This window comes from Bufo bufo, chromosome 4, assembly GCF_905171765.1.
Source record: "Bufo bufo chromosome 4, aBufBuf1.1, whole genome shotgun sequence".
NCBI lineage: Eukaryota > Metazoa > Chordata > Amphibia > Anura > Bufonidae > Bufo > Bufo bufo.
The window spans coordinates 163208533-163280621 of record NC_053392.1 but is presented as its reverse complement, the minus strand read 5'-3'; the positions used below and the strand labels follow the sequence as shown (position 1 = coordinate 163280621).

At 40.2% G+C, this 72089-nt stretch overlaps 1 protein-coding gene across 1 annotated transcript; it reads right to left on the bottom strand.

Annotated features, from left to right (window-relative positions):
• Window positions 1–13766: 13766 nt before the first annotated feature.
• Window positions 13767–68962, bottom strand: LOC120999071 (guanylate cyclase soluble subunit beta-2-like). The gene is made up of 16 exons (XM_040429948.1): window positions 68885–68962; window positions 67418–67491; window positions 60970–61064; window positions 55165–55325; window positions 49699–49798; window positions 48113–48294; window positions 46267–46393; window positions 45007–45110; window positions 38124–38340; window positions 35922–36242; window positions 35423–35571; window positions 28327–28473; window positions 27030–27184; window positions 16482–16699; window positions 16300–16401; window positions 13767–13903 (listed from the first exon to the last, which is right to left on the bottom strand). Exons 1-16 carry the CDS (start codon window positions 68960–68962, stop codon window positions 13767–13769), a joined length of 2367 nt encoding a protein of 788 aa, XP_040285882.1.
• Window positions 68963–72089: the final 3127 nt, after the last annotated feature.

Here is a 72089-nt window from a genome sequence, read left to right as displayed (position 1 = left end):
TCTGCATTGCCCTGTCCCTGCAGAGTAACCTCTGCATTGCCCTGTCCCTGCAGAGTCCTGACCATTAACCTCTTCAATGCCTGATCCCTGCTACCACTGTCCTGATAACTCATAACCCTGTGTCCCTTGGCCTGCAGGTATTAACCCCTGCAGAGCCACCATTGTGTTTAACTCCTTGTACCCCATAGGGACAGTGATTAGTCAGGTGGGTGTGTTACTGATATTTGTGTGTATACGATTGTATTATATAGATAGTGTGTGGGGTGGAATTTGGGATTGTGCTGTGTAGAGTAGTTAGGCTTGTATTGTGTTTATTGTAGTACCATTTCTATACTGCGGTGTGTACTTCTGTATGTATATATATTCATATCCATTGATCTATGAATATATATAGATATAGCATATTGTTAGACTTGTATAATTGTATTGTGTAATAAATATTCCTTATTGTTCATAATACGGTGTATGGTGTTTTTACTAGTCGCCGCCGTAGTATAGTGATAGTAAGTCACACGTAGTGTAGTTCAGTGTAGTGTATAGGCAATCAGAGGTAATCAGAAGTGTTTTATGTTTATTTAGGTATAAATGGGCGGGGTCATCAATAGACGGCTCCTTCCATTTATGAATATTAATTATCGATATTTGCATAAATATTGGTGATTAATATTCCCCCTTAACAATTTTTTTCCATTTTTTAATCCGTAACATGTCTATCGATCCTGTGATTTCCATAACTCCATGATCTTTCCTTTTTGCTGTTGCAGTTTCAATGTTGAGGAGTATATATGTGATAGTGGAGACACTGTTTAAGAAGTTGGCAATGGAACACATGTATTTTACAGTTTTTTTTATGCTACCACTGCACTTAGTCCTCATTTTTATATTTCTTCTATGTCTTCTTAGGGGCAGAGTAAAGGCTGTCACTTTTATGCTACCGATGGATATGAGAGATTATGGTGAAAATCAAAAGACTTTCCAGGCTCCTCCAAATCAAAGCGCAAATCACTTGAGTACTATAATTGAAAAGGATCCATGACCTGGTGAATTTTTCAAGACCACCTGACACATACTGATGAGCAGGCATTATAATGATAGCTGGATCTAGGGTTACATTTTGTGAACAGTCCTCTGGCAGTCTGCCTTCTCATATGGACAAAACGATTACTTTGGGTCACTGGTCCTTTGTCATTTGAAACCTGTGTCAGTTCAAAAACGTATTATGTTCTGATCTTACAGATAACTTTTCACTAATCCAAATTTTCTTCAGTTTCAAGGCTAGTTAATTAAATAAGACAATAATTCTGCCGCGTACTTTTACTGTATAGAAATGTAAATTCTGAAAAGCCACAGTGTTTTCTAGTTACTATTCCTCCTATAGATCACACACATTCTCCTAATGTAGCCAAGGACTGACAGCTATCTTCAATAACTTATCTAAGGTTTCACACATAAGGGGAGATTTATCAAACTGGTGTAAAGTAGAACTGGCTTAGTTGCCCTTAGAAACCAATCAGATGCCACCTTTCATTTTTCACAGCTCCTTTGGAAAATGAAAGGTGGAATCTGATTGGTTGCTATGGGCAACTAAGCCAGTTCTACTTTACACCTGTTTGATAAATCTCCCCCATAGTTTTTTGGCATTTTTGACGAGTTCTGTAGCTTTTGGTGCGCTTTTGGCAGCAACTTTTTACAGCATTATTAGTCAAAAAATGTCAGCTCCAAATGTTGCATGGAAGTCTAGGGGGAAAACGTGAACGAAAGTGAGGAAAATGTGCAAAAAAGAAACCACCCTAAGAGGACAATACACAATAAAATAACGTTTTCTCACAGAACTTAACAACTTAGCAATTATAAGGCCTCTTTCAGACAAGCGAGTCCAGTGTGGAAAACACGCTCCCTGACGCTGGATGACATGGATGACGTCCATGTGCATTACATATTTTGCGGAACGGAAGAGCTGGTCCTATCCATGTCCGTAATGCAGACAATAATAGGACATGTTTTATTTTTTTGCAGAACAGACATACGGACATACGGAAATGGAATGCACATGGAGTAACTTCCGTTTTTTTTTTGTGGACCCATTGAAATGAATGGTTCTGCATACAGTCCACAAAAAAAAACTGAATGGAAAATGGAAGAAAATACGTTCGTGTGCGTGATTGATAACATGATTGATAATTCTTCCGTGCCTCTCTGTGATCTTTTTACTACAAAATCACGGTGACAACGTTATCTCACTGATTTTGTAGTAAAAAGATCACGGAGAGGTACGGAGCATTATCAATCATGTTAATGCTCCGCGTCTCTGCTGTCCAGAGCGCGGCTTGGCACGCTTTCACGCAGCGGATTACCCGCACAGCATCCGCTCGTGTGAAAGAGCCCAAATACTTATCATGTTTTAATACTCCTTGGGGAGCGAAAATCTGATATAAAGGGTTGTCTAAGTTAAGGTGGATTTAGACGAGCCGACTGAGCGTCTAATTATTGGGAAGGAAGCGTTACTTCCCAACAGTCGGCTGCTCGTTTAGCAAAGGAAACCACGCTATTGTAATCCCGTGTCCCCATACAGAATCATGTCTTCTGAGCAGCAGATTGCTGTTTAGACAGCACGATCTGCTGCTACGAAGCCATGATCGGTTGTGCCTGCACGAGCATCAGGATCGGGTGATCGGTGGCACATTTAGACGGCCAGATGATCGGGAAAGACCGCTCCCAGGAAAGATCGTTCCTTATAATTTGGATGATTATTGGTTCATCTAAATGGACCTTTATAATAAACATTCTCAAATTTTCTACTAGAACATTCAGCAGAACTGATAACAGTTGCAGAGAACATTACAATCTCTGGAGGACCCTGCATGTCCATGCATTACAAGAACCTCCCATTGATTTCAGTAGGCACTATGTAACATTTAATTACCCCTGTGGTGGCACTGTAGTTGAACTGAACACTTTCTGCAAGATTCCTTACTGCTAAGCACTTGGTCTCCGTCCTACTAAATGAGATTATAAAAAGCAGAAAACCCCATTAGAGAGAAACCATGTAAATAAAATGAATTGGGCAAATGTATAAATTTTATTGATGGTGTAAACTTTATCATTATCATTACTTTATTATTATTATTATTATTTATCACAGGGGCTCAGGCTGGATGATAAATCTGGTGCAAGGATAGACACTTTTGTCGAATTTTATAACCAAGATGCACCAAATTGTGCCACGTTTTACTGCAATGTACACCAGGACCTAGGTGCACTCACATTAGAAAATGTGGGCCATGTGCTAATTTATTTATCACATAAAATAAATTGGGATCCGATAGTTAAAAACTATGAAACAGTAGTGTGCAATAAATTAAAATAATAGATAACAATTAATTAAAGAGTCCCTGCTCAAATGGTATAGCAGATACAGTAGATGACCAGAAAAATAATCTGTGCTCATGAGGTCTACAAAGTTGTAAGGCCTCTTTCACACGGGTGTCATGTTTTTGGGCCGGATAGGATGCGGGTGCGTCGCGGAAAAATGCGTGATTTTTCTGCGCAAGTGCAAAACATTTTAATGCGTTTTGCACGCGCGTGAGAAAAATGGGCATGTTTGGTACCCAAACCCGAACTTCTTCACAGAAGTTCGGGTTTGGGTTAGGTGTTGTGTACATGCTATTATTTTCCCTTATAACCATGTTATAAGGGAAAATAATAATGATCGGGTCCCCATCCCGATCGTCTCGCAGCAACCGTGCATGAAAATCGCACCGCATCCGCACTTGCTTCTATGGGGCCAGCGTTGTGTGAAAAACGCACAAAATAGAGCATGCTGCGATTTTCACGCAACGCACAAGTGATGCGTGAAAATCACCGCTCATGTGCACAGCCCCATAGAAATGAATGGGTCCGGATTCAGTGCGGGTGCAATGCGTTCACCTCATGCATTGCACCCGCGCGGAAATCTCGCCCGTGTGAAAGGGGCCTAACAGGTCTTTACATAGACAGGCACTCTGGTTAGTTAATACTTGAGTCACATTATATATAAAAAAAACTGCCTTGAAATTGTGGGCTATTTGCATAGATTCCTACCGAAATGTAAGTGATGATGTAGCATGATGATAATGTCAACTACATGTCTGGATGAAGGGACACTACTAGAATATTGCGTCTCTTCTACTGTACATCTCTGCAATGTTGAAACCTAAAGGCAATGGACAAAAGATTCTGCTGTATCCAAGCCCTTTCCTTCAAAAGCATTGAGTTCTGCCAGCTGGTTAATATATTGTTCCTGCAGGTGCAAGGAACCATCCCTGCTGTTTTTCAGAAGCTAATATTTTAATCTCATTCCCACAATCTCTATGATGTATTATAGCACTACTTGACCCACTTTACTTCTTATCATAATGTTTTAATGCTTTAATCTACGGTACATGTATATGGAAATATTCTAACTTTATGTAAATGATCTAATTGCCTAATTATCTGCATACAAAATACATTTTATATTAATTGAACTGTGGATCTCTTTGTCTACTTTCATAAGGAATTAAATAATATGCAAATTACGCATTCCACCCCCATATAAATAACACATACATAACCTATAATGCAAAAAAGAGTATTTTATTAAAAGGATGAAATCGTATACATCAACACCCAAATTACTCAAAATGCACACAAATCATCTCAGCTAAAAATGTTCCATACAAAAGTATATTTACATCTTGAAATGTTCATATGTAATAGTACAGCACAGAACGTAATGGAAAATGAATGAACCATCGCTGCACATTGGAACCAAAGTTACAGGGAATGCTTTATGGTTTTAATTACACTGAAATTAAACAGATCAATTCTCAGCAGGAAAGTTACACTGGATCTCAGGAAATTTAGATTTTCTTCAGAAAAAGTTGCTCTTCTAATAAGTGGCCAGATGGAAATGCAAACTCATGCTCATTTAAGTCTGTGCACACATACACGATTGACTTAAAGTACAGACATGTTTTCGCAATTACAAAAATGTAATTTAACATAACCGGCCTTGTCATTCTTTCACTTGGTCCCCCAAATACATGTTTACAATATGATCTGTGTATGCTAGGACCTAACACTACCGGAAATAACAACTACTGCTGCATGTTACTGACTGTACAGCAGAGGTTGCTCCTTCTCTGACATCACCACTAATCGCTCTGGAACTTTTGGTTGAAGCTCCTGCATTCACTCTTCACTCTAGGGGAAAAATGTGCGTCTTATGGGGCGAATACTAATGAGCACTTCCATTATGGAAGCACTCATTAGTACAGAAGGAGGACTGGGACCCCGGCTCTATACTCACAGCTTCATGGTCCTTGGCCGCTCACTGTGCTGTGACTGCGCACAGCGTGAGGACATCGGCGCACTCTGTGACCTCACTCTTTGCGCTTCGGGTCACAACACAGCACGCGGCAGGAAGAAGTAGAGAGCTGGATCCTAAGAGCGGCGTCTGGAGCAGGAGAGGTAAGTTGATTTTTTTAATTTTGTTTGCTTTGAGCATGGGGTTCTGATGAGGTCTGGAGGTCATTCAAATTGGGGGTCTGATTTGGGGGCTGAATGGGCGGTCTTATTAATATTGTGGGTCTCATCTGAGGTCTGGGGGTCATTTTAAATTGGGAGTCTGATTTGAGGTTTGAATGAGGGGGGTCATTCATATTGGGGCTCTGATCTGGGGTCTGGGGGTCATTCACATTGGGGTCTAATCTGAGGTCTGAATGGGGGGTATTATTTACATTGGGGCTCTGATCTGAGGTCTGATTGGGGTTCATTCACATTGGGGTCTGAGCTGAGATCTGATTGGGGTCTGATCTTAGGTCTTATTGGGGTCTTATTAACATTGGCCGATGATCTTAAGTCTGATTGGAGGTCCTATTAACATTGGGGTATGATCTCAGGTCTGATTGAGGGTCTTATTTAAATTAAGGGCCTGACTGGCGCTCTGAGCTGAGGTCTGATTAACATTGGGGGTCAGATTGGTGGTCTGATCTGAGGTCTAATGAAAAATATTTTTTCTTATTCTCCTCCTCTAAAACCTAGGTGCATATTATGGGCAGGTGCATCTTACAGTGCGAAAAATATGATAATACTGTTAATACTAAGAGCTTTCTTCTTCATTTCAGGTATTTGCTTTCTGATCCAAATGCATGAGGAGAAGCTAAATGGAGCAGAGAGCTTTCAGTATAACCACTATTATGTGCAGAGTGAATGAGGAGGGGGGGGGGCAGTAGGAAGTCTGTGAGGTGATGCTTCAGCCAATAAGTGCAGAGAAGGAAGTGATGTCCGAAAAATGGAGCATCGTTTGGCAACTTCTCCTGTACAGTACAGCCCAGTATCATGCAGCTATTTTGTCACTTCCTGTGGTGTTGAGGACCTATACTGTACAAAGCATCTTGAAATTGTTTGCATTTGTTTGGTATGTTCAAAGATCCTAGCAGTTCCATTTTCATTAATCATAAAATTTGTCTTGAGTTTCATTTTAAAATAACCTTTGGACAGCTTCACTTCATGGGCAAGCAGTTTACTACTTAGAATTAATGGGATCACCTGGTATCTACTAAGACACGTCTGGCCAAAATGCACTTCAAATGATATATTGTAACCATAGCACTGCTCTGCAACAGCTCTGTTAGGGGTGCACTGACTGACTGATTCTTTAAAAGAATTTAAAGAATTAGAAGGTCTATTAAAGGGGTATTCCCTTCTCAGCATTTATGGTATATCAATAGGACATGCCATAAACAACTGATAGATGAGGGTCCCACCACTGGGACCTGCTTCTGTCTCAAGAATGGGGCCCAGAAGTGAATGAAGAGCACTCACAGCAGTGAATGGAGAGGACCCAGGAAAAGGCTATTTTGGAAGACACACAGCAGTGAATGGAGAAAGCCATGCCTGAGCGGGTTGCTCTTCATTCATGTTGGGGCCTGTTCTTAAGAGGAGTGGGTCCTATAAATATCCAGATAGGAACACCCTTTAGACCTCATACTATACAGTCTCATCTGCTGCCATGTTGGCAGGATAACACTTCTTGTAGACCAGACTGTGACTCTGAAACTACAACTCCTAGTATTAGCCCATACATTTTCTTTATGTGCCACCGATTTTATAGTTTTTTTTCCATGTGGGTCTGTGAGAACTAAAATGTGGCATGTGCCACTGCATGCAGCATTACAGAAGTGCAGAATGTATTGCAATAAGGAGTCACCAAGCAGCAGCATGCTGAGTGCCTATGGTTCTATAATATGGAGCCTAGAGCCCTCTATGTGCTCTGTATAGGGACTGTGTACATGAACCCTAAGGAGACTGAAACATATAAGGCTCAGTTCACATCACCGCTTAGCTTTCTGTTCTTCTGATCCGTCAGAAGAATAGAAAAAAAACAAAAAACGGATCCAGTATTTTGAGCATCAGTTTGTGTCACTTCCGTCAGAGATCAGTTATTTTTGACAGGAGAAAGTTCTGCATGCAGGACTTTTTCTCCCATCAAAAATAACTGATCTTTGACTAAAGTGATGCAAACTGATCATAACTGATGTTCAAAAAAAATGTATCAGTTATTTTTAGTGCAAACAGTTATGTTTTTATCTTTCTGTTCTTCTGACGGATCAGAAGAACGGAAAGCTATGGTGATGTGAACTCAGCCTCATCAGTGTATTCTATCAGAATGTGCACATTCTATAATCTCAGTTCAATCTGACACCAGGATATGCAGATTCTGTATAACTGGACCAGATCATACAGTTATTTATATACATATTGATGGAAAATTGTCAGAGAACGTTTGTACAAAAACTGAAGGTGAACCTTCATGTAATACTAACCACAGGTAGAAGAGTTTTTATAGGGATATTTACTGCATCTATGGTAACTAAGCCATCCTGTCTCACTGATGGAAATGTGCAACAGATGTCATATTTTTTTTAAAAATCTTTTCAATAAATATGTTTTATTGCTAAGGAGTAAAACATCTTTGAGTTTATGAAGTCTATAAGCAGAACTGTTAATACGATGACCCCATTAGAGGATAAATGGCTGTTACTGGACGAGCAATAACACAGATACAAAGACATGTACTGTACAATAGATCATATGACCATCCAAATATAGAAAGACAAACATCATACATAGAAAATCACTCATTATTACAAATAGATCAACTGTCTTCAATGAACATAGAAATAAATGATTATATTATATAGAACGTACAGTCAAAATAAAGTGCATGAAGAATATCTGCAGTATCTGAAGGTTTTCTAAACTTCAAATACAAAATGACCATGCATGAAAGCGATGAGATTATTCATTATACTGAACACTGGACACTGACATTTATTAACACTATCACCTACCATTTTCCTGGAATATCTTCAGTTATCTTCCTCTAACTTGTCATATTAATGGGAATCATTGGAAAATCCAAAGAGCATTATTTTGCCTATGTTAGGGGACAATCTTTTACCTCTCAAAACTTCAACAGGGGTCTTATACTGCCGAGATCTCTGGCCTCCTTTCTTACGGCACCTCAGGTATAGCACAGCGCCCCGTCAAATGTACAAAGACTTACTCCCTCTGCTGTTTGCAAAATTTTATAGGATCCAGAAACAGGAATATTCATTTCTACCACTTTCTCCAAACTATACTATGGGAAAACCCATAAAAAATGTTTCCATTCCCAGAGAATGCCTACCTACTCCTATTAGCTGTAATGTAATCGATTTTATAATTTTATATTCTGGCTCAAATTTATTGACCAATTTGCCTTCACCTTTGTTAAGTATCTACAGTGAATGTAACAGCTCTTTCTTCTATATGCCAGGAAACCCTAAGCTGGGCCCCAGTACACCCCTTGCTTTATATAGAGTAGGGTGCATCATGGCACAAGTACATGTAGGTGCTTAAAGGGGTTGTCCCACAAAAAATATTCTACATTTTTCAAACCAGCACCTGGATCTGAATACTTTCATAACTGCATGTAATTAAAAATGTATCACAGCTACTAAATTATTTAATAAAATGTATCTGTATACAGCTACCTGCTGTTTGTTCTTTTCATTGTTTCTCTGTCCACCTTGCAGAGGTGGTCACACATGCTCAGTTCCATCCTTCAACTGCTAACAGCCCTATCTTCTGTTAGAAGCTGTAACAGTTACCGGGAGAGCTTTAGCAGAAAGGACCCCCCCTGAGAAATACACATCCCCTGAGAAAAGACACATTCCTCAAGAAAGGACAACCCCCTGAGAAAGGACACATCTTCTGAGAAAGGACATACCCACCCACAGAGAAAGGACATGAGCTGCCAGTCTGAAATAAATCTAGCCAAGCAATTGAAGCAGTATATGGGAAGATCCATGTGAGGTACAGGGCTGGTTCCAGCTTTGTTAGAGATTATCATGATAACTCCTCTACGGTTTCCTTCTACATCCACAAGGAACCCCTAACTGCACTCTGGAACCCCTGCTTTTATGAGGTCTGAGATTTTTACTGTACACGTGGTATATCAGAAAAAAAAAGCTCCTAACACTAGTGGCATATGCAGTATACAATATTCTACTGTTCAGTTATATCTGTGGTTTTGCACCTCAATCAACTTTGACTGTATTTTACACCAGATCCTCAAATGTCACTCACATTTCTAGCCTAACATGGGAAGATCAGAATTATTTTCAGCTATTCATATTCCAGTGTTACATTCGTGACTGAAAACCATACGGTATGTTGGGTGAATCTTAAAATGATTATTCGCATATTTTGCTGTCAGCGAGGCCTCAACCTGCTGAGCAGATATTTGAAGGTTAAATCTCGAGGCATTCCATGTTTTATTCAATATGTCCACACACAATAAACACAGCAATAGTGAAAGGCCATTTTGGAGCTGTCATACTAGCAGAGCGAGGCTTAAGTGCCAAGGAGACCTGTAATTAGTAATCTCCTCCACCAGCTGTTATCTCACACTACGCCTAGCACACAGCGGACACATATAGGCGCTTCACCATCAATAAGGACATAGTATCGATCAATTTACATAAAAGACATCTTCACGATGTTCAGAATATTCATCATTGACATTAGCGGATGTGTCTCAACACAGGACCGTAAAGGAAATGGAACTAAATGCAAATTAGCAGCACAGAAGACTATTGACACATCAATTAATGGACATTATCCACGCTCTAGCTGTGTGACTCACTGATACCATTAATATGTTATCTGGTTGTCTCTCTGTAGATATATAAATCCCTAATTAAACTTTCAAACCATCCTAAATACAGTAGATGAATGTATCTGAACAGATGTGCATTGCTTAGCAGTCAGCAACCCTATGGAAAATAGAGACTGAATGGATTTTATTACAGAGTACCTACACTATCTTATTCAATTCTGCATTAATCCTTAGTACATGTGAACACAAGTACCATATTTTTTTCGCTCCATAAGAAGCACCTACAATTTAAAGGAGGAAAATAAAAAAATATATATTTTTAGACCTCAGATCAGATCTCCACTCTTCATCAGATCTCAGCTCAGACCCCCAAATCAGATCTCCAATCTTCAACAGACCTCAAATCAGACCCACAATCTTGAGCACAACCCCAATCTTCATCAGACCTCAGATCAGACCCTCAATCTTCATCAGACCCTCCAATGCTCATCAACCCTCAGATTAGACCCCCAAATTAGAACCCAAATCCTCATCAGACCTCAGATCAGACCCCCAAATCAGACTCCCATTCCTCATCAGACCTAAGATCACACATAAAATAAATAAAAGAACTTACTTCTCCTGCTCTGGACTGCACCACCACTCGCGAGATCCAACACGTTGCTCCTGCACTCACCACTCCCTGGTCTTCTGCCTGCACCGAGCTGCAATGTGACCTTAAGTTGCACAGGATCAGGTCATAGTGAGCACTATGTCCTAATGCTGTACGTAGTCAGGACACAGCACAGCGCATGCCCAGCAGAAGACCAGGAAGAGGTGAGTGCCAGCAAAAGGAGCGCTATATTCTCTGCCACCTGGTCCTACTGTGTACTATTGAACACCTCCATAATGGAAGCAATCATTAGTATTCACTTCATAAGATGCACTGCCATTGTTCCCCACTTTTGGGGGGAAAAAGAGCAACTTATGGAGTAAAAAATATGGTATATGTTTTGTCAAGGGAAAGTGCCATCTTCTTCACCTTTCAGCAGCCTGTGGTTCCCTTTTTGCTGCCTACAATTTCTTCAGTCTCATGCTCAAAAAGATGATCTACGGTAACTGGAAGATAGGGAACAATGGAGAGAGGGAGGTGCAGCTGCACATATGTGTCTGTGATACTGCATGCTATGAGAAGGGATAGAGGACAGAATTGGAAAGACATTTTATGAGCACAGAACATTATCACACCAAGAAGTGGTGATCCACTCCATGCCGAGGAATGGAATAACACAGAATAGACTCAGTTTCTGGACCCATTACATCTACTGTACATCACAGCTGTCTGGGGAGTGACTGTATCAATACATATATTTTCATTTTATTTCTGTAAGTAGACCATGAGATGCTTCCACTTGAAAATACTGGCTATTCCAGAGCTGAAGCTGGGCACATCTCATTTGTGTTCAGTTAGATACCTTCTATCTGTTCGACACACGAACCACATACTAGAACAATACTACTACAATATTTGAGTGACAATTTCCACTAGTCTGAATGAAACATTATACAATTAGGTGGAAGACAAAGTAGATAATTTGCTTAAGTTGTCTTGTTCTACAGATGGTACTGACAGATGAAACATCAATCAATGAGTTCCCAGATCTGCTTGAAAACCTAACATACTAACAAGACAAAGTTCCTCAAATCACTACCTATTCCACTTGCAAAAACACGGGTGAACAGCACTCCTTAGTAATAATGCTGCGGGTGCTCGTCTCCAAGGGAGGTGGTAACAAGCCCCCCAAAAATAACAACTCATAGATGTCCAAAAAATAAAAAAATGGAGACAGCACGTCCAAAAGGCGGAATTTTATTCCAGATGCAACGTTTCGGCTTAGTGATAGCCTTTGTCAAGCATTTTTATTTTTATTTTTTGGACATCTACCTATTCCACTTGTCAGCATGTAATACATAATGGCAAGGCAGGCTAATGTCCATGATAAAAAGGGGGTCATGCATCTATTGATGAATTAATTAAGGATTGATATGGAAGGCAGAAAGCTGGCATGCTACGGCCCTTATACACAGGCCGATGCATAAGGTTATGATCGAGGACAAACTGTTTGTTCTCAATCACAGCACGATTGTTGAGCTGAAGCTGCATTTACTGTACATGCTCTATTCCACCCCTCTCTATGGGGATAAATGATCGCTACTGCGATCATTCATCCCCATACAGATTTAGTGTTTGTGGGCAGAACATCCCTACCTGCAAAAGGTGAAGTGCTATCCATAAACAATGTTTTTAGACGTCCCATGAAAGATGTAATCACCCTACAAACAAGTGTTTGCACATTGATCATGGGCTGATACATGGGACAATTTTGGGCATGATACATGGGACAATTTTTGAGAATGAGCATTTGTATGAACAATTATTGTCCCGGTCTTTGGCCAATGTGAAAGGACCCTGCCTATAAAAAAAATTCCCAGTGCATAAAGATATTTGCCTATTTGCATATGGGAACTATTATGATATAGTATAGAACTCTGTTCAAATCTCTTTTCACATAGTTAAAGACGACCTGTCACTTCCTCCAGAAACACTGGCCACCATTACATGGCTGTACTCGCCACTTCATAGTCTGGCACTGAGCTTTTACATTTACTAGGCACATGCGAAGTCAAGGAACTATGGTCCTCAACTGCCTACCAATTGAGGATGACACCCCCTTAACAATGGACAGCCTGAATGGCATATGGGGAGTCGAAAACACTGTCAAAAACACTATTGCCTAGGAAAGGGTGGGCATAGCAAAAAACAAAACAAAACATAATGCCGAATATAAAGGATGTGTAAGCTTCGCTTTAAGTCCTGCACTACTAAAGCAAGGATTCTGTTACTTTTCAGTTCACAACGATAACATTTCCATATAGACCACCTCTAAAGCACACTTTTCTGTAAGGACAGGTTGTACATAGACTGTGTGAGCATACTTCAATAATAATGAAAACATATGAAAACAAATGATTCCTTTGGTCAGAATTAATGTAATGCAATATACGAGGAATATAAAATACATTCTTTGTGTGTTCTTATTACTTTATATTGGAGGTGCTCAACCAGTGGAGTGAGAGAAGTATTATTACCATTGCTCACTGACCCCATAAAAAGGAGTTTCCAATAAAATGTATTGCATATTTGACACTACAGTACAGAATGCCAAAAGAAGATTCTGGGGCTACAGCTGTGATCATAACCCTCGGGTTGTGCATCTCTGGTCTAAACGTCACTTTGATATTGATGGCTTATGATAGGCCATCAAAATCAGATCGGTGGGGACTCAACTTCCAGACCCCACTGATCAGTTAAATGAAGGGAGACGCGGTTCCATCCAACACCACACCCTCTTCAATGTTTGCCAGGCACAGCTCCATACATTGTGTAGTGGATGTGCCAGGTACTGCAGCTCAGTCCATTCACTTGAATGGGGCTGCTGTGCCGAAAGATGAACCCTTTAATTAAAGGTGCAGAACCCCCACAGATCTGACACTGATGACCTATCTTAAAGAAGTCCCATACAACCCCTTTAAGCAGGTATTAAATGAGAACACAGAAGTGTGATCTGACATGAGCGTTATCATGCTCTTCCTTTTCTCTTGATTTTTTCAGACAATCATCTTCAACGCGACGACCATTCTGGATATTTGCATAGCCCTTTGGAGCATACATTTTTCCTGGAAAACAATATACACAGTGCATTAGCATGAAATATCATTCTTTGTCGTCCTCCTGCGCCTCCATTATTTTAGATGTGTTATCAGAATTCTATCTTTTAATGAAAAAAGTGTGCTGGCACCAGAATAACCAGTTACAGTATAATTGATCTCGGTGTCTATCTAAAATGAATGGAGTTGTCTAATTTTATGTAAATAAAGTTTAACATTGCATAACGTTTTGCAACTTTTTAACAAATGCTAAATCATAAATCTGGTGCATCTATGGGCTGTCTAGTCTAAGTTTATTACTACTTATTAGTTAGCTTAACTTAAAATTTTGGCATAGTTTTGCAACTTAAGATTTCTGAGGGCCTCAGAAGAAGTGTTGTTGATGCTCATCAGGAAACACTTATAAAACTATCTGTAACCATCTGTAAAGAGTTTGGACTTCACAAATCCACAGTCAGATTGTGTACAAATGGAGGAAATGCAAGACCATTATTACCCTCCCCAGGAGTGGTTGACCAACAAACATTACGCCAAGAGCAAGACACATAATAGTCTGCAAGGTCACAAAGGAACCCAAGGTAACCACTAAGCAACTAATGGCCTTCTTCACTTTAGCTAATGTTAATGTTCATGAGCCCACCATTAGAAAGGACACTGAACAACAATGGTGTGCAACAATGGCATGTATGGCTGGATTGCAAGGAAACAGCCACTGCTCTCCAAAAAAAACATTTAAGTCCATCTGCAGTTTGCCAAAGAGGTCACTTGGACAAGTCAGAAGGCTAATTGAGCAACGTTTTGTGGACGGATGAGGCTACAAGTGGGCTACAAGTCCTCCAAGCCAATGTGCAGGACTAATCAACAACTACAGGAAACGTTTAAATGCAGTTATTGCCACACAGGGAAGTCACACCAGAAGGTGAAAGCAAAGGTTCACGCACTGTTGCTGCTCACAGAGACGTATGTGATAGTGGATAATTTTCCTCAATAAATAAATGACCAAGTCTAATATTTTTCACTCATTTATTTGATTTGGTCAGCTTGTCCATAAATGTATCACTGACAGCAATATGACTACCAAGGTTATTTTTTAGCACTGGCAATACAGAGAGCAAAACCAGTTTAACCTTAGGCTACCAGCGCCGTACATGTACGGCGCTGGTGCGATGTGTAAACATGATGCCCGCTTGCACGTGCAGTGGGCGTCATGGCTGGCAGATCTCTGCTGTTTCATACAGCAGAGACCTGCGGCTAATTACCATGAGAGGCAATAATGCTGATCGCGGTAATTAAATGCTTTAGATGCCGTGATCAAGTGAGATCACGCACCTAAATGCGCAAAAACCCGGAAGCTCGCCCTTCCAAGCTTCCTACCTATGCCCCGTGTGTCCAATCCGGGCATAGGTAGTTGCGCTGGATACTGTAAGCCTTACTGAGTAGGCTAACAGTATTCAAACTGCAATTCTTATTTTGGCCACCAGATGGCAGGCCAGGATACGAAATGAGCAAAAGTGAGCAAAATAAGCTAGTAAATTCCTGCTAAACCAATTTTTTTTTTAATAAGCTCATATATGAGGCACATAATTATCACAAAAAATAAAAAAAACATGTAAAAAAATATATAAAAAATAAAAAATATATAAAAGTTTAAATCACACCCCTTTCCGTATAATAAAAAGTTAAATACCTAAATAACAATAAATATAAAGATTATGGGTATCACCGCGACCAAAAATGCCCATACTATTAAAATAGAAAAAAATTCCAATACGGCGAATGGCATAACGGAAAAAAATGGCAAAATCGCCGATTTGCAATTTTTTCATTGCTTCTCTTACCCCCAAATTTTTTTATAAAATGTGATCAAAAAGTCACACATACTCCAAAATGGTATCAATTAAAAATACTGATTGTTCCACAAAAAATGACCCCTTACACAGCTCATTAGACATAAGTATAAAAAAGTTATGGGGGTCAGAATATGGTGATATAAAAAAAAAAAATCTCAAAGTTTACATTTATTTTGACACTATTTAGACATAAAGAACCTATACATATGGGGTATCGTTGTAATCGTACTGACACAGAGAATGAACTGCATGGGTCAGTTTTGCCGTAAACAAAACGCTGTGCGAACAAAACACATAAAACGGTGGAGGGATTGCATTTATTTTCCAATTCCATTTTTTTACCGCTTCCCACCACATTTTATGCCATAATTAATGGTGGCATTAGAAAGTACAACTTGTCCTGCAAAAAATAAGCCCTCATACAGCTATGTGACCAAAAAAATAAAAAAGTTATGGCTCACAGAAAATAGGGAAGAAAAATGAAAATGCAAAAACAAAAAACCTCCGGTAGCCAAAGGGTTAAGAATGTAGCTATAATGCTGAAATAATACGTACCTGTTAGATCATTGTGCTCCCCTTTGTCGCTGAAAAGCAGGCTATCGTCATAGTGCATTGGTATAGGGGGGCATGAATTCTGGATAAATTCTTCCTGTGTCGCTGTACAGAAGAAGAAAATATTTAACTTTATCTGTAAATTGAGGATTTGCACTATAAATGATCCTATGTAGTAATTCTACCTTGAGGACATGTCATTTGCAAGCTGCCCTTGCCAAGATCATCATGTAGAGTCTGGTAAGACGCCCTTCCTGAATCTGTGTCCTTTGCAGGCCTTCCTAAGATCTCATTTTCTTTCGCAGTTACATTTCTCACCAGGAAGTACGTGCACATTTTGCCTTTTCCTTTTATATCGATTTCTCCCCGTGCAGTTATTTCAAATTCTTTATCTTTAAGACATCTCAAGTAAGAGAGAGATAAAACAAGGGAATATTATTTATGAGCGTCTCGGGGCATAATTTCTCAGCAATAGAAAGAATAAACCTCGTGCAGGACCTTTTCTTTACGTAAAATTCTCTTCGGTTTTCATTTTACAACCATAAGACATAAATGGAGCTCGGTACGTGTAAACACATAAATATCCGCCGGTGTCATGGACTTTTATTATAGGTCAATAATGCCAATCCAAAACTCTTAGCCCCTTCCGGATTATCTCAACATCTGTCTGTCAGTAATTCCCTGTTCATCTATATTTAATGTGTACCTCCATTTTTGTAGGGACTGTCAAGGATTAGAAGAAAGGGTACTGTTTATTTCTTAGAACAACTCCACCCTGCCCATGGGTTGTGTGCGGTACAGCAGCCAACCATTATTCATTCGGAGATGAATGGGGATGAATTGCAATACCAGTAATAAAATACAAAAAACAAGGGGTTCAAATCATTGTAAAGTGCTGCAATGCTCTAAAAGAAGTAAGTGTTCATCTTTAAAAAAAATATATAATAATTACTAAAAAGATTCATATGGATTTTTTTATTAATTAGAACTGCAATAACACCGCTCAACAATGATTTTGATACTAAGAGAAAAACATGTGATTTATACTAAAATGAGCGCGCTGATTCCAAATATGAACTCGGAATTTGCCTGACACGTCTAGATTTTAAGTTATACATGCAAAGCCTATTCAGTTATAATATTAATGCATTATATTGGAGATATTCCAATGGGCGTGTCCGGACGCACTCAGGCTGATGTCAGCAGTAAGTATATAAGGCAAGCTGGACAGATTTTTATAAAGTGATCTGTTATAGTGCTATCAGTTTTGAAACTTAAGATGGATAAACGCAAATGTGTTAACGATCCAGACAATTTCTGCTACATATGTGGCAAATACACTTGATCAGCGCAAGAATCTGACAAAGCGAGTGCGTCTTGCAGCTTGGGATGCATTTGTGCTAGTAGTGCAGAACTTCCTTGGGAACAGAGGAGCTGCAAACTATGCTGAATTAGTAGACAACATGCTTACAGCATATGAATGTCATTGAAAGTGCATTTCTTACATTCCCATCCTTGACTTTTTCCCACTCAATTTGGGACATGTAAGTGACGAACATGGAGAGCGGTTCCATAAAGATATTTTTACAATGGAGAACAGGTATCAAGGACGCTGGAATCCCAACATGATAGGGGACTACTGCTGGTTTTTGCAACTGGAAAATATGACCGTTCACAAATGCAAAAGCAGATGCCTGAAGCACTTTTAACAGATCTGGGCCTTGCTCAAGTAAGACTTTTAAACTAAAAACTAGACTTTTTTCAAATTTTGTTATCCCATTACATATTCATACACAGTTTACTACGCAAACTTTGATGTAGATCAGGTAATTGTTGGAGTAAAACTCGTTCTGTTCAAAATTATTCAATGCTTTCCAAGTGCTTAATTCATTTAGGCATACTTATGCATAGCAAAATTTCATGACGCGTTACAACAATTCTGACTTAGGATTTGTAATCCGCACACTCGATTTAGTATGGGACAAATCGTTTTTGCCCAGTAGCAGACGAAAAGTTGTTTTTTGTTGCGTGGTGTAATGGACACAGCCCATGGACAATAGTGGCACTATTTCTAGGATAATAAAGCAAATCTCTTTTTCTACTCATTGAAAACCTCTTTCTGATAATAACAATGTATCAGGGAATTGGACTTAAAGGGATTGTCACATAAAATATTCTGTACTTGGGTTTGATTACTCTGTCAATTGCAGATGAGTTATTCAATAAAATGTGCCTGTATAGTGCCACCTGTTGTTTTTTTTTTTCTTATTTCTCTGCCTCCTCCCTGTGGTGGACGCACATGCTCAGCTCCACCAAGTGTATTGCAACAGAACCCCTGTTATTGCCTGGACCACAGACTGTAACCTTGTATAAACCCCCTGAATTCATTACTTTTATTTTGTTAATTGTGTCACAGACAATGCCTATTGTGATGTTGATTGTGTCACGGGCAATGCCATTGTGTTGTTGATTGTGTCACAGGCAATGCCTATTGTGTTATTGATTGTATCACAGGCAGAGGGGGGTTTTGTGTACATTTGTTGGGAATGTCTTCAGACTGTAAATGAACAATGTGATTGGTTATTATGTTTCTATACTGTAGGACTTGCAGGGGGACTTCCATAAAAGCCAGTGTGGCATCAGTGTGGTCTGCTACAACCTTCATCATGTTTCGGCTGGTGTTTGGGTAACTGATCGCTACTTGGGAGAATATCAGCTAAAGCATTTCACTTCTTTTGGATTAAACTGGCGAATGGAGAACCGAACGGTGATCTATAATCACTCTGGCTCTCAGCCGTTCGGTTCAAAACCGTCGAACCCCCTAGCTACCACTTCCGGGTTCGTTACATGTATATACAGTTAGATAGGTAAAAAATAGATTATACTTAACCCTTTATGGACCACCGCCATACATGTACAGCAGAAGCCGTTCTTTAAACATTGTCGTCCTCTAGCGAGCTTTCAAGCGCCAAGGGATGTTTTCTATTGCTGCAAGTGCCCAGGTCCCTCAGCATTACTTGTCAATACCTCCTCCCCTGTCTTTCTGTAAGTCAGCCCAGTGTCCTGATAATGTCAATGTCACTGCTCCTCAAATCCCATGCCTGAGCACATCACAGCTGGGCCTGAGCATGCCTGAAGGGATGGGACCTGCCAGGGGAGCGCTGCCAGGTTAATTCACCCTTTTCTTTGAATATCATGAAATCTGTTTTCTTGACACTCTTGTCAAGAAGGATCCCATAGGGACACCCTACACAGACCTCTACCCCAAACCTACTGATAGGAAGGGCCAATTACTGTACTCCAGCTGTCATCCTATTTCCTAAAAAACACTCACTTCCCACCTCATAATTCCAGCGTGTGACCCCATTGTGCCTAATAAAACGATCCTAAATACAATTTTCCAGTTCATGGCATCAAAATCTGAGGATAGAGGTCATCCACCCCCCCCCCCCAAATTACTTAATGCAGAAAAACATCTCTATCAAAACCCATTTCCCAACAGAAACAGAGCTACCTCTACCGATCGTATACCATTTATCCACACCTACCACCCAACTATGCCCAAAGTCCGATAAGCTGTCAGAAAATACTGGCCTTTACTGCAAAAAGCATATTCCAGTATCAAGAATTCTCCAACCCAGTTATGATGTGCCTAAATTTATTCCACAATATACAAGACCATTTAATCACAGCTGACATTAGTAGTCATACACATTCATACCCCACCATTTTCTGAAAGGAAACTATATGAGTTCTCAGTTTAAATTCTAAGTCATTGAAACCACACCTGGCATTCGAAGAGGTGGCATCCATCTGCTACAACTTTAAAAAAAAGGAATCATTTTGATCCATCTATACACTTCAAACCTTGTCCCCCAAGGGACACAATCGGGAGTTTGATTTACTGTGCTAATGTTATTGTACAGTCGTGGCCAAAAGTTTTGAGAATTGCATAAATATTGGAAATTGGAAAAGTTGCTGCTTAAGTTTTTATAATAGCAATTTGCATATACTCCAGAATGTTATGAAGAGTGATCAGATGAATTGCATAGTCCTTCTTTGCCATGAAAATTCACTTAATCCCAAAAAAAACTTTCCACTGCATTTCATTGCTGTCATTAAAGACCTGCTGAGATCATTTCAGTAATCGTCTTGTTAACTCAGGTGAGAATGTTGACGAGCACAAGGCTGGAGATCATTATGTCAGGCTGATTGGGTTAAAATGGCAGACTTGACATGTTAAAAGGAGGGTGATGCTTGAAATCATTGTTCTTCCATTGTTAACCATGGTGACCTGCAAAGAAATGCGTGCAGCCATCATTGCGTTGCATAAAAAATGGCTTCACAGGCAAGGATATTGTGGCTACTAAGATTGCACCTCAATCAACAATTTATAGGATCATCAAGAACTTCAAGGAAAGAGGTTCAATTCTTGTTAAGAAGGCTTCAGGGCATCCAAGAAAGTCCAGCAAGCGCCTGGATCGTCTCCTAAAGAGGATTCAGCTGCGGGATCGGAGTGCCACCAGTGCAGAGCTTGCTCAGGAATGGCAGCAGGCAAGTGTGAGCGCATCTGCACGCACAGTGAGGCGAAGACCTTTGGAAGATGGCCTGGTGTCAAGAAGGGCAGCAAAGAAGCCACTTCTCTCCAAAAAAACATCAGGGACAGATTGATCTTCTGCAGAAAGTTTGGTGAATGGACTGCTGAGGACTGGGGCAAAGTCATATTCTCTGATGAAGCCTCTTTCCGATTGTTTGGGGCATCTGGAAAAAGGCTTGTCCGGAGAAGAAAAGGTGAGCGCTACCATCAGTCCTGTGTCTTGCCAACAGTAAAGCATCCTGAGACCATTCATGTGTGGGGTTGCTTCTCATCCAAGGGAGTGGGCTCACTCACAATTTTGCCCAAAAACACAGCCATGAATAAAGAATGGTACCAAAACACCCTCCAACAGCAACTTCTTCCAACAATCCAACAACAGTTTGGTGAAGAACAATGCATTTTCCAGCACGATGGAGCACCGTGCCATAAGGCAAAAGTGATAACTAAGTGGCTCGGGGACCAAAACATTGACATTTTGGGTCCATGGCCTGGAAACTCCCCAGATCTTAATCCCATTGAGAACTTGTGGTCAATCCTCAAGAGGCGGGTGGACAACAAAAACCCACTAATTCTGACAAACTCCAAGAAGTGATTATGAAATAATGGGTTGCTATCAGTTAGGAATTGGCCCAGAAGTTGATTGAGAGCATGCCCAGTCGAATTGCAGAGGTCCTGAAAAAGAAGGGTCAACACTGCAAATACTGACTCTTTGCATAAATGTCATGTAATTGTCGATAAAAGCCTTTGAAACGTATGAAGTGCATGTAATTATATTTCACTATATCACAGAAACAACTGAAACAAAGATCTAAAAGCAGTTTAGCAGCAAACTTTGTGAAAACTAATATTTGTGCCATTCTCAAAACTTTTGGCCACGACTGTACATTCTTTGCATAAGTTATGATTATATATATATATCCCATCCCAGGCTAGCAATGAGGTCTTCCTGTTTTCCCTAGGTCTTTTCTTGTAAGTCTACAGGTTTGGTACCAGGTCTTTCCTTCCTCCCTTACCCCTTTATTCTTCCCTCTCCCCCTTCCATTTCTCCTCCCTCTTCTTCCCCCCTCATCTTTTTCATTTATTTCTCCTCCCCCTCTTTCTATTATTTTCCCCTACTTTCCCCCTTCCCGCTTTTTTCCCCACCCTTTCTTTCCCTTCCCCCCAATCTTTGCCTTTGCTTCCTCTACATTACTACTCTCTTTTTTCACTTTTCCTTCTTTTTCCATACCTTTAAAAAAAAATTCTTCTCTTTACTTTCTTTACCTATGACACATATTCATTCCTTTTTTTCCCCAGATTTTGGTCTGCCACTGCATTTATATCCATATTTGGTCTTCCTTTCTGCCTCCCTCCTGCCCCATCTTCTTCTTCTCATGGCCACTCTTTTTCTCTCATACTCCTTCTTCTTCTGCTATTCTTTGCCCTCTGTTATACTACACTTTATTCAATCACATTCATTTGCATACATACATTGCCCTCTATTCTCTACGTCCTCCTCTCTCCATGCCCGACACTTTTCCCTCCCACAGTGAAATTTGTCAAGCTGTTCTCTGTTATTTAACAGACACCTGATGGGCCATGTATCGTACAGGTCTCCATTATTAGCACTGGGAACACCTACCTTTGGGTAATTCCCCATTCCTACTCTCTTTACATTTCCTACATTTATGCTTTACCGTCCACCTTCTTCTCTAGCCACATACCCACCCGTATTACCTTTACAGCCCTGTTTCTTGCAAATATTAATGTAGCCACCTAAATAATTGTTCATCATCCAGGATGCCACATGTGTAAGCAGATATTGTTTACAGCTCAGACGATTCCACACTGGGTGTGTAATCGTTATGCCACTCATGTCATGTAAATTAATTCAGCGGGAAATACGTGCACAAGGGTGTGGATTCGAAATGTGTTTGCTTCAAGTGTTCTCCTATTGGTCAAACTAAGTAGGAGGAAATTCCTGAAATCCTCTTGGTTGTTTTCTCTTATTTCTTGTATCAGCCCCACATGAGACAAGCTGTCTCTTATCTGGAGTCACTTGTTAGACCAAATCCTCCACCTTCTTTTTCATTGATTTTACTCAATCGCTATGTCTACAGCTTAATCCAATATTTTCTTGGCAAGGTAACGTTTTGCCCACAACCTCATCTTGCAACCTTGTGGTCTCAACTAAAGTCTCAAATGTTTTGTTGTTTAATACCATTTATTGTGATTTAATGTCATGTACACCAAGTATAGTTCTTGTATGGGTCCTACAGGGTTAACTAACCCTGATACAGCCCCTAGAGGAGGCTTAGGTGTGGACTGTTAAGCTCCACTCCTAGCTCAGTCTAGAGAGAACCATCTATACATTGCAGTATTCCAGGAAAGGAGAAAGGGAGGGAGTTCCAGGATTTGTAACTGCCGAGCAAACAGAGACAGTAAGATACATTGCTGCCTTAAAGCTTATAGACCTTACTGCTGTGAGTGGAAAATTGCTAAGACACCATCCACACTGTCCATTCATATCTCAAACCCTGTATGCCACAGTAGTGTATTACAACTATCCTACCAAAAGTATTGTGCTAGCCTTGGATTCTGCAGAGAAAAAGAGTAGGAGTACATTGAACGTAAACTTGGTCTATACCCATACAAAACCATCTGGGGAGATTTGCAATATACTGTATATTGTTGGACCTGTGTTCAGAGACTATTGGAAGTACTATAACCCTCCACTGCACCAACATCCCTGCCTAACACCCACATCAACAACTTTAACACCAAGGACACCCCCATCAATCAGGAGCCCCAGCATCAGGGTGTGCCCTAAGGGAAAAAAGTGTGTGCCCTCCTTTCACTGCCCTGTCCCTAGAGAGCAATGGTGTTAGAAGAGCCAATGTAATAGACTTATGCATCTAGAGCACTACCACTCCCATCCACCTCCTCAGGGGCTTGTGGCACATACAGGAGAGAAGACAGTCTTTAGTCGTAAAGACGGTCAAACAATTGGTCTTTACACAACTTTTTAACACTCTCTTTTCACACCTTCAAGGGTCTAACACAATCCCTTTTTTTCCCAAACTCCACCCACATCCACACAGTCAGTTATTTTTTTATGTAAATGCAACTGCTTGCTTACAAACAATCTATTACACAATCATACTCACTAATTTTTACACAATACTCTGCTCATCTAAATGGTAGTTGTTTGAACGCTAACAACTTGAATAACAACTCATTCATCGCTGGGTCGAATAAATTATCTACTGGTGTAAAGTGGCCTTTAGATCAGTTAAGCTCCTTTTTATCTTATAGGTTGATCAATAGGTTGTGGTACTTTGCATTATTAGAATATTTGCATTATTAGCATATCTCTTCATTACCTCAGCTTTACTTTAGTTTGTCATTATTTCATTATCTTGATTCTTGATATTAGACCTGCCAATCTTACTTGTGTCCCCCATAAAGTTAAGTAAAGGGCCCTTTACACTGCCTGATGTTTGGGCAGATTATCGCTAACTAACCATTGTTGCAGAAGTTTCCATGATCATTTCCATTCAGTTGATTGGGGCTTTCAGAAATCCATGTGCTTGCCACCCCATTCAAAAGAATGGAACTTATTTTCAGTCGTGGAAATTTCTGCAACAAAATCTGCAGTGTGTGAGTGCACCCTTAAGAAGAAACACTCGTTTATTAGGTAATAGGATCTTTGGTACGGATACCTAAATCATTGTTTGCTTACAGCATATTGTGCTGTGTAGTCACACTCTGCTGCCGGCAAACAATGATTGTATATGGGGACAAGCAATGGCATTACTGATCGCTTCTTCCCATACTATGGAGGAGATCACAGCATGTGCTCATGAGGGCACATGGATCTGAACTGAGTGCTATTTCCTTTGTCTAGTGGGAGTGTAGTCTTCTGAATTTTTTGGGGGTTTCCACTAATAACCTGCACGGCCAGATCATTGCTCAATGTATTAAAAACAACTTGTGACGAAACCAACCTTGCCACTGGGTGGTGGAGAAGCCTGGCTACCAGCCTCTTGCCCCAGGATTATGGGCCCTCTCATCAGCCAGGCTTCCTTTGTTCACAAAGGACTTTTACAAACTTTTGAACCCCTGGTCTAATTCGTGCCATTTTGGGAGATGTTAAATGTCTATGTGTACTGTAAAGGGTGGGACATTGTATATTTGAGTAGTGATGTCTGTCCTATTGTCTCCACGTGTGTATTGGCGATTTCCCTTTGTCCTGAGAGATAATGGACTTACTCCTCGATTGTCTCCAGGACAGAAGACACTGTGTATTCTCCTGCCTGTGATACAATTGCATCAACCCATTGTGTAAGGTAATTGTATCACAGGCAGAGGGGAGGATTTTGTGTGGAGTGTCTGAGTGTATTGTACGTGTTTATTGGTTGTTTTTACAAAACCCTGTGGGTGGTAACCTTGTTGGAAAATGTGTATAAGTCAATGCTTGTGTCTTCAATAAAGAGTTCCTGTTTTACCCTTCATCATGTTGAGGCTGGTGTTTGGGTAACTGATCGACACTGGGGATTGCTATACGCTGAAGATTGGCTATACTCCCCTGGCTATACTATTAGCTCTTGTAAGAGCTGTTCCTGCTCTCTGGATTTAGGAGAGGTTCACCCACTGGAGCCTGGAGCCTTGTCGTAGGCCCAGGGTGGGTAGGAGACGGTGAGACCTCAACCAAGCTTTGGCGGTTCGTGGGGTCGGCAGCGCTTACGGTGTCAAGTGGAGTGCTTAGAGTCCTCGGGAAGCGCTAGGAGCATCATTCGACTGAGGTACCCGGTCGGGGTGCCAGGAGATCCGTTACACAACTTATTAGCCCCAAGTTAAAGGGTTGTGCAGCTGTTAATATTGATGACCTATCATCAGGATAGGTCATCAATATCTGATTAGCGTGGGTCCGACAACGGGCAACCCCGCCAATCAGCTGTTTGATGAGGGCGAGCGCCGCTTGCTTTTTATTACACTGCACTTCATCTCGGAAGTGAAGAGCAAGGACTTGTAATTACACCACGTCTCCGCTCCACTGGTGACAAAATGTAGTGTAATGACCAGGAAGCGACACTTGCATGGAGCGCCACCTCCTCCTCTCACAGCTGATAAGCAGAGGAGCTGGGTGGCGGACCCCTGCCAATCCTGAAGATAGGTCATCAATATTAATGGCTAGGAAACCCCTTTAACGCTGTTGGATCAAACTGCACATGGTTTTATCGTAGTCTGTTACCATGGAGATTCATAGGTCTGTATGGGAGCTGTATACACAAAATTGTTGAATAGTTTAATTAAGACTATTTATATTTTAATAAATTGCTTTCAAAACTGCATATGGCATGCAATTTTTACTATTAAATAATTGTGGATGTTGCTTCATAAGTTCTTCAAAACAAACGCTGTGGCATAAAATGGATTAGGTTCACTGAAGAACAGACATCTTTTAAAATGAGAAGAAGCATTACATAAATACATGTATATTAGATTTTACAAACAGTTCCACGTTCAGGACACAAAATCCCACAGCCTGTAACACACTACAGGATCTACTCCAGTAATCAAAAAAGAAAGTTTATCCAGCTCACTATAAGCGTTCGGTGCACGGAGAGGACTGGACCTGTCCTTTGTACAATCAGAAAAATAAAGGAATATTCTCCAGCATCAATCAGTATTGGTCGTCTTTATTGTAGATTGGCATAACAGTACATACTTCAATCTTCACCACCCTCCACCACAGGTTAACATGTTTCAAACTTGGAAGTTCTTAATCATAACCTAGGTCAGTTTGAAACATGTTAACCTGTGGTGGAGGGTGGTGAAGATTGAAGCATGTACTGTTATGCCGATCTACAATAAAGACGACCAATACTGACGGATGCTGGAGAATATTCTTTTATTTTTCAGGATCTACTCCAGCCTTATGGTCGTAGATGTCCCATACTATTTATCATTTCTTCCTTCCTCCTCATTTTACATAATATTAAAAGACAGTTTGAAGATGCTGGGGATTTTGTATTATCACCGTTCTTCTAATGAATGTATTAATCTGTATACAATGACAAGTTATCCTTCCTGAGAATTAGATGATGTTATCTAATGAATATACAGTATTCAAGCGCAAGAGAATGAAGTTTACCTGTAGGCATCTGGGCTTAGGTGAATTTTATTAGGAACACCATGACTTTCCATCCTAGAAGCTGTGTTCACAGTATCTCCAAACAAACAATAGCGAGGCATTTTCTCTCCTACAACTCCAGCTAACACTGGGCCAGTATGTAACCCTACTCGGATCTATAGGGTAAATGGAACACATTAATGTCTTTAAAGAGAAATTATTCCAGATCATCACTTCCATTTCATAGCCTTGGCTTCTATTGGTTAGGGATAACTTGCCTTCAACTGCTGTATTCAAGATGGAAATTATATTGAAAAGCAGAAACAAAGATGGGTTACTTCGAGGAGAGAATTCAAAGATTTGAGAAAATGGGTTTCTACTTGAACCTACAGTAGCATATATATAATCAGACACAACCGGTTGCCCGCCAATTTCCCTCCATGAATGCTGGCTTTCTGCCAGAAAATACTGCTGCATGCAGTGTTTTTTTCCAACAGAAAGCCAGCATTCTTGCTGGACACCCAACAGATCCCAGATAATTCGTCTGCCATGAGAAAAGATTAGCATTCTTTTCTGTTTTGGAAGAAAAGCGAATTTGAATATCTTTCCCAGAAAGCCAAAGGTATGCAAATTAGCTTGCGTGTCAAAAAAGAAAAGAAGGGATATCCTATCTAATGCCATAAAAATTAAGATATGCGAAGTCGCAAAATATTCTTCCTAGAAACCAAGAGTAGTGTCGCCTGGCATACAATACTCATGCATATTTTTGAGTCTCCCTAACGATAAAGAGTATCCTGAAGACTAGTACCCCAGTACCCCAGAAGGCCAGTCAATCAAATAAGGCAAATTTCTCTTGAGACATTCTGGTTCTCTTGTCCTTCTAGACAGACTAGGTTGAAGGCCTGAGGAAGTGCGTCGGTGCCTGTGTGGCGCTCTGCACCCCTGCTACCATTGCATAATCTTTTGGATGAAAATAAAGACCATTTGGACGACTATGGTGAGTGCCATCATCATTACATCATGCTGGACTCTCTCCTCGTGACCAAATTCTTCAAGACATTCAGTGAATCTACAATGAAACGAATCTTGAAAGGTTCACTCATCTCTAGTTACTACACATAGCCATGTCTGCTGCTAAATGATGCAGGAGCAGACAAATGAATTTGTGTCAGTATTATCTGGGAATAGTGTGATAGTAATCTGTTCTTTTGGAAACAGATGAGTAAGCAGCAATCAGCTGAGCATCTGTTTATAGTATCCTGTATTCCATAAAATTGACTTTTTCTGCTTCTGATAAAGTTCTAGCATGAAAACTTACCTGAATAGGATTTGCTGTGACTGGATTCTTCACTTCATTCGCCATAAGTATCATTCCCAAAGCAAAGTTGGCAACTCTTTCTGCATGTGTAGAAACAGGAACAGGTACTCCACCCACAACCATGTATGCATCGCCTATAGTCTCAACCTTTAACATGAAGGGAATTACAAAACACAGAATTTATTTAAAACTTACAAAGGGAAAGTAACCGAGGGAGAAGTAAAACTATGATAAACATAAGCATGGTGCACTGTCACCTGCTGCTCTGGGTTCAAATCCAATCAAGGGCAGCATCTGCATTGTTTTATTCCCACACTCCAAACAACACATTGATAGGACACTTGGCCCTTTTTTCTGTGTCTCAGACAAGAATATAACTTATAAGTTGGGAGCCCCATCTCTGTGTATCACTGGAGAACATGTTTGCTCTATTTAAGCAACATGAATTTACAAACAGGCACATTGTATATTGTGTATGTCCCCTGTGTACAGCCAAAACAGCTGTGACCTGTCATCTGGCATCAAGACATTAACAGCAGATCCTTTAAATTCTGAAAGTTACAAAGTGGGGCCTCCATGTATGGGACTTGCTTTCCAGAACATCAAGTCAACACTTGAACCTACTTTCATGTTCTTCAGTCTATTCCTATATAACTACTGCCATTAGGGAACACTATGCCATCCACATAAATGCTATTAACCTGGCTTTACATCTTCCAATAGTACACCCCTGTGCCATCTCTTCCCCAGCTAAGCGACATATATGCATCCAGCCATCCATCCACATGATGTAAAGGAAAGAAAACATGATCTGACCAGTCTACCTTCATCTATTGCTCTATGGTCCAGTGTTGATGCTCACATGCCCATTGTAGGTGCTTTTGGCAGTGAACAAGGGACATCTTATATTCTCTTACTGGGCTACGGCTACACAGTCCCTTGGCCAACAAACTGCAGTGTAATGTTTTCTGACACCTTTCTATCATTTCAAGCTTGACCTTTTTAAACTTCTTTGAGATCAGATGGGCTAGCCTTTATTTTGTCAACACATCAGTAAGCCTTGGACACCCATGATCCTGTTGGCTCACCAGTTGTTTTGTCTGGATACATATTAACCACCTGCCATCTGGGCCATTTGCCCCCTTCCTGACCAGGCCAAATTTTGCAAAACTGACATATCTCACTTTATGTGGTAATAACTTTGGAACGCCTTTATTTATCCAAGTCATTCAGAGATTGTTTTCTCGTGACACATTGTACTTCATGATAGTCATAAATTTGAGTCAAAATATTTCACCTTTATTTATGAAAAAATCCCAAATTTACCCAAAAAATTTGAAAAATTCGCAATTTCTAAATTTCAATTTCTCTGCTTTTAAAACAGAAAGTGATACCTCATAAAATATTTATTATTTAACATTCCCCATATGTCTACTTTATGTTGGCATCATTTTGGAAATGTCATTTTATTTTTTTAGGACTTTAGAAGGCTTAGAAGTTTAGAAGGAATTCTTCAAATTTTTAAGAAAATTGCCAAAACCCACTTTTTAACCCCTTAAGGACCGGGCTCATTTTCACCTTAAGGACCAGGCCATTTTTTGCAAATCTGACCAGTGTCACTTTAAGTGCTCATAACTTTAAAACGCTTTGACTTATCCAGGCCATTCTGAGATTGTTTTTTCGTCACATATTGTACTTCATGACACTGGTAAAATGAAGTCAAAAAAATTATTTTTTTTGCACAAAAAAATACCTAATTTACCAAAAATTTGGAAAAATTAGCAAATTTCAAAGTTTCAGTTTCTCTACTTCTGTAATACATAGTAATACCCCAAAAAATTGTGATGACTTTACATTCCCCATATGTCTACTTCATGTTTGAATTGTTTTGGGAATGATATTTTATTTTTTGGGGATGTTATAAGGCTTAGAAGTTTAGAAGCAAATCTTGAAATTTTTCAGAAATTTACAAAAACTCATTTTTAGCGACCAGTTCAGGTCTGAAGTCACTTTGCGAGGCTTACATAATAGAAACCACCCAAAAATGACCCCATCTAAGAAACTACACCCCTCAAGGTATTCAAAACTGATTTTGCATACATTGTTAACCCTTTAGGTGTTGCACAAGAGTTATTGGCAAATGGGGAGGAAATTTGAGAATTTCATATTTTTGTCAAATTTTTCATTTTAACCCATTTTTTCCACTAACAAACCAAGGGTTAACAGCCAAACAAGACTGTATCTTTATTGCCCTGACTCTGCCGTTTACAGAAACACCCAATATGTGGCCGTAAACTACTGTACGGCCACACAGCGGGGCGTAGAGGGAAAGGTGCGCCGTTTGGTTTTTGGAAGGCTGATTTTTATGGACTGGTTTTTTGACACCATGTCCCATTTGAAGCCCCCTGATGCACCCCTAGAGGAGAAACTCCCTAAAAGTGACCCCATCTAAGAAACTACACCCCTCAAGGTATTCAAAACTGATTTTACATACGTCGTTAACCCTTTAGGTGTTGCACAAGAGTTATTGGCAAATGGGGATGAAATTTGAGAATTTCATTTTTTTGCCTAATTTTCAATTTTAACCCATTTTTTCCACTAACAAAGCAAGGGTTAACAGCCAAACAAGATTGTATCTTTATTGCCCTGACTCTGCCGTTTATAGAAACACCCTATATGTGGCCATAAACTACTGTACGGGCACACAGTAGGGCGTAGAGTGAAAGGTGCGCGGTTTGGTTTTTGGAAGCCAGATTTTGCTGGACTGGTTTTTTGACACCATGTCCCATTTGAAGCCCCCCTGATGCACCCCTAGATTAGAAATTCCATAAAAGTGACCCCATCTAAGAAACTACACCCCTCAAGCTATTCAAAACTGATTTTACAAACTTTGTTAACCCTTAGGTGTTGCACAAGATTTAATGGAAAATAGAGACACAATTTCAAAATTTCACATTTTTGGCAGATTTTCCATTTTAATATTTTTTTTCTAGTTACAAAGCAAGGGTTAACAGCCAAACAAAACTCAATATTTATGGCCCTTATTCTGTAGTTTACAGAAACACCCCATATGTGGTCGTAAACCACTGTACGGGCACACGGCAGGGCGCAGAAGGAAAGGAATTCCATACGGTTTTTTGGAAGGCAGGTTTTGCTGGACTGTTTTTTTTGACACCATGTCCCATTTGAAGCCCCCCTGATGCACCCCTAGAGTAAAAACTCCAAAAAAGTGACTCCATTTTAGAAACTACGGGATAGGGTGGCAGTTTTGTTGGTACTAGTTTAGGGTACATATGATTTTTGGTTGCTCTATATTACACTTTTTGTGCAGCAAGGTAACAAGAAATAGCTTTTTTGGCACGTTTTTTTTTTTTTTTGTTATTTACAACATTCATCTGACAGGTTAGATCATGTGGTATTTTTATAGAGCAGGTTGTCGCGGACGCGGCGATACCTAATATGTATACATTTTTTTTTATTTATGTAAGTTTTATACAATAACTTCATTTTTAAAACCAAAAAAATGTTTTAGTGTCTCATATCTAAGAGCCATAGTTTTTTTCAGTTTTTGGGCGATTATCTTGAGTAGGGTCTCATTTTTTGCGGGATGAGATGACGGTTTGATTGGCACTATTTTGGGGTGCATATGACTTTTTGATCGCTTGCTATTACACTTTTTGTGACGTAAGATGGCAAAAAATGGCTTTTTTTACACTGTTTTTATTTTTATTTTTTTACGGTGGTCATCTGAGGGGTTAGGTCATGTGATATTTTTATAGAGCCGGTCGATACGGACGCGGCGATACCTAATATGTATACTTTTGTTTTATTTATGTAAGTTTTACAGAATGAGTTCATTTTAAAAAAAAAAAAAATCATGTTTTAGTGTCTCCATAGTCTAAGAGCCATAGTTTTTTCAGCTTTTGGGCGATTATCTTGAGTAGGGTCTCATTTTTTGCGGGATGAGATGACGGTTTGATTGGTACTATTTTGGCGTACATGCGACTTTTTTGATCACTTTTATTACCTTTTTTGGGAAGTAAGGTGGGCAAAATTTCAATTTTCTCATAGTTTTTATTTTTTTATTTTTATGGCGTTCACCGTGCGGGGAAAGTAACATGACCATTTTATAGATCAGGTCGTTACGGACGCGGCGATACCTAATATGTGTAGTTTATTTTATTTTTTTAATTTTTATTCAGTGATAAATGTTTTTTTTTTTTTATCTTAACTTTTTTCACTTTTTTTTACATTTTTGTGACCCAGACCCACTTGGTTCTTGAAGATCCAGTGGGTCTGGTGTCTGTATAATACAGTACAGAACAATATATATTGTTCTGTACTGTATTTTACTTACACTGAACAGATCTGTGCTTTTAGCATAGATCTGTTCAGCACCATGGACAGCAGGACGCCTGAGCAGGCGTCCTGTTGCCATGGGAACCCTCCCCGTCTGCTCAGAACTTCGCAGACGGGGAAGGGTAAGCACAGGGCTGAGGGGGGCTCTCTCCCTCTCCATCGGGGGGCTGCAAAGCCACAGCAGCCCCCCGATGGAGAGGGAGGGAGCTCCCTGACCGATGACAGTTAACTTTTTCCATACAGCGGTCCGTACGGACCGCGGTATGGAAAGGGTTAAACGGCTGACATCTTCACAGATGTCAGCCGTTTATACCAGGGTGCCAGCAATGTGCTGGCACCCTGGTATACCCACTAGAAGCCAACGATCGTTCATGGGGAGGCGGGCGGGGGATCGCGATCCCGCCTGCCGCACCGCCCGCTTTCCGCAACGCCCCCACCGCCTGCGACACCCCCCCCCGCACCACCCTCCGGCATAAAATCGTGCAGGGGTGCATGAAAAATATTTATTTTAGCCACTCTAAAGTTTCTGATCCCCGCGGTCAGGGACCGCGGCGATCAGAAACTGCAAAAAGCGCAGCAAACCGCAGGTCTGAATTGACCTGCGGTTTGCTGCGATCGCCGATACGGGGGGTCAAATGACCCCCCCCTGCATTGTTACGGGATGCCGGCTGAATGATTTCAGCCGAAATCCCGTTCCAATTAACCCCTGGGGCGCCGGAATACAGATTTTAAGTCAGGACGTACCGGTACGTCCTGGGTCCTTAAGGACTCGGGAAATAGGGCGTACCGGTACGTCCTAGGTCCTTAAGGGGTTAAGGACCAGTTCAGGTCTGAAGTCACTTTGTGGGGCCTACATAGTGGATACCCCCATAAATGACCCCATTGTAGAAACTACACCCCTCAAGGTATTCAAAACCGATTTTACAAACTTTGTTAACCCTTTAGGCGTTCCACAAGAATTAAAGGAAAATGGAGATCCAATTTTTAAATTTCACTTTTTTGGCAGATTTTCCATTTTAATCAATTTTTTTCTTTAACACATCGATGGTTAACAGCCAAACAAAACTCAATATTTATTACCCAGATTCTGCGGTTTACAGAAACACCCCACATGTGATCATAAACTGCTGTATGGGCACACGGCAGGGCGCAGAAGAAAAGGAACTCCCATTTGAAGCCCCCTGATGCACCCTTAAAGTAGAAACTCCCAAGAAGTGACCCCATTTTGGAAACTAGGGGATAAGGTGCCAGTTTTATTAGTACTATTTTTGGGTACATATGATTTTTTGATCATTCATTATAACACTTTATGGGGCAAGGTGACCAAAAAATTTGTTGTTTTAGCACAGTTTCTATTTATTTATTTTTACAGCGTTCACCTGAGGGGTTCAGATTGTTACGGACGTGGCGATACCTAATATGTATACTTTTTCTCATTTATTAAAGTTTTACACAATAATAGCATTTTTGAAACAAAAAAAATATGTTTTAATGTGTCCATGTTCTGAGAGCTATAGTTTTTTTATTTTTTGAGATATTTTCTTATAATGGGGCTCATTTTTTGCGGGATGAGGTGACGGTTTTATTTGTACCATTTTGTGGGACATACGCATTTTTGATCACTTGGTGTTGCACCTTTTGTGATGCAAGGTGACAAAAATTGCTTGTTTTGACACCGTTTTTTTTTTTTTTTTACGGTGTTCACCCGAGGGGTTAGGTCATGTGATATTTTTATAGAGCTGGTTTTTACGGACGCGGCAATACCTAATATGTATACTTTTTTTTATTTGTTTCACTTTAACACAATAATAGCATTTTTGAAACCAAAAAAATGATGTTTTAGTGTCTCCATGTTCTAAGAGCTATAGTTTTTTTATTTTTTGAGAGATTTTCTTATGTAGGGGCTCATTTTTTGCGGGATGAGGTGACGGTTTTATTGGTACTATTTTGTGGGACATATGTGTTTTTGATCACTTGGTGTTGCACCTTTTGTGATGCAAGGTGACAAAAATTGCTATTTTGACAGTTTTTTTTATTTATTTTTTTACAGTGTTCACCCGAGGGGTTAGGTTATGTGATATTTTTATAGAGCTGGTTTTTACGGACGTGGCAATACCTAATATGTTTATTTTTTTTTTCATTTTTTCTATTTTTAACTTTTTTGTGAAACTTTTTTTTATTTTTTTATTTTTTTATTTTCAACCTTTTATTTTTATTTTTTTTATTTTACACTTTTCGTCCCCCATAAGGTCATACAAGACCTCTGGGGGACATTTACTTCACTTTTACTTTTTTTACACTGTTGATTTCTCCTGTAACTGGGGCTGACATAGTAGCCCCAGTTACAGGACAAATACACCCCTAGAGAGGCTGTACAGCAGCAATCCAGCGCTGTACAGCCTCAGAGCAGGGCTGATCGAGGTCTCTGAGACACCTGGGCACTGTCCCTGCCTTGTCTTAGGGTTGCCCTGCTGTCACTGACAGCGGGCAACCCGATCAGCAGCTGCACGATTAGCGTGCAGCTGCTATTTCTGAAAGGACGTTTTAAAACGTGCTTTCAGAAATAGAGGTCCACCCATAGGACGTTTATATCCTATGGGCGGACGTAAAGCGGTTAAGTATTATACTTAATACCATTACTTGATTGAGACTGCACTTTAAATGCAGACTGCCTATTTGGATACAATTTAACATTCAAGCTTGCTAAATATCATGCATATTTAATTGAAACAACTACCTTATAGACATCATGCACGGTGGTTAATCTGTCAAATCGGAGATACATAGAATTCAACATGGTCACGATCTGAATAGGTTCACATTGAGCACAAATGTTGGTGAATGTGACCACATCACTAAATAGTATTGTACATTCTTGGAATTCACCTGAAAAACAGAAAGTTGGAAGCTGATATTACATGGGAAGGTCTACACATGAATCCTCTCTGTATGACTATATTAAATACTACAAACATAATTAGTTTCCAGCACTTCCCCTGGTATTATGTAACCACCATATCACATAACTATGGCTTCCAACACCTACTAACAGCTAGGTCAGAATGGCCTAGATGGTGGACAATTTGCCTGAGACATAACTGCATGCTGAGTTTTGTAGCAATGCAAAATCTGGTGCTTTTAATTTTTTTTTATATTAATGAGTCTAGATGATAGATAGATAGATATATTTTTTATACACCTATAAATAAAATATGCACTATTATATAGAAACTCACCTGCTTCTACCTGCTTGCCTTCCTTCAGCTGGTTGGCCACATGTTTTGGGAGCATGGCATACAATAAAGCTTCTGTCTTTTTTTTCTCTTCTTCTAAATGTTTTGACAATATTCTCAGTTCTTCCTTTTTCCTCTCAAGCTGGTTAGATAGTTCCATCTCTGCTAATCTTTGCTGGTTCAAAAGAATAAGGTCCCGTGTGACATCATGCGGCGCTATGTCAGAAATGTGCATCTGTCTCTCTTCCAACTCATGCAAGTTGCGCAACAGAGGAGAGCACAAATATAACATGCATTCAAAAGATTCCATCCATATCATCTGACCTAAAGGCAAAACATAATTCTCTGCTGCATCATACTGTATATATTGACCACTTCCATAATGATTATGCAGATAACTCACATAGTCCTCTCTGTCCCCTATCCCGCACTGACCTCTATGATCGGTGCAAGATAGGAGCAGGTAGTTGATCAAGTTCACCATGACACTTACAACATTTATCTTTATGTCAAAGGCTACAAGGACAGTGCTGGAGCCTGAAGAGGTAAGAAACCACCGGCATTCCATGTGTTACACAATTAACCGTAGAGAGGCAGTAAAGTTAATTGTTTACCCCCTTATCACTAGTGCTATGTAATTTACCTATTCACTACCACAAACCACCAGGCTTATTATCATTAACCCCTCCAATATTCTAGATCACCAAAATGATTAACATTTATACAGTACTTTTACTACACTACCTTTACACCCTCATTAATCTAGACCACCAAGGGTTTCACTATTAACTCTTTCACCACCCTAGACCACCAGGGAAGAGATATATTGACAATTAAACCAGCCTAGACCATTTGAAATACTACAAAGAAACATATTATAACTCATGTAGAATGTGATGTGAACTACCCACCAAGGATAAATATATTAACTGCTTAGTAAACCTGGACTAGCAGGGATATCATAATTAACATATATGCCACTCTAGACAGCCTGGAAAATTAATGTCACACTCTAGTGTGGGAGGGAAACCCCCACACCAAACATAGGAGGAAGATGGACACCTCCTAGTGAAAACCCTCATCAAAGCCCTGACTGACTACCAGTATGAACAGACCCCAGAGGTAGGTGAGCTCATACACAGGAATACCTAAAGTCCTATCTAACCCTGTTCCTCCAAAAGTAAGGATGAACGGGATCTCCCTAATGCCTACTACAAAACAACAAAGAAATGCAACACACTGAAAAGCCAAAATACAAAGGGAAAGGTAACACTTAACTTCCAAGAAGCTATGGCAGCAGCAGGAACTCAGCTGAGATCCAAACACCAGCTATCCACAGGTCCAACTGAAGCTATAAACTGCACAGCATTGTGGGAGAGACAACTATAAATAGGGAAAGTTAAATGACCACAATAGCAACACCTGGAGGTTAAGGGTGTGGCCAGTGCCAGAAACAACACAGACGCCTATTGATCCACAAGGTAAACATGTCAAACCAAACCACGTGTTGCCAGTCTCAAAGATCTCCTGCCACTCTGTGACAATTAACTAAGCAATTTTAGAGTTCATTCATGTACCGTGGTGGCACAGTGTACTATAAAAACAACTTATTTGTCAAATTTCTTAAGAAATTCAACTTGTTCCCAATAGCCAAATAGCAGTCTAACATCCAATTTCTGTTTCAAGTGTATGATATGACCTGTAAACACGCATCCTCTGACCACATTTATTAAAATGCTAATTATTATTGAATAATTATATTATCTAAGGAATTTTATTTTTATTTTTATTTTTTTTATGTATTACCTATCCAAGAGATAGCACAGGATAGATGATAAATGTATGATTGGAGGCATTAATGGTTGTATGTACCCTTTGCCCTCGATCATCATATGGCCACAGTGAGGAGGTCTGTTGGGTTTCCGTCAGGGAGTATGTCATTTTACTCGACAAAATATTGTAGCATGTTACACTATTTTGTCCAACATTTTTTATGGTCACAATAAACAATGGTCACAATAAACTACTGTCTAAACAAGTTAGGTTCTAAGTGTTAAAAAAAAAAACTTAAGTAAATACTTTTATTACTTGCATCATCTTCCCTTTTGTAATTAATATAAATTACATGCATTTTCTCGTGCATACTTTTTAATAAATGACAATACGTGTAGATATTTGGAATTAACAAGTTGAAAAAGAACGTACCTCTTAATTCCAGCATTGGACGCTCCTTCCAAGATTCAGGCATCATTTCTCTCTTTGTCCTAAATACAAACTGACTATTAATGAACTTTCTGACATTAGAAATAGTCAGGGTAACTTCTGGGTGCACTGTGCTGAAATACTGATCTAGACGAATCCCCATAGTCTGCAGACCAGGAACAATCCTTTGTATGCTCACACCAGCCTGCTTCACCCTCAGCTGAAAATGTGAATAAATAGTCATAATGTAGCATAATGCAACCACATATCATCATATATGTCTAGTACATTGCTCCTTTCAACATGAAATGTCACTCACATTACATATGTTATATAATTATTGGTCATTATGAGCACATTTTAATGTTTTGTTACTCCATCTTTTGCCCGTCCTCATACATTATGTCTATTATGTTACTGTGGGTTGAGAGGCGGAGGTCTGACATAGTCCCTATTTGAATTCTTTTTACTTCTGTAATACTCACTTAAACATCTGGTAGTAAAGTAGAAAAAATGATGAAATACAAATATGCTGCAGGTACACACTCAGAGCCGATACCTTGAAAAGCAAGTGCAGTCAACATACTAGATCTAGGGCAGCCTAGGATGGAGTCATGTCCATTCTATTATTTACTCACTGGCACAAACTTATTGAGCTGTTTGGCTACTATATGCCATCAAAGAACACAGTAGACTCATATGTCTGTTGTATCCATGAGGTAAGAGCTCCCCCTCAGCTTGGGGACATGTCACTTCTGAGTCCAGTCATTGGCGACAGCAGTGCACATGACCCCTGTCCATACCCCAGCAGAAGTAGAAAAGCTGGAGACAAGAAGATCATTGAATGGAGCCAGGTCGCAGGACCAGAGCATTGGGGAGCAGGTAAGTATGATTATTTTATTAAGTACCACGTGCTAGGAGGAGACCTAATCCTTTAGAGCCTTTGCTGAGGAGAAGGGATATTTCCAGATTCCCGCCTATAATGCACACATTAGGCCTGTTTCACACAAGTATATTGATAGTGATGGGTTGTCTTCTAGGCAGCAAACTGAACATCACAAGACAATCACTTGGAAAAATGTATGCAATGCAGATCAAATACTGATGACATAACGAGGCAAAACAGATCACGTACTGATGATGCAATGTAATGATGCAATACAGATGAAATATTGATCACCTACTGAATGCATCCATAATGTAACCACTCTACATATACTCCAATGAGTGCTTTCCAACAGCAAAATAGGTGAAGTAGATCCATCAAATGGTTGGGTTTAATGAGAGATAATAATCCTAATTTATATGTGCTCATATATTTTGATTGTATATTTTTGTAATTAAAAAAGAAGCCTCATTTCTAAAATACACATTTATACTTATACATATTTTATACATCTGTGTGAATAGTCCTTTAGAGTAACTTTAGCTAAATATTAGGGCTCCTTAATATGTTTTTTTTATTCTCCATGTTTGATTCCGTATTGTAACCATTTTTGTTATAAATTTTCGGTTTTTCATCCATATTTGTTCCTTTTTTATTTTAGAAAACATTAGCAATTTCTTTTCTTTTGTAATGTTGCTGAAATGCAGATGTAAAAAAACTGAACAAATAAGCACATGGGAACTATGCTAATCTGGATCATACATTTTTCTTACAACATGGGACTACAAAGACAGATGTCTGACCAATCAGACCAATCTCACAGATGATGAAATTGATCTGCGTTGGCCATTCAGACAGAGATGTTTTGTTAGAACTACAGATGAGCGAATTTATTTATATGAAACGATTCATCTCATCAAGCAGAGTTCTACACCTGCGAGCGTGTGTTCCTGAGGCCTCATGCACACGACCGTTTTTGTGGTCCACATCCGAGACGCATTTTTTGCAGCTCGGGTGCGGACCCATTCACTTCAATGGGGCCGCAAAAGATGCGGACAGCACTCCATGTGCTGTCCGCATCCGTTGCTCCGTTCCGTGGACCCGCAAAAAAAATTGAACATGTCCTATTCTTGTCCGTTTTGCGGACAAGAATAGGCATTTCTACAATGGGCCGCCCGTTCCGTTCCGCAAATTGCGGAAGACACACGGGCGGCTTCAGTTCTTTGCGGATCCGCAAAAAAACAGCATGGTCCTGTGCATGAGGCCTGAAGCTGTGAACACCCCACTTGACTGACAGGGGCAGACATCTTGGCCAGCCCTGACAATCTCACGCCTGTTAATCAATAGTGATGAGCGGCAGTAGTCATATCCGAATTCGCGATATTTCGCGAATATTTTGTAGAATATTCGGCGAATATTCACAAATTCGAATATTCGTTATATGCTGCTATTTTTTTTACTCAAAAAATCGAGAAGGTAATGATCGCGTAATATGCAAATTTTCATATTGCGAATTTTTCATTTGCCGAGCAAAAACATGATTCCTCCCTGCTTCTTGCTTGTGGGCCAATGAGTCATAGCACTATATCGAATATATTTGTTTTTTCGAATATTCGTAATATTCTAAAACAAGAATATATAGCAATATAGCGAATATTCGAAAAAAAAAACTAATATAGAGCAATTTAGCTAATATAGTGCTATAATATTTTTTATATTCAGATTAGAAAAAATTACAACTATTAGACAAAGAAGATTATAGCACTATATTAGCTAAATTGCTCTACATTCGTTTTTTTTTCGAATATTCGCTATATTGCTATATATTCTTGTTTTAGAATATTACGAATATTCGAAAAAAACTAATATATTCGATATAGTGCTATATTAGTTTTTTGAATATTCATCATTTTTCCCATTTAAAGTCATGATTCCTCCCTGCTTCTTGCTTGTGGGCCAATGAGTCATTGGCCCACAAGCAAGAAGCAGGGAGGAATCATGTTTTTATTCGGCAATTGAAAAATTTGCGATAAAAATTTGCATTGCAATAAAAAAATCTTGAATATTCGAAATTACAAATATATATCACTATATTCTAAATATTCGCAAATTTTCGAATTACCTATATTCGCGATAAAAATTCGAAATTCGAATATTCGTGATCAACACTATTAATCAAGCAGCAGGGGGAGTATCCGCAGCTTTGAGGACACCACTTGCAGGTATAGAACTTTGTTTGATGGGACATATTGATTTGTGTAAATTAATATGCTTATCTCTAGTTAGAATTAATGTAATCTTTCTCGTCTGTTAAAACATCCTAAACTAAAAACTTTCTATGAATTATAATGTCAATTTTAAAATAAGTGCTTTTTTTAACAAATAAAAACACATAAAAGATGTCTGTCTGACACCGTGTTTCAGGATAAGAACCCCTTCCTAAGAATATGGAAAAAATAAATGTGGGCACTATGGCTAGCATTATGGAACATTTTGGCTGTGACCTTTATGGTTGTGTCCACCTTGGCTGGTGTTAAATAGACATTATGGCGGATGCACCAAGGTTGGCCAACAGCTATTCCTTCCAACCACCCAATACACATGCACACTTATCTTCACCAAGGGTTCATGTGTTCTAAGTAGGGAGAGGGGAGTAAGCCACTGTCAGACACCCCTTGTGTATAATAGTTTTGGTTGTTTACAAGACTGCAAAACTGGACTTGACCTATAGCAGTTGCTTTCCAAAGTACTAAGAGTATCTATTGGTACTCAGATACCCAAAGGACTTCCAGTAAGATTGAATTGCACAAAAAACACACAGTTGTAAGACACATATAAGAAGCACGAATGAGAATAATGTATTGAAATAAACTCACCGACGACAGAAACCAAATTATTGATGGAAGAGATGAGAGTCCGGAGTGGAGTGGAAGGAAGATGGTATGGCAATCAGTTTGAGAGCTGATGAATGACGTGAAGAGAATTAAACTATAATGAACTGAATCTGCTCTGAATACAACCCAGCAATTCAAATCGATTTAGCAACAGACAAACTTAAACGCACATCAATGAAAGACAGTAGGACTACAGATCCCAGGTAGAGATGAGCGAATATGAGTCTAAACAAACTGGATTTGTCATGAATACAAATATTCTTCTACCAAATGAATCTGAAGTTTTGGCGATTTGTTTCTGCCGAATTGCGCCAAACTGCCCTCACCATTTTACTTTTACAGGGAAACAGGGAAGTGAGGATGAAGAAGGAGGATCACGTGACTTTGGGAGGGGCCCTAGCTGGTTAAGCAGTGTGCTATGCGTGAAGCACAAACGCCATAGTGAGCTCAACCAGTGATGTGAGAGGAAGTGTCTGCCATTTCCCTGACAAACGCCAATTACAGACACAAGCCAGCCATATTACAGTCTTGACAGTGAGACGTGAAAATAAAGAAGATATATTAGATATTTTGAATTAATAGGTAGAAAGGTCAGGTTTTATCAGTAGAGAAGGAGAGCATAGGGGCAGTGTACAATGTGTGTTTTTACAGTGAGGTCAGCTGCTGGAAAGCTGTTCCTATAGTGCACTGCAAGCACAAAAATCTGGCAGTCCCAGTTCTTTCGGTGCATGAGCAGTCAGCCTTTTTTCAAAAACTTCAAGCTTCAAGTGTTTTAGGCCTATTGCACACGACCGTATGGCTTTTTCAATGTTTTGCGGTCTGTTTTTTACTGATCCGTTGTTCAGTTTTTTGTTTCCGTTGTGTTTCCGTTTCTGTTCCGTTTTTCCGTATGGCATATACAGTATACAGTAATTACATAGATAAAATTGGGCTGGGCATAACATTTTCAATAGATGGTTCAGCAAAAAACGGAACGGAAACGGAAGACATACGGATGCATTTCTGTATGTGTTCCGTTTTTTTTGCGAACCCATTGACTTGAATGGAGCCACTGAACGTGATTTGCGGGCAATAATAGGACATGTTCTATGTAAAAACGGAACAGAAAAACGGAAATACGGAAACGGAATGCATACGGAGTACATTCCGTTTTTTTGCGGAACCATTGAAATGAATGGTTCCATATACGGACCGTATACGGAACGCAAAAAATGGCCAGTAAACGGGAAAAAAACGGCCATGTGCAGGTGGCCTTATAGGTATATTCCCAGTACCTCCTGAAGCATATATTTTAATGAATACGCTGCGCAATTGTGCTCCTTTCTTTCTAAAAATGAGTTGCCATTTGTTACCATTTATAATTGCACAGTTTAGCACTTTTCAGCGTGTCAATACCAGTGTGTTCATAGAAGGGAACGTTTAATTGTGATTTTGTTAATTACCCAAAAAACTGTTGCAATTTTGTTACTGCTTATAAATGCATAATTGAGTACATTTTAATGCGTCAATATACCAGTGTAAATTCTGTGCATTTTAGTGCATCAATATACTAGTATATATTCTACACATTTTAGTGCATCAGTATACCAGTTCCCTCAGCATATTGAGTTAGAGAATATACCAATGTAAATTCACAACTGAATGAGACATCCACAACTGAATGTGTGGCCATGAGAAAACTATTTGCGACCAGCAATTGTATTGAAGCTGAACTCCAACCTGGCCAAATTGCTGCCAATGCATTTGTTGGCCAGCTGTCCATTAAAATTGTCTTGTTCACCAAATATTGTGCAGTCCCACACCTTCACCCAAATTTATTCTGCTGTATGGCAGTAGTACTTCTGGCCAGCTGTCCATTTTTTTCAAAATCATTGTCTAAAATTGTCTTTTTTTCTAAATGCATGGCCATGAGAAAACGATATTTCTCTGAGCATATGCCTCCAGTCAGGCCACCTCCATACACATTAGATTCATCGAATGTGCATTGCCAACCTTACTGCAGGTGAAACTCGAAAAATTAGAATATCGTGCAAAATTCCATTTATTTCAGTAATGCAAATTAAAAGTAATTGCATTATTGAAGCTTAAAATTAGAATTTTGTGAAAAGGTTCAATATTCTAGGCTCAAAGTGTCACACTCTAGTCAGCTAATTAGTCCATACCCCCTGAGCAAAGGGAACCTGAGATTGTGACTTTGGGGTTTCATAAGCTGTAAGCCATAATCATCCAAATTATAACAAATAAAGGCTTGAAATATCTCATATATTAGTTTCACCTTTTAAGTTGCGTTACTGAAATAAATCATCACCTGTATGTTCTATGCTGAATTGTGCTTATCAAAAAATATAGTACTCTCAGCCCCATATCCTTTGCCAATAGTTCCCAGCACCCTCTGCTTTACATAGTTAGCTTTTTTTTTATTATTAAAAGGGATGAGTGAACTCATGGAAGTTGGGGTCTGCTGGGTTCGGCCGAACTTCAGGTGAAAGTTCCGAACCCGGACCCCATTAAAGTCAATGGGGACCCGAACTTCACTTTATTATTTTCTGTTATAATATGGTTATAACGGAAAATAATATCATTCTTAAGACAGAATGCTAAATAAAATGGCCATTGAGAGGTTAAAAATAATTTTAAAACTCACCTCATCCACTTTATCGCGCAGCCGGTATCCTCTTCTTTCTTCTCTCTGAGGGACCTGCAAAAGGACCTGCGATAACGTCACCGTGCTCACAATGTAGTGAGCGCGGTGACGTCACCACAGGATTTTCTATCTTCATTCAACAGGACCTGAAGTGACTTCACTGTGCTCACTACGTGGTGAGTGCAGTGACATCATCGCAGGTCCTTTTGCAGGTCCTACAGAAAGAAGAAAGAAGAGGATATTGGCTGCGCGATCAAGTAGATGAGGTGAGTAGTTTTTTATTATTTTTAACCCCTCAATGGCCATGTTATAATGGAAAATAATAAAATCACCCGAACACCGAACCCGAACTTCAGTGAAAAAGTGAAGTTCGGGTTCGCTCAACCCTAATTAAGAATACTACTGCAGCAATCGTGAGCAATGTGAAATCATTACATTATTACTTATGATAGAATCTCTTACCTCCTCATCAAACACTATATGAAATGGAAGTCCATTGCAAAATGTTTTAACATCAACCCAGAGAGTCTTTGGATACACAGGCAGAAATCCTCTTAACATTTTGCCTGCAAGGAAACTCATGTTAATTCTATTAGGGTAGTAACTGGAAATATCAGTTCAGTAACATCAGCTAAGATCAGGGTCAATAACAAATTGATAGGCAGCCGCTGAGTCTTTATACTGATGGGGCTGGGGTTGTAATGAAACTAATTCAGTAGATCAGAGATAAAATGATATCTGAGTTTATGGAGCGAAACTATTTAAATGAGCTAAAAAGGGTGAAGGCATTTCATTTGTAGGAGGCATCGTCATTACCTGGAGAAGCATAGATCTGCATTATTTCCTCAAGAATATGAAACACAATACTGGAAGATTTTTTTGTTGTCCTATTATTTTAAAAGAGAAAACATCTGTCTGTCCACCTATATCTGTCTGTCTGTCTATATAAATATCTATCTATCTATCTATCTATCTCTATCTCATTATCTATCTATTTCATATCTATCTATATGAATCTCTATCTGTCTATCTATCTATCTATCTATCTATCCCTCTATCTTCTCATTTGTTCTGTGTCTCATGTTATAAAAATCCTTTTCATGACTACTTCAAGCTATAAAGGGTATTTTTTTAATTTTATAAGCATTTCTTATGCAAGATACATGCTGACTCCAAATACTCAATACTTTACCAATTACCTGTTAACTCTTACAAACCAAGGACATAAGAAGTAACTGTGGGGCACCAAGCAAACCCTGTAATTTTACCCCATTCCACCACCATCCTATTTAGCAGCAGGCCGGTTCATTAACATTATTTGGTTTCCTTTTTGTCCTCTGTAACTTTCTTTTCTTATTGGATTTCCCAGCAATCTGCATTACATTTTCTCTGACACCTTTTATTCTGTCCATGATCCACAGTGATCACAAAGTGAACCTTTCATCTGAGAAAAGGCGGCTGCCTCACCCCCATGGAAGCTGCAATGTCTGTTATCATTATGGATAAACCCATGGTAGCAAAGTTTCACTCAAACAACGCCAATATCTTAACCCAAAAACCAAAGCACCATATCATAATTCACACTATAATACTGTATATACATATCTGTACACACAATATAGATAGTAAAGCACTGTGCACACAAAGGTATGGCATGCTTCACCATAACAGTTCTTTCTTGGAAAGGCTACAAAAAGACTTTGTGAAGCATAAATACTGTACCTCTTCCAAACTGAACAATTCCACGGATAGTCCCCCAGTGGTTCTTCTTCTTAACAGGACAGACAGATACTTGGTTTGCTCTATCTCGCAGTTTATTAACTGCATTTTCAATAGTCTGTGAAGTAATCTAGAGAAAGTGTGTAACCAAGTTAATATTGTGAACAGAACAATACCCAATGATACAATGTTACTAAAATAGTAACTAATCCTGATATCTATGGATAGTAAAATATGTCTATTGTTCATTTACAGTAATTTCCACCTCATTCACAAAACCAAAAATCATCTTGTGATTGGATTACATTGAATGGTCACTAACCTTTCAACTAACTGCATAAATCAAGAGTAAAGGTAATTATGAGAAACATTGTAATAAATCTTGTTAGAGAAAATGCCTCTTTCTCCCTCTAGCAGTTCATCCCTCCTTCCCATTTCCTCTCCATTTCTATGGTCAGTATGTAAGTTGATCCTTCAGTGAGCTGACAGTCTATCTTATCCCTCGTAATGGACTTGGCAGAGAATGTTAGTGTAGTCTCTGATAAGATATAGTACCAAAGTTTCTTATATTCACCCGTAATATTGATTTATGCAAAACTTTCTTGGCAACCATTTATCCCTCATGCCTATTGCAGAGCCTTGTACACAAAATCTGGTGACTGAATTAAGGTGATTGAATTACCCAAATAAATATAAAGGTCGAGTCATTTTTCTACCACTCGGATGAACCAAATACATGTATTTCACATTATTAAACAGGCCCAGTTGACCACTACTTTACCTACAGTACAACTATTAAATATACCAGGACCCAGGTGAAATAAAATCTTCAGGTTCAATATTGTATTACAAACAGTAGAGGTAACGGGAACCTGGCACATTGAAGATGGTGTTTGATCTGCAGGCAGCATGTTGTAGATCAGGAGGAGCTGAGCCGATTGATATATAGTTTTGTAGAAAAAGATTTAATAAAACTTGCAAATTAATCATTTAAATTTCTCCTCATTCTGGACTTTGAAGTCAAGGAGGCGGTCCTATCAGTGATTGACAGCTATCTGTTTATGGGCTGTTATAAAAGAAAGGCTGTCAATCACTGATAGAACCGTCTCCTGGACTTCATAAACCAAAATGAGCAGGAATTTAAATGAATAAGTTTCATTGACGGAATTTTTTCCCATAAAACTATATATCAATCTGCTCAGCTCCTCCTGATCTACAACATGCTGCCTGCAGCTCAAACACCATGTTTAATGTGACAGGTTCCCTTTAAACTTCAGGGTCAATATTTTAATAGTAGAGTGAACTATACTATTTAGTATCTGGATATTGCTGATACATGTTAGTTGTGGTAATGAGTTGATCAGTGAATATAATGTCATTTAGGATGGATCACTTTTTGGTATGTCATATTTAGCATACTGATCCCTTTTGTTATCTTGCAGAGAAATAAGTAATAAAATTCACTTGCATGATGGTGGTGTATTATGGGACAGAAATGTAGGCAGCCTAGAAAAGGACCCAGGTGCAGTTAGCTTTGTTATCTTTTCCTAAGCGTTTGTCATGATCCAATAGATATCGTTCACAGCACAACTGTTCAATACATCTGCTATCTGCAGATCTTCTGTTATTGAAAAACTAACATTCTCAGCAATGACATAAATATAATAGATCCCTTCTGCTGGCATAGTCTCCAGCCAGTGTCAGATTGTACAGTGTGCACATAAAAGAAATTATTGTTTTTCCTCTCAAGGCAACCATAGGATGACATACTGTAAATCCTTCCACTACTCCAACCCAAGTGTATAGGAAATACAAGAATGTCTATGAAGAGTAAAGAATGATGACCAACCTGTTTGTTATTTTGTTGCATTGTCTGTCTATTGGAGCATTTAGGTGGAACTATTGGTCGCTGGGTAACTAGGAAAACAATGTGTTCTTTTTTTCCTGTTCTTTCTTCCTCATCTGATTGACTTATTATCTCCATAGAAATTTCTGTTTTGAAAAAGTCCATTGCTACTGCCCCCATAATACCTAAACGATAGAAAAATAGATGGTCACATATTAGATAAACAATTATTATCAATATCAGGCGGAGTTTATACTTCAGTTATTTGGTCAGTTATTTGTGAAGCCCGTGCTGTGGACCGACCGCGGCCCAGCCGCATGGGGATCACAGACCCATTCACTTGAATGGGTCCGAGATCCTTCCATTCTGCGAAAAGATAGAGCAAGTTCTATCTTTTTGCGGTGCGGAAGCACGAAACAGAACCCCAGAAAGCACTCCGTAGTGCTTCCATAGTGTTCCGTTCTTCCGTTCCGCATCTCTGGATTTGCGGACCCATTGAAATGAATGGGTGCGCATCTGCGATGCGGACTGGCCACGGAAACAGTGCCCGTGTATTGTGGATCCGCAAATGCCGTCCGCAATACGGCAACGTACCTCACACGTTCATGTGAACGAGCCCTTATTGTGAGCCAAAACCAGTAGTGAAGCCTACAGAGAGATCAGGTGTGATGATTTGATTTGCAGCTATTCTATGTTTTTGACCTGCTTTTGGCTCACAGTAACTGATCAACATAACTGAAGTGTGAACTTGGCCTAACCTGTATATTTATACATTGTAAGTCCTCCTGTTTGTTAAGTGCCAGTGAGTATCTGTTCATCCACGTAGTTGTACTGTAGTTATAAGGCAACAACAACATTAGACAATAAATGAAGAACCCAACTGCAAAGATCCCCAAAATGATTCCACTCTCCAAATGTTTTCAAAAATGGGAGACTAAGGCTACGTTCACACCATGTTTGGTGAACGTTTGTCAAAGTTCCCGCGACATTTGCTGAATGTAGCCATATGCCCCAATTCACCTGACAGACCAAAAAAGGCTCCTTCTGGCCTCTGTTGGAGTAGTATGCACATACCACAAACCTTTATTTTTTACTGTATAGGAGAAACTGCAGATTTTGCTTATCTATATGACAGGCCATCAGGAATAAAACAATACCGTGTGACATACAGGTCTGTATTGCATCGTCGCTAATGGCCAGTGTATGTATGGCTTATATGTCATGGAGTACTTCTGACGTATACTGTGCCTCCAAGGTCTGGAGCTTCTTTGTTACTTCTTTTTTGTTTGTTACATGCTTTATTCAAGAAATACAGGAATACGTTTATAAAATTATAGTGCGTCATGAAATGCTTACATCAGAGTTTTGTAGAGAAAGAGCATAAGAAGATCGATTTTCTTAGCTGAGGTATTGATGACAAAAACATATATCGAGGTACAAAGGTAGGATAGCAGTACACATGAAAATCGTGCATAAGGAAAAAGAAGATATTATACGATAATGAAGTATGAACAATGCTCCAAACAATTTTGAAGCTCATTTTCATTGTTACATTTATCCATTAGGAATATAATATGGATTTGTGTTACCTGGGACAATGTGACACAGTCCTCTTCTGTCTGAGTAATAATGCAGATGCATTGAGCCATCATCCTTCATCTCTACCCTGAAAGAAGGGGCATTCATAGCCTGTACAGAACAAAGGCATATGAGTAATTTACTTTATTGACAAAATACTGTTCAAAATTTGCAAAGAAATGTTGCATCACCTCTGAAGATGACCACATGGTCAGTTTTTAGATTGGTTGCAATAGTGAAGGAGCTGGTATCTGTTTCCATGGTGGAAATTGACCAATGGGAAAGTAAAAATCCACAATCAAATTATTTTGCTGTAAATTAATTGCTGAAGTCCAGCAAAACTTGTTATTGCCAAAAATAGTCTAAAACAAAAAAGTATACTCATCTTCCCAGTCTTCCGCTGCTCCCCTGGTCCCGGTATACCAGCCAACGATGTGTCAACACATGGATGCTGAAGCCAATTACAAGGTTCAGATGTTTCGTATCTCAACACATGATTGATAGAGCTGAAAGTATAGGAACCAGCCAGGGGACCAGGAAAACTTTGGCAGAGGAGCAGGAAGTAAGTTTTTTCAGATCAGCTGTTGGAATCTACAGCTGAGAATCTCCAACAAAATCAATACAATCAGGGTTTATTCACACAACCATATTTTTTCTCAGTGTGTTATTCATTTTTAATGGCTAGTACAGTCGTGGCCAAAAGTTTTGAGAATGACACAAACATTACTTTTCACAAAGTTTGCTGCTAAACTGCTTTTAGATCTTTGTTTTAGTTGTTTCTGTGATGTAGTGAAATATAATTACACGCACTTCATACGTTTCAAAGGCTTTAATCGACAATTACATGACATTTATGCAAAGAGTCAGTATTTGCATTGTTGGCCCTTCTTTTTCAGGACCTCTACAATTCGACTGGGCATGCTCTCAATCAACTTCTGGGCCAATTCCTGACTGATAGCAACCCATTCTTTCATAATCACTTCTTGGAGTTTGTCAGAATTAGTGGGTTTTTGTTTGTCCACCCGCCTCTTGAGGATTGACCACAAGTTCTCAATGGGATTAAGATCTGGGGAGTTTCCAGGCCATGGACCCAAAATGTCAACGTTTTGGTCCCCGAGCCACTTAGTTATCACTTTTGCCTTATGGCACGGTGCTCCATCGTGCTGGAAAATGCATTGTTCTTCACCAAACTGTTGTTGGATTGTTGGAAGAAGTTGCTGTTGGAGGGTGTTTTGGTACCATTCTTTATTCATGGCTGTGTTTTTGGATGAGAAGCAACCCCACAAATGAATGGTCTCAGGATGCTTTACTGTTGGCATGACACAGGACTGATGGTAGCGCTCACCTTTTCTTCTCCTGACAAGCCTTTTTCCAGATGTCCCAAACAATCGGAAAATGGCTTCATCGGAGAATATGACTTTGCCCCAGTCCTCAGCAGTCCATTCACCATACTTTCTGCAGAAGATCAATCTGTCCCTGATGTTTTTTTTGGAGAGAAGTGGCTTCTTTGCTGGCCTTCTTGACACCAGGCCATCTTCCAAAAGTCTTCGCCTCACTGTGCGTGCAGATGCGCTCACACCTGCCTGCTGCCATTCCTGAGCAAGCTCTGCACTGGTGGCACTCCAATCCCGCAGCTGAATCCTCTTTAGGAGACGATCCTGGTGCTTGCTAGACTTTCTTGGACGCCCTGAAGCCTTCTTAACAAGAATTGAACCTCTTTCCTTGAAGTTCTTGATGATCCTATAAATTGTTGATTGAGGTGCAATCTTAGTAGCCACAATATCCTTGCCTGTGAAGCCATTTTTATGCAACGCAATGATGGCTGCACGCATTTCTTTGCAGGTCACCATGGTTAACAATGGAAGAACAATGATTTCAAGCATCACCCTCCTTTTAACATGTCAAGTCTGCCATTTTAACCCAATCAGCCTGACATAATGATCTCCAGCCTTGTGCTCGTCAACATTCTCACCTGAGTTAACAAGACGATTACTGAAATGATCTCAGCAGGTCCTTTAATGACAGCAATGAAATGCAGTGGAAAGGTTTTTTTGGGATTAAGTTAATTTTCATGGCAAAGAAGGACTATGCAATTTATCTGATCACTCTTCATATCATTCTGGAGTATATGCTTAAAAACTTACGCAGCAACTTTTCCAATTTCCAATATTTATGTAATTCTCAAAACTTTTGGCCATGACTGTACACTGATTTATACAAGGTAATGAGGCTGTTTTCACACATCATTTTTTTAATGGATCAATGTGTCCAATCTGAGAATCTCACTGCAGATGAGATTTGTAGATCCATTGGAAAAAATGGATAGCACATGGAAGCCATCCTAGTACTAGACATTTGACTCTCCTATTTGTGAAACTCAAAATGCCTGCCCCTTCAGAAGTATTGTTTGTTATAAATAGCGTTAAGCGAAGCAAAGCATTCGAAGCGTAATTCGGTTCGAAGTTTAGGAGAACTTCGATTCGTAATGAATCCGAATTTCATCGTGCTGCATGGCAACAAATCAGTTTTTCCTAAAATGGCAGCTGCACATGTTACAAAGTGAAACTAAGAAGCCCGGGAAGGTGAGATCACCCATAATGCCGTGCAACCAGCCAGTCCGCAGATAGCCATCCCCTGTGATGTGACAGCCCTATAAAACCCTCATCCCGTTCCTGATTACATATTCTCATCAATATTAGATGATGTGGAAAAGGAGGAAAAGCAGATGGCAGAAGATGGGCTCCCACCTGTAGGGCAGGAGAGCGCTGGGTTTGGAGAATTGGGTATGCCAGAGCTGATTAATATTCCGTGTTTACTGTCAAATAACCTGCAGGAGATTGCAGGCCAGAACAGAAAAAATATGCATATTGTCCCCCCACCTAACCAGCCAAACCCCATACCAGCAGCAGCCCCTGTTTAAAGGGGCCGCGTGGCCATTAACAAAGAAGAAGGACTATACAGCGCGGTCTTCATTATCAAATGAAAGGCAGCTAGGAGCTAATTGGCCACGTGGTTCTTCACCGCAGCATGGCCGCAACCTGCCTGCAGCACTAACACTCCGTGTGGCCATACCCTAAGGCAGACTGACCTGGGCATACCTGATTTATAGTGATTTGTGATTGATTGATTGATTGATTAATTAATTAGTTGTGAATCAAATTAATTGGCTAACTTCGGCAGAGTTGCTAAATCTAATTTTTCTAAACTTCGCTCATCTCTAGTTATAAACACAGGGGGGAAAGGAGTTAAGTTCTTCAACCACATATTGGAAATAAGGAAGCGAGGGGAGGGAATGGAAAATATAGAACCAGCCACGGCAGCTGCTACGGAACCCATGTAGAAAAGAGACCCAAATCAGGTTGCCACAGCCTTATTCTCTAAGAGTAATGTAAACTTGTGCAAAGAACAGGCACATTCATATTAGTAGATAAAAGTTAATAGACATATAAATAATAACCAGACTGTCTTATTATCAGCCACTAGTCTGTCCTATTACCAAGCACCAGACTGTCCTATTACCAGGCACCAGACTGTCCTATTACCAGGCAATAGGCTGACCTATTAGTTGGCACTGGGTTGTTTTTTTACCAGACACCAGACTGTTTGATGTAAGATTCTCACCTGTCTCGCACTCCGGTGTGACCAAAAAGGGTCCTCGTGGAGCTGCGGGACAGGTTACGCGTGTCTCCATTGATACACCAGCTCCAACCCCTTTGCGAACCAATGCGGGGATGCGTTCGCATGTGCGCCGGAGGGGAAGACCGCATGGCTTTCGGGGACAGCTTGGCCGGGCTAGTGGCAGTACTCTGCAGCCGAGCTTGTCTCCGGTGCCTATTGCAGATTCCATTCCGGTGTCCATGTCGATGTGCTCGCACACTCTCGCAGAGCCTGTCGTGCATCCGCATTTACGTTCGAAAACAGGTTCGCAAGGGGATACGCGGTCGCGCGTATGGGCTTCGCCGACCAGCGAAGGGAATAGCACCTGGCTGCAAGTTCAAAGCAGATTAGGGGGCCGGCATTGGTCTAATTGACTAATGACCGACCAAAGCCTTGTACACAGGTGTAGGGCAGGATCATGACCTATGGGGAGTGGACCCTTGGGATTTGTTAGCAGGCACATAAAAGTTGGCCTCCCAGGTCGGTCAGTGCCCACTGTTATCCTTCCTTATCCAGGTGCAGGTCAGTACTGCTAGCTACTGGCTGAAGTTTGCTGGGACTCCGTCCGTTTCAGTGGGACCCAGGACCCAGGACTTTCCGTGACGCATCCGTTTACCTGGCAAGTTGCACAGAGACTTATGCACGGATCGGGACTACTCCTGGCTTTCCTTGGTTTTTTTGTTTGCCTGATGTTTGCCCAGTGAAGTTTATAAACCCCTTTTACTTCATCCTCACTGGTCTGTTTCGTTGGTGCCTTGCATTACATTTGAATTACAAGATGCTAGACTGACCAATTACCAGGCTCAAGACTGACCAAATAGCAGGAATTACATTGTCCTATTACCATACACTAGACTGTCCTATTACAGGCACCAGACTGTCCTATGAACAAGGCGTAGACTTCGATGAGGGAGATGCGGATTGGGTAATGAGGTATTTTGACCCACAGGAGATGGACTATAAGAGGTGCCCTCTTGACTAGGTTAGTACGCCCCCTGGAAGAAGCCATTGGGCGAAACGTGCGTCAGGGAGTCTTTGGAGGTTGCACTATTTGCGGTCGGTATCATGTATTGTATATGCTGTTATCCACCTTAAACTTTGCACTTTTGCAGTCTTTGTACTGCATGGGACATTGTCTAATGGACCTTAGTTCTATTTATGTACTGTTGATCGGCTGTGTGGAACTTTAATGATAGTACCTATATGTGTGTACCGCTTTGTTGGTGTATGACCTACCATGTGCTGCTGCTTAGGATCTGCTTTTAATCGCATTGATGATATTATATTTTGTGATATGTGTAACAAATAAAGAGTATATATTTTCTATTATTTATTTATGCGTGGTTACTTGTTTGGTGTGTCGTGACCTATGAGCAAGTAGCCTACACTAAAGCATGGGCGTAGCTATAGGGGAAGCGGCTGGTTTGGGGCCCAAACTGAGAAGGGGCCCATCCAGGATGAGGATTAAAAGATTTTATTGTCAGGGCCCCCTCAACAATGTTATACAATGACAATATATACAGTGACACTGTAGGAAAAGGACGGAGCTGCTGACAGGCCTTGTCTGAGAGGGCGATCTTGACTAGTCACAGAAGTGGGGATTGCAAGTGAGGAGGGTGTTTCCAAGTTTCTGGAGGGATGGGGGGCCCAATCATTTCTAGTTACGCCACTGCACTAAAGGGTTACACTATTTACACTGAATGTTTTTATTTGAGGGTCTTCTTTTACTCTTCTTCTTAAGGAACCTAGTATTAAAACATGCACAAATAAACCGATTATTAGCCAAGCACATAACAAAATATAGTTGTAATGGGTTTTACCTGGTAAGATAGAGATAGATAACTGTGTAAGGCATCCAGGTTAGCAATAAACTCATAGAGATTTCCACCTAGCGTCCTCAGCATGTGGTCATAACCTGACCTTTTACAGAATTCAAAGAAATACTCTCCAAATTGCTGTAGAACGGCCTCTGGCGAAACACCTGGGAAACATATAATTTTGCCTCAATTATAGAAGAATTCATATGCTGGGTTAATTAAATATGCAAATGAAAACTAATCAGCTTGTCTCTAGAAAGAAAATATACACCAATGTGAAAAGCACAATTACATTGTTACGCAGGCAAATGTGTTTAACTGTGACCGACCATAGTGTACAGTAGTTTAATGTAGATTAACCTAAATAGATAAAGACCAATTTAGAACATAACATTCTGTCTGCCTGCCGCCACCACTAGAGGGAGTAAGGGAGCTCAGTGCACACTGTTTTATCATTGAGTTGTATGCAGTAAGATTCTAAGCCCCTATAATGGCCCCTGTAGATAGCCATTACATGTAGAAATTTTGAGCTCTGAACCAGAACTAAAAAGATCTGACTACTACAAAGATATATTAAGAAACTAGCCCTGACGATTAACTTATTCAGATTAAGCAAAAGGATATTCAGAGATGAACATTTCCTTTAAAGGGGACTTTTGGGCTCCAGATATTGATGACCTATCCTCAGAATGAGTCTCCAATAACAGATCAGTAGGGGTATGACTCCCTGCACTCCTCCCAGAAGCAGTTGTCGACTGAACTATCACTGTGAATGGAGCTGGAAGCATAGCTCAATTTAAAGTGTAGCAGCCATGCCCGGTTACTACAGCTGAGCTACCATTCACTTGCGCTAGTGCTGGGGTTCTCAATATTGAACCCCCAACAATCTGATATTGATGATCTATCCTGAGGATAGGTCATCAATATTTGGAGCCGGAAAACCATTTTAAGTGTTGTAGTAAGGTGAACACAAATGTGTATGGTAAAGTCCTGGAAAGGGTGTATATCCCACCCAGGTTCCTCAACTGGGTGAGGTAAATTAAATCCAGAAAGTTAAAATGGTCTCAGCAATGTGTAGGTTGCTGAGACAGTTTTGTTAAGTTTATGGGCTGGATTTTATTGGACTGGGGAAGGTAGGCTTGGTAGAGGGACCTCCCCAGTCCACCCCATTCCAGGGAAGGTTTTTCCCCTAGCCTGAGGGATCCCCAGCTGAAGCCAGCTTGGATCGTTAAGGGGAAATAAAGCACAGTCCAGGCTGTCAGTCTGGGGAGAGTAATGCCTGGAGAAAGTCTGGGAAGATGGCTGCCCTGCTGGCTAGAGAAGCCAAATTCTCTATGTGACCTGTGTTCAATAGGTGAGCTAGGATCTTCACTGTATTAGGCAGAGCCCAGACGGGCAGGTTTTTATTTTGGTTTGGTTTATGGTTTTTTTTTGGTGCTGGACCTTCACCTTACCCAGTTATAGCTCACTGGGTAAGGTGAAGGCCCAGCACAAAAAAAAAAACATAAACCAAACCAAAATAAAAACCTGCCTGTCTGGGCTCTGACTAATACAGTGAAGATCCTAACTCACCTATTGAACACAGGTAACATAGAGAATTCTATAACTGGGGTTTGCCTGTATTGCCGGAGTGTACAAAAAATAAAGCATCATTTGGACTTTAACCCTGTGGTCTGCAAGAGAATCTGTCACCGCCGCCCTACTTGAGAGAGCAAACCCTTACAGTTTGCAGCTTCTGAAAATGTTTCTGGAGGTTCTTAGAAATGGAGATAGGTGAGATAAATCACAGATTATTGGATTGTTTTTTTATTACAGTTGGTGCTTTTGCAATATGTACGGTAATCAGCATCTACCCAAACAACAATATATTTCACTGACAGAAGTTCTATAACTTTAAGGATACCCAGCATGTCTCTCTGTGTGATGTTCATTCACAAGATGATGGTGCCAGTTGGAGATCATCTCAGCATATATAGCCTTAAATAACATGTTATATGTCCTATCTATTCACTTCAATGTATAAAATTACTGCAATGCCTCTAATGTCGATGATCTCAGAAGCGGATAGTCTACTGTAAGTCTCTACAAAGCAGGTCTCCTGTACTCTGGCTTATTCCCCTTATCCTCTTCCTCCACCCCACAGTATAATTAATATATGAATAAAGGTAACACATCTGTATAAAGCCAGCCAAGGCTCTAGTACCTATGGCAACTGTCAGATTACATTTTTCTGACTTATTTTATTTTTCCCCGAGTTAACAGTAAACTGGGAACACTAAACCTACAAATAAATGAGGAAAAACACAATTTTTCAGTCTGTAATTTTTTCTTCAAGCTCATGAAACCAATGATGTACCAGAAATGTGGCACAAACAATTTTGGTTCTGTCCATGTTACAGCTACGGTCTAGGGCTGTAGCTTTCAAGAAGGAAATTATAAGGTACTGTCTCAGCTCACGCTGCAACCCCCAGGTACACTTAACAAATCAATGTATTGCAAGTCTGCCAAACAGTCTAGCACACATACAAATCAGTCATTTGTAAGGCTAGGTTCACATCTGTGGCAGCCCCTATCGCAGATTCTGAACAAAAAAGTGCTAGATATAAATGTATCTTGTCCAGCAGAATGTCAGAAAATATATGAAAACCCACCTGAACCCATTATAGTCAATGGGACAGATCTCAACACGACAGAGGTCGGTTGGGAATGGTGTAGTGAAGGAGCTACATAAAAAACATTGGTAGAATCTGTGGAGTGGTAGCTTTACTCAGGGAAAGACAGCTGCATTTGTTGGAGCACTTCATTTTTCACTATGTTGCGGAGCAGAGTTTAGGTAGCCCAAGTAATCCAGCTGGCACACCTTATTCAGCAGCAGTGTCCGTGTCCTGGGAATGCAGCTCCCAAGAAATCATAGCAAGAAAGTGGACCAGAACTCAAAGATTTGTGGTGGATCTTCAGTAGTTTATTGTCTTCTAAATAGTGATCTACTGTATATACACTGCTCAAAAAAATAAAGGGAACACTTAAACAACACAATGTAACTCCAAGTCAATCACACTTCTGTGAAATCAAACTGTCCACTTAGGAAGCAACACTGAGTGACAATCAATTTCACATGCTGTTGTGCAAATGGGATAGACAACAGGTGGAAATTATAGGCAATTAGCAAGACACCCCCAATAACGGAGTGGTTCTGCAGGTGGTGACCACAGACCACTTCTCAGTTCCTATGCTTCCTGGCTGATGTTTTGGTCACTTTTGAATGCTGGAGGTGCTTTCACTCTAGTGGTAGCATGAGACAGAGTCTACAACCCACACAAGTGGCTCAGGTAGTGCAGCTTATCCAGGATGGCACATCAATGCGAGCTGTGGCAAGAAGGTTTGCTGTGTCTGTCAGCGTAGTGTCCAGAGCATGGAGGCGCTACCAGGAGACAGGCCAGTACATCAGGAGACGTGGAGGAGGCTTTAGGAGGGCAACAACCCAGCAGCAGGACCGCTACCTCCGCCTTTGTGCAAGGAGGAACAGGAGGAGCACTGCCAGAGTCCTGCAAAATGACCTCCAGCAGGCCACAAATGTGCATGTGTCTGCTCAAATGGTCAGAAACAGACTCCATGAGGGTGATATGAGGGCCCGACGTCCACAGGTGGGGGTTGTGATTACAGCCCAACACCGTGCAGGACGTTTTGCATTTGCCAGAGAACACCAAGATTGGAAAATTCGCCACTGGCGCCCTGTGCTCTTCACAGATGAAAGCAGGTTCACACTGAGCACATGTGACAGACGTGACAGAGTCTGGAGATGCCGTGGAGAACGTTATGCTGCCTGCAACATCCTCCAGCATGACCGGTTTGGCATTGGGTCAGTAATGGTGTGGGGTGGCATTTCTTTGGAGGGCCGCACAGCCCTCCATGTGCTCGCCAGAGGTAGCCTGACTGCCATTAGGTACCGAGATGAGATCCTCAGACCCCTTGTGAGACCATATGCTGGTGCGGTTGGCCCTGGGTTCCTCCTAATGCAAGACAATGCTAGACCTCATGTGGCTGGAGTGTGTCAGCAGTTCCTGCAAGACGAAGGCATTGATGCTATGGACTGGCCCGCCCGTTCCCCAGACCTGAATCCAATTGAGCACATCTGGGACATCATGTCTCGCTCTATCCACCAACGTCACGTTGCACCACAGACTGTCCAGGAGTTGACAGATGCTTTAGTCCAGGTCTGGGAGGAGATCCCTCAGGAGACCGTCCGCCACCTCATCAGGAGCATGCACAGGCATTGTAGGGAGGTCATACAGGCACGTGGAGACCACACACACTACTGAGCCTCATTTTGACTTGTTTTAAGGACATTACATCAAAGTTGGATCAGCCTGTAGTGTGTTTTTCCACTTTAATTTTGAGTGTGACTCCAAATCCAGACCTCCATGGGTTGAAAAATTTGATTTCCATTTTTTTATTTTTGTGTGATTTTGTTGTCAGCACATTCAACTATGTAAAGAACAAAGTATTTCAGAAGAATATTTAATTAACTCAGATCTAGGATGTGTTATTTTTCTGTTCCCTTTATTTTTTTGAGCAGTGTACTACAGATAGATCAAAATGTCCTCTTATGCTATACTAGTAATCACATTTCTGCAGTAATAAAAATAAATTTAGAACTCAATGGACAGTTCAGAAAATAGAACAGAGAAGGGACCCCAAAAATAGCCTTTGTGAACAAATTTCACCCATACAATTCAAATAGCGATTAAAAGACATTGGCACATACTTACACGAGCGTACCATAATATAGTGGAATTTCAGAATCTAGCATTAAAGAGCAGATTTAGGAAGTTGTAGATCCAGAAAAAATATCTAACCAGGTACATATCTATGTCTTCAATGCATCTAATGTTCAAGTGTCATCAAGGGTTAAAAATTCTATTCAATCAGAGACATTTACCATTAAGCAACTCTGTGATTTACTTACTGAAACGTCCCTGCAGCCTACTATATGTAGGAGAAACGACTGAACGCATCATAAATGAACAAAAACCTACTACACCGTCTACCCCATCCCTTTCAGCATAATCACAGGGTGGCACTCAGGTTCCAATACATAGAACAGATGGAGATGCCACGTGGAGGAGGTGATAGAGTGCCTATGTTGAAAAGACGGGAAGTATTTTGTATACATTGGATGCAAAGATTGGAACCTGTGAGTTGCTATACTTACCTTGATTTAATTGGATGACCATGTTGGTGATAACATATTATGATGCAGTTTATGACATTGTCTTTCAGATACAATAATTGACATATTCCGAACTGCACAGCAAGTACAGTACGGTAGATAAAACTGCGTTTACACTGGTCCCTAACATGTATTCAGGCGAAATCTGCCACAAAGTGAATACTATGAAGTGAATACTATGTAGTGTCGCTCCTCTTACTTCTAGAGTACAATTTTTGAATGAGGGTGTAAGAGTAAGTGTTGACATTACTTAAAGGGGTTGTTCTGCCATATACAGTATATTGATGAGCTATCATCAGGAGAGGTCATCAATCGGCTGTTTGAAGAGGAGGCGTCGCTCCATGCTTCCTGTGGAGCAGCGGCTCAGTTTCATAACAAGTACACGTTCAGAGACGACGTGCAGCGTAATGAGGAGGAAACAAAGCTCACATGGAGCGCCACCTTCTCTTCAAACAGCTGATTGGTGGGGGTGTTGGATCTGATATTGATGACCTATCCTGACGAGAGGTCATCAACATATATGGCAGAACAACTCCTTTAACATTTTGAGGAACAATATCGATTCTTCATGCACTTACCCAATATCTGACAGGCCTTTTCCACCAACTGCAATGTAATTTCATCTTTGTAAACTTCGTAAGTCATGAAAGTGTCCTGCACTCCGGTTTTTACCCTGTTTGACATGATATAATCATACATATAAGCATAGTCAATGATCTGATATAAAATATGCAAAAACATAATGGAAAATGTTTTCATCTGTTCTTCTCCCAAGTAGACGTGTAATTTCACCTTCAGAATTTCTATTAATCTAAGTAATTACTTCCATATACATTTGGATTGCGTGATTAAAAGAATAAATCTCATGACTCACATCCTACAGTGTTCTCCTCGTTCTACCAGAAGATGTAATACTGCACAAGTATAAAAATGTGATCATAATTTACATTCTTTTAATACCGTAAGATCATTTTACTTTAAATGCAATCATTTACTGTAGACAGCGTCATCAGACGTCATATTAAAGTGAACGTTAATAAGACAGAATTGCAGAAAGGATGCACCAATGTCTCTAATGTTATGGGCACCTTCTTCATTATCTGACATTTCTGAACTTAGAAAAATCGTTAACATGTCAATGCCATTAAAACAAAGAAAACTAAAATGAAGCATATCTTGCACCAGTGAGTCCTCAGCTCTGCTGTTCTGTTGATTAGTTACGCACAGCTGATTCTCCTGGTCTCTGCTGCCGTCTTTACATGCATTAACTTCTCTATTGGTTTCTTAAAGGGATTATCTCAACTGAGGCTGTTGGCAACCCTGCTGGGGGATGCCAGCGGCAAGCATATTCCCTCACAAGGGAAATGTAATATCACATTCAGTTGAATAGACACGTTCACAACTAGTTTATAGATGGGCTCCCTCCACCCCATTAACATCTATATACCCTAATAAGACATATAGACAGTAATAGATTCATTTTCACATTCATAAAGACTTCCTCTGACCTGTCAGCACCTATTCAATATCACAGTGTCTCTTCCACAAAGAGTAATGAAAAAGTGCTGCTACTTTTGGTTTTTGGTGTGGAAATGCACAGAAATCCGTATGGAAATTTGTGTTGATTTTCTGTTTATAAACCTGCACCCGTTTCACACAGGTGTAATATGGGCATGCTTTTGCTTCCATATTACAGCCACAAATCCCAGTCTGACCACAGATCCTATGACCTGAACTGTTAGTATAAAAATCCTAAAGTGCTGTGAAGAAGTATCCTCTGCAGTTCTTCAGTGTACTCACAAAGACCAGATTAAATGTTCAACCATGTGCATCTGGCAGAATGCTGAACACATCGAACAAATTATGCAAAGCACTTTAGGAAACTTTGATCTCGCCTAACTTCTAAAAAGGTAAAAATAGGTCACAATGGAAACTTCCAGTGTGTTTCTGAGGAAATTCTAGCCAAGATTGATATATCACATGCAGGGGTGCACCGCCAATGAGGCGAGGTGAGGCGATTGCCTCAGGCAGCACCCGGTAGGGACAAGTGGGGGGCAGTTGAAAGACCTTGGGCAATGAGCGTTTTCATTGTGGAAGCGTTCATCTCTGCATAGTCAACTGTATTGCTATATTTACCAGAATGTTTTGTAGCACTATATGTAATGTTTTCCAAGCATGCCTTTAACAGTAAGGCTGGAGGGAAGTGGTAAGGTTTAGAATTTGGCATAGGGAGGCGTCATTTCAGTTTTCGCCTCAGGCAGCAGAAAGGCTAGATGCATACCTGATCACATGACCCTCTTCCTATTGGTAAAACCTGAGCTGAATTCAATATGGCAGATTTCAAAATGGCAGCCAAAAACGTTTCCTCTATAAATAATGAGGCCTCCCTCCCAATTACTACTTTCGAACATTGGAAATCAATTTTCTACAAATTACACCAGTTAAAAGGTTGTCCAGCTTTGTTTCATTCTGTATATTGGTCCTACACTCAATGACAAAAATAATAATAATAATAATAATAATAATAATAATAAGGGACCTAGATAGAAATGTTGGATTGTTGCAAAACTCAACATGCAGTTATGCAACTGCGGTCTGATTACACACTTGGTTATGCCACAATAGGGTGTAAAATCACTTCCCTGCTTCCCTATAAAAAGGCTCTCAGAGGCTACTTTTGGGTAGTGTACCTCTTGGTGAGAGATCATTGACCCCTAGACATGCCTCTGCGATGCACTTGAAGAGGTTTTGCCCAGTTGACAGACTTTCAGAGGGGGCGCACCATTGGACTGAGAGACAAAGGATGGTAGTTTCAAAGAATTGCCTGCCATCTAAGCTACTCTGACATAGCTGTTAGGAGGTATGGGAGCAGTGGTTATGTGACAGCACGCAGACAGCAATTAGACTCTGGAAGCCCAAGACAGACCACTAGTAGAGAGGATCATTTGATCTGCCAACAAGCATAAGCAGTTCCAACAGTTTCGTTGTGCACAATCCAGACACAGGTGGCACCTTCATTACACACCCCTGTCTTCGTCCAAGCCATTTACAAGTGCTTAGCAGAAAGACATTTGGTGTCACGGTACCCACTACATTTCCTGCCAGCCATTGACAGCCAGCCACTGTCGCCTTTGTTTGCAGTGGTGTTGTGAATGAGAAACCTGGACTGCTAAGGACTGAAACCATATTTTCTTTAGCAACAAATCCAAGTTCTGTTTGGGATCTCATGATTGTCAGATTTGAGTATGGAGACCTCGTGGTGAGTGCTTCAATCCTGCCTTTGCTGTGGAGCGACACACTGCCCCAACTACTGGTGTGATGATCTGGGGAGCCATCACATTTGACAGCCGCTCACCGCTAGTAGTGATACAAGGGACATTAACAGCTCAGTGATATGTGCAGGACATCCTGCGGCCATATGTGTTGCCTCTCATGGCAAGGCTTACAATTGGCATTTTTCAGCAGGATAATACTGTACTCACCCACACATAGCCAGGGTTTCTCAAGAATGTTTCCACCAGATTGCAACACTTCCTTGGCCTTAGCTTTGGCAACCTACTAGTGTGCAGGATCTACAAGCCCAAATGTGTCACAAGATACCATACAGAACTTATGCCTCCATGCCCAACAGTATCTCATTTTGTATCCAGGCTAGTGGGGCCCAACAGGGCACTAGAGCCTCCTTTTAATTGTACAGTTTTTCCCAATAAACTTATACTTTTGCTCTAATATTGTAATCACTTACATATCCTCATTACACTGATACATGTAAAGCTTCATTCCATTCCAAAAACTCCTTATTGGTTAATTTTGTTTTGTCAATGAGTGTAATTTAGTGCAAAGAAAATGTCTTGTCCCAAAAATAGTAGAAAAAAATCATAACACCAGGGCCCTCAAATACCACCTCAGCGTGCAGAGCAGCTACAAACATCATCTCTCACTGTTCTGTAAATTACAAAGACCATCGATTTCAACAATAACTAAAGGTACATGTCAATAAACTAGAATATCATCAAAAAGTGAAGTAATAAAAAAAATACAGTACACACAGAGTGATCTATTTCAAGCATTTATTTATTTTACTGTTGATGATTATGGCTTACAGCTAATGAACACCCAAAAGTTAGTATCTCAGAAAATTAGAATATTGTGAAAAAGTTCAATATTGTAGACTCATAGGGGGGTTATTTACTAACTAAAGGGTTCTTTGCGCCGCAATCTGCGACTTTTCCTGCTCACGCCAGGTCTACATAAGTGGACATGGCATGGGCAGGGAAAGGGGATGGGCCAGAAGCCCCTTCTCATTCAAGGTGCCTTAGGCATAGAAAATGGTCTAAATCTACACCAGCAAGGGAGCTGGCATAGATTTAGAAGTGTCGGTGGATCCGCCGAAGTTATGTAGAGGCCAGTGCCTCTACATAACTTCGGCGGTTCCACCACCAGCGCAGGGCCTTATTAAGACCGGCTACTAAAATGCTGGTCTTAATTAATGACCCCCATAGTGTGACACTCTAATCATCTAATCAACATAAAAACCTGCAAAGAGTTCCTAAGCCTTTAAATGGTCCCTCAGTATGGTTCAGTAGGTTGCATAATCATGGGGAAGACTGCTGATTTGACAGTTCTCCAGAAGACACAAAAGTCATTGACAGCCTCCACAAGAAGGAAAATGTGTGGTAGAAAAAGCTGCATAAGCCACAAGTGCAAGTCAGTGCTTCAAGAGCCAGAACACACAAACATATCCTTGACATGGGAAACAAATGTTACATTCCTTGTGTCAAGCCACTCATGACCCAGAGACAACTTTAGAAGTGTCTTACTTGGGCAAAGGAGAAAAAGGTCTGGACTGTTGCTCAGTGGTACAAAGTACTGTTTTCAGATGAAAGTAAATTTTTCATTTCATTTTAAAATCGAGTTCCCAGAGTCTGGGAGAAGAGTGGAGAGGTGCACAATCCAAATTTCTTGAGGTCCAGTGTGAAGTTTTCACAGTCAGTGAAGGTTTGGGAAGCCATGTCACATGCTGGTGTTGGTCCACTGTGCTATATCAAGTCCAAAGTCAGAGCAGCCATCTATCAGAGAATTTAGAGCACTTCATGCTTCCCTCTGCTGACAAGATTTATGGAGATGCTGATATCATTTTCCAGCAGAACTTGGCATCGGCACACTGCCAAAACTACCAATACCTGATTTAATAACAATGGTATAATTGTGCTAGATTATCTACGGGGTACTGTCAAGAGGAAAATAGGAGACACCAGACCCAACAATGCAGGTGAGCTGAAGGCTGCAAACAAAGCAACATAGGCTTCCATAACACTTCAGCAGTTCCACATGCTGATCGCCTCCATGGCACGCCGTATTGACGCAGTAATTTCTGCAAAAGGAGCCCCAACCAGGTATTGAGTGCATATACTGGACATACTTTTCAGTGGGCCAACATTTCTCTATTAAAAATCTTTTCTTTAAATTGACCTTATATAATATTCTAATTTTCTGAGATACTAACGTTTGGGTGTTCATTAGCCGAAAGCCATAATCATCAACATAAAAAAAAAAAAATGCTTAAAATATATCACTCAGTGTGTAATGAATTTATATAATATATGAGTTTTACTGTTTGAATTGGTTTACTGAAATAAATACAATTTTCAAATAATGTATATAAATACTCAAGACTGGCATTCCTTACTCCATTCTTGATCTCCTGTGCTCTGAAGTGAGATGCGACTCATATGTTAAGAGGCAGATGACCCCTAATGAATTAGGCACCTTCTGGCCAAATTTTAAGACTAAACAAAGTTTAAAAAATAAAAATTTCAACAAACAAAATGAGGATCGCATGGACAGCCTACACTGGTACTCACTTATAGCCAGCAATTCACACAGATACAAGTTATTAACACATCCCTATCTATTCTTTATGAGGATAACATTCTGTATAATACATAAAAAAATGGATGTAGAATAGTATCCAGACGTCCATCCACTCTTGCCAATTTTCTCTCCCCTTCACTTTTTACACGCATTATCAAATCTACATCTAGTACGTGGATTAAATATACGGGCTTCCCAAAATGTGGAAGCCACCCATGTAAAACATGTAGATATGTTTTACCAGTCAAAACTTTTCGCAATTTTGATCATACTGCTACTTTTCCCATCAAAACTTACATTAATTGTAATACAAAAGGCATTGTGTACGTTATACAATGCACAGACTGCGATCTTATGTATGTAGGGAACTCGTCTAGAACGTTCAAAACTAGAATACTCGAGCACCTCAACTACATAACGAACCCTTCATGTGTGGTTGTTTCTAATGCAGCGAAACATTTCAGGGAAGCATATTGGATTTTCAGGCTCAATACTAGACATCCTTCAGGTCTTAATATGAGGAAGGAACTCATGTATTTTTACTAATTGATTTATGTTTCAATTTATTTATTTTTCACATTATAAGTTAATTCTTGCCATTATGTTATTTATGACAATATGTTTTTTATTCTGACTTTATTTATACCGTGCGTTTTTTTCTTTGTTTATTGCATGTGATATTTTCATATACTTGGATATTCTGATGCAACATAACTTATTTCTGCAGATTCCATGTCTGTCAGACTCGTGCTATAATTTATGTAGGTTTCTGGCGCAAACAATAGTAAATGTGGCAGACCATGGAAGCTTTGCCTGTCCTGCTAAAGCCCACCCCTTTTTTTTCACTTCAGAAAAGTGTCAAAATTTAAAAAAAGTAATGGAGCAAATATGGTGTGTGTCATAATTCACGACTTTTTGACGCCATGTCTGCGGCATAAAGGCTTGCTAAATCTCCCCCTTGGTGTCCATTTCGTTAGTAGGTGCTAGAACCACTATAATACAACCATTTTACTGATTAAAGTTTTTGCACATATTTGTAATGGTTGAAATGTATAGTAATGTACATAATTAATTAACATAGTAATTAAAGCATTGGTAAAAATTCATACTAAAACAGCAATAAGCAATACACATACAATTGTAATAATTCACCTCAGTAATTCCCATGTCTCTTCACCATATTTCTCAATCACCAGTGACTTCAAGCAGGTATTGATGAATCCATACTGGAAGGGAAATGCAGTGCATATAATAAAAAAAAATCATAAAAATGTAATATGCATAGATAAAATAATACCATTTATAAATGCGGAGGTGTAACTTGAAGCTCCTAGGCCCTAATGCAAAATCTGTAACAGGGCTACCATCTGCAATGTATTATTTATAATACTGGTGTCCTCTTATGCAGCAACCCAGTGGGAGGCCTGATAGAAGAGAACAAGAGTGGTAGTAGTATGAGGATGGTGGTGTTACTCACTGTAGTGGGTGTCCTGTTCCAGCTCTCCCTTGGGCTGTGCACAGTGAAGAGGGGGTGCACCTATTCCCGCAGAGAACGTCCTGGTAGGGGTTCCCTGCCAGGTGGAAGGTGGGATGCCCTTGATGTTGATGTTAGTGAGGTGCAAGGCTGGAGAGCCAGTTATCAACAAGCACTCACATGAATGAATGTGCAGTTCTTAAACCATCGCAAACACTTCTGAAGCTGACTTATGGGGTTGATTCCAGGAGCTCCCTGAGGCACTTCCAAAAGATAGCAACATTTAACATCCTAATTCAGCAGACGGGTACAATTCTCACAAAAATATATGTCTACAATGCCCACTGTGGGGGCGCAGATCCTAAGATGGAAACGTAATCTGTCCCACTGATATGACTGGGAGCCAGAGGCTTTTTAAACCCAGCCAAGGGGTGTGGAGTCCAGGAACCATAAATGTGCATTACCTTCACAGTCTGCTTCCATGACTAAGCCCTCTTCTTTTGTCTCCTCAACCTTCTTAGGGGTGCTAACCTTTACTCACTTTGGGGAATGCTACCTGGTCTCCTCCCTGGATCCCTATGTGCTGACTGTAACTACTACAGGACTGCAGTTCTGGCATGCTGCTCACGTTTGAATTGACTGACTCAAACACATTCACTTCAAATGAAAGAGCCAAGCCAAGAGGTTAGAGCATGACTCTTCCTGGATGCCATCTCTATCAGCCTTAAGGTTTTTAAACAGCATAAACATAGTCTGAAATGAAATATAATCATAAAACATCAGAACTTTGTTTTTTACCATTTAGCCATGACACACTTGGTTCTTTCGGACCATTTGGGCACCAGGACGAGGGTATAACTGCTACCTCTCCATCCCCTACAACTACACCTCTATATAAATGATAGATAGCATGTGACAAACAACAAAACACATGGAAATAGTTTCCTGTAACAAAGTCAAAGCCACTGTTGAGGGCAATTACAAGTGCCCCAACCTCATAGAGGTATGCTTATATATATACTATTATTGTCATAATGTTGTAGTAGTGGTGGAATTAAAGGGGTTGTCCAACACTTCGGTATTTTTTGCTTGAACCCCTTCCCCCCCAGGGACTGTGCTGCACCTGTTGAAATAATCATACTCACCTGCTCCTCAATGCTCTGTTCTAGCTTCCTGGCTCTATTCGGTGTTGTTCCAGTCCTGGCCTGTAAGCTTTGAGTCATATGTGCCACAGCAGCCATACACTGGCCTCAGCGGTGACATATTCCCAAGTAGCACATGACCCAGAAATGATGCGCTGCTTGAAGATACATCCATGCTACAGCCAGTCATTAGCTCCAGCGGCACCGTGACCTTATCCATCTTGGATCTTACAGGCCGGGACAGGAAGGCTGCTAAATGGAGACAGGGAACCAGTGAGCCAGACAAGAGCAATAGGGAGCAGATGAGTATAATTTTTTCAACAGCTCCAGCAGGTAAAAAAAATGGCCAAAAGCTGGAAATCCCTTTTTAATTTGGCAAAATAATTGACTAATATCAAGGTCAAGTATAAAGGTTTACACAAAATGTGATATTAATTGCCTACCACTTTGTATGTAGTGTCTGTGATATGTGACGTGATATTCTTATAGGAAGACTGCATGATATCATTTAATACCAGGGGGTAACAGCTAACCCTGGGGCCCCACAGCAAAACCTGGAATGGGGCCCCACTTCACCATGAGCAGCAAGTTCAGAATATGGAAATTTTAATGATTATTTTGGTCACCTAAATACACAGAGATAATACATACAGTGATGTCATTACACGGGGGAAAATTCTCAGTGATGTCACAGTACAGTGCTAATGCTAACCTTGATCTCACAGTATGAGCATAATGCTCATGGTAATGTCACAGTATGGGAATAATGCTCAGAATAATGTCACAGTAGTGTAATAATGTGCACAGTGATGTCCCAATAGACATCTCAATGTGATGTCACAGTACAGGGATAATGCCCACAGTGATGTCACAATAGTAAGGTAATGTGCGTAGTGAACACCTACTCATGTCATGTTACAGCACAAGAATTATACAAACATACAAGAATAAGGCACAACATGATACACCAAAGAGGTCACTCTGTACCTATGACCTCACTGCAAGGAAAAAAAAATATTATAATAATAATGTCACATGCTGGTATAATATATGACAGGGGCGTAACTATAATTTATAGGGCCCCACAGTAAAATAAGTTGGGGGAGCCCACTACCTAATGTAAGAAAATTAAAACAGCACCATAGATGGCAATAATAAAGGTATGAATAATAGCACCGTATATCAGAAAACCAACAGTATAGCAAAAATATGTCATTTGGTTATTCATCATAAAAAGATACAATGTTCTTGCACCTGATTGGGCCCCCTTAACCCCTGAGCCCCATAGCAAGTGCTATATCTATAGTTACGCCTATGATGTACACATGATATTATAGTACAGGAATAATGCAACAAGTACCAGCACAGAAAGGGATAATACACAGGGCATACACCATCTTCCATAGTCATTACTAACTGCGCCTTATGTCTGAGAAGAAATGGGCCCCCCCTAGTTGCTGAGCCCCATGGCAACTTCTATGCCTAATACCCTGGTAATTACATCCATGTTTAGCACTGTATGAAGGTATTAAATAGTACCTGTTGTACCCAAATAAGTACGGTACTTCAGTGTGTTAATGAAAAGCAGCATCTATGCTATAGATTTTTTCTAAAACCCCAGAAATGCCTGCATTGCAGACTACAGTCTAGGTTTGAGGACCATTCGTCTATCGTACTGAATTCTTAAAGCTGTAATGATTCTGATGTAAAGCAGTTGGGAGCGTGTAGTTGCCCTCTATTAGCTAGAGCTAAAAGCCAAGTCAAGGACTGCCATCTCTTGAAATCAACAAATGGTCACTGGACTTCATATTATTCCTCACTGTGAACATGAACACAGCAGTTCCCCTGCTAAGGGCAGCTGACGGGCATGGTTCACACTGTCAAGACCTTCCATCATAATAAGCTTGTCACCAGAGCACTGCAATCTAAAGAGAAGCTGTCCAAAACAGATAAACCTAATATCTAAGTGGGAACTACAACGTTTTAAGTGAACCTAGAAATTAGATTTTTCTAGAGATTTCCAAATGGCAGCGGTCGGCATTAGAAGAAGGTATGGACCTTGTGTTGACGTGCTTAAATCAGACGGTAGACTAGGAAGAGATGATATATGTACCTGGAAATATTCAATGTACAGTGCAGACCTTGCAGCTTTCTTTTACTCATTACAGATAAAATGGGAATGCTCTGGGTGATTTTCAAAAGACATTTAATACATCTTCAACTTCCAAATGGTGAAAATTAGTACAAGGTTACAGTCAACTTTTGGTGGTTTCCATCCTGCAACTCAATTCCGTATATTTCCATGGTGGTGGAGGTGGTCCAATATGCTACGCAACATATGACTGCGCCTCTAGGGCCATAATGACAAAATGGACCCCATACCTAAGCAGGCAGCCATGGTATACATTATAGGAGAAATATCTAAAGACCAATTAGTGAGATTGGGGAGAATTTAGAAATAGTTTTGTTCCATTTTTATTTTCTTTGGTGCATGTAAGTTGCAAATTTTAGTGCACGCTAAAAGTAGCAACTTTTTTCCATTTTCTCCACTTTTTAATTGTCGTGAGAAAAAGAAAAAAATGTGGTTAAGTGGGATGGAGTGCGAACAGAAATGTTCTGACCAATTTATCAGTTCTAAAGACAAAAAATGCAATAAAAGTGAATTTAGCATACTTTTCATTTTCTACCTTTTGGATAACCTAAAGATGCTCCAAATGTATTCAAAGTTCAATACTGGCCTATGAAACGTCAATCTTAAGAAATCTGCCTCAAGGTGGATATAATACACAGATGGAGCAGAGCTCAGTTTAGCATTTGACACCAGTGATTTCAGATAAATGAGTATGGAAGATTTCTATAGGACCTTACTATGGTGTGCTCCACAACCGAAACTAATTGCAGATTTAACATTACTACATTTCTTCCACCAAAGCACTCGATTACAGACATTCAGAAAACGTACATGATTTTTCAATAACTTACCATTTTCTGCTCTGATTTCAGGTCCGCCTTAGGAAGCAAAACTGCAAACACCAGATTATTGCCGACATGCAAGCATTAACCTTATACTTGCCATAAACTTCCAGTCATTTGCTGTTAAGTACACGGTATGCAATTCCCACTGGACATAGAGAAACGCTATGGAATGGTTATCAGGATATGGAAATATAACAGCCAGTATAGGAGAGAAAATGCCCTTTAGCATCCT

Excerpts from the sequence above, each read along its gene's own strand:
- LOC120999071 (XM_040429948.1), bottom strand. The coding sequence starts at position 68,962 with ATGACTCAAAGCTTACAGGCCAGGACTGGAACAACACCGAATAGAGCC. Across the intron at positions 61,065-67,417 it reads GAGACATGGGAATTACTGAG|GGTAAAAACCGGAGTGCAGG; the intron begins GTGAATTATTAC and ends CATGTCAAACAG. Across the intron at positions 16,700-27,029 it reads CTAAGCCCAGATGCCTACAG|ATGTCTTAAAGATAAAGAAT; the intron begins GTAAACTTCATT and ends CTCTTACTTGAG.